Source organism: Nicotiana sylvestris, chromosome 7, assembly GCF_000393655.2.
Source record: "Nicotiana sylvestris chromosome 7, ASM39365v2, whole genome shotgun sequence".
NCBI classification, from domain to species: Eukaryota; Viridiplantae; Streptophyta; class Magnoliopsida; order Solanales; family Solanaceae; genus Nicotiana; species Nicotiana sylvestris.
This window is the reverse complement of record NC_091063.1, coordinates 10,187,126-10,248,073: the sequence shown is the minus strand read 5'-3', so window position 1 is coordinate 10,248,073 and position 60,948 is coordinate 10,187,126. Positions and strand designations below refer to the sequence as shown.

At 38.1% G+C, this 60,948-nt stretch overlaps 2 protein-coding genes and 1 non-coding gene across 3 annotated transcripts; all 3 read right to left on the bottom strand.

The window, feature by feature from the left end:
- Positions 1-9,961: 9,961 nt before the first annotated feature.
- Positions 9,962-13,985, bottom strand: LOC104227815 (beta-amyrin 28-monooxygenase-like). Its single transcript, XM_009780149.2, has 4 exons — positions 13,187-13,985; positions 12,206-12,499; positions 11,198-11,385; positions 9,962-10,312 (listed from the first exon to the last, which is right to left on the bottom strand). Exons 1-4 carry the CDS (start codon positions 13,854-13,856, stop codon positions 10,013-10,015), a joined length of 1,452 nt encoding a protein of 483 aa, XP_009778451.1. The 5' UTR covers positions 13,857-13,985; the 3' UTR covers positions 9,962-10,012.
- Positions 13,986-14,273: 288 nt separating this feature from the next.
- Positions 14,274-14,347, bottom strand: TRNAI-UAU (transfer RNA isoleucine (anticodon UAU)). The gene has a single exon. It is a non-coding gene; the product is annotated as a tRNA-Ile (tRNA).
- A 44,700-nt stretch (positions 14,348-59,047) lies between these two features.
- Positions 59,048-60,217, bottom strand: LOC138872738 (uncharacterized). The gene is made up of 3 exons (XM_070151151.1): positions 59,908-60,217; positions 59,440-59,766; positions 59,048-59,352 (listed from the first exon to the last, which is right to left on the bottom strand). Exons 1-3 carry the CDS (start codon positions 60,215-60,217, stop codon positions 59,048-59,050), a joined length of 942 nt encoding a protein of 313 aa, XP_070007252.1.
- Between the last annotated feature and the right edge of the window lie 731 nt (positions 60,218-60,948).

Genomic DNA, 60,948 nt, shown 5'->3' with positions numbered 1-60,948 from the left:
TTCATCTCTGTGCTTCTACATGCTTAAAGTTTTCCGCTATTTACCTCACTGATCTTGCCCATTTATTTTTGGCTCTGTTAAATAAATGGATTAATTGGTTTACTTGCTTAATTAGGGTTTGAAATTTTATTTTTCTTTTAAAATTGGTATTTTTCTGAGATTTTTATTTATTTTTTCCTATATGCGACTTATAATTGGTACTGCGTTCCTTAATTATGCTACTGGCTTGATTTTTGGGCTTGATTTGTTCTGACCAACCTATAAATGGTCTCTGACTTATTTCTTACCTTATTTAAATCTTAATTCTGTTTGTTAATTGATTTCGTATGAGATTTTCCCTAATTTAAGGGATCTTTCAGGATACTATCTTGTTAATTGATTGAGTATAGCCTTAATTAACTGGTTGAATGATTCGCCTACCTTATTTGTGAACTCTAAATTTCCTTTACCTTATTTGTTCTACTATGTAGAATGCTATATAACCTCACCATTCTGATATTTGAAAACACACGAACACACACTCAGACTCAGACATCGATATTTTCAAGCACACACTGATACACACTCACAAACTTACACATTTTCAGTTCTTTGATTTGTTGCACTGTCTAACCGGCTGAAAGCCAAGGCTAGACCCTTGGATTTCATTCATCTTCACCTTCCTGTTTGCTATCTCCTTAACTGGTATGCCTCCATTTCTGTTATCATGTTCTTTTCTATATGCCATGTAGTTAGACTTCAACATGATTATGCTTGCACTTATGTTTCCTGTTTACTGCTCTCTTAATGTCATGACCCAAACCGATGGGCCGCGACGGGTGCCTGAGTCTTACCTGTCAAACACCCCTAAGCATGCGTCTAGGATATGAACTTATATAACATCTGTTGAATTAGGAAGATAACATACATGAAGAAAATCTGCCAACAAGGCATATGTACGTATACATGCAGAATACAGTGGGCGAGCCAGCAAGGTTACTATAGACAACTACACATCCAATAACTGAAAGCCGACAAGGCCACATACAACCCAACTAAACATACTGTCTACAGACCTCTAATTGAAATATAACTGTACAAAGACAGGATTGAACCATGTCATACCCATTATATATATATATATATATATATATATATATATATATATATGTATCGTACCAAAATCAAAAGCAACTCCGGATCAAGTAGAGCACACCAACTCTCGCAGATCAGGGATTCTAAGAAAGGGGACCGTCAGCTTGCCTACCTGCGAGTATGACCCCGTGAAATAGGGCGTCAGTATGAAAAATGTACTGAGTATGTAAGACATGAAAATTAGTATGTAAAAGACATAGCTGAAACATGGAATACAGAAACACATCTTTAAATCTGAATAACTTTGTAAATTCTGAAACGTTTATAATGTCATGCACGTGCGTATAAATGTCGTGCCATGCATAGGTATGAGTGTACATAATACCATCAAGCCACTGAGGTCATCCCATCATATCGTCTCGGCCACTATGGGCAACATCATCAACATATACCAGATGATCAGGTGGTGGTACGTATATAACGCCGTTACTGTTTCCCATATCCCATATACATATATTTACATATATACGCGTATATAACGCCATCTGGTCATTGGTCAATGCACATGAGTGAAAGCATGAAAAATACATAATAATTTCAATATTTCTTCCGAATAAACTTTTTCAACTGCGTATTATTCTGAGACCAATGAACAGAAAATAATAATAATTCTCATGGGGAATCAAGAATATAGACACCCCTACCATTTCTATGAATAGAGTAATTTATGGAAACTGTGTGTTTGCTTGTCTTTTAAGTATAATTTTGACCATACCAAAAGAAAGAAGTGAGGGTCTTAACATACCTGTTCCTGGAATTATTTGAACGGAATGAAGCTTCTGCTTCCGAATCCTTGAACGTAATTGTGGTTGCTTCTTTGAAATTTCAATCGAAATTTTGGCTAAGGATTTGAATTTGTTTGGACGAAATGGTTCTGCTTTAACGTTTTTGGTTTTAAAACCAAGGACAGAATAAGATGTTGTCGGGAGCTTTTACAGAACAACGGTGTTGGTGATTGGCAGTGTAGTGTACCGTTCTCTCCTTCTTGTCTCTTTTCTAATTGTAATTTTTGTCATGAAATTGTGTTGCATGGACTATTGAGTCACTACTTTTGTGTTGTAATGGAGAACTTTGCAACATTCTGGATGTTGTTCTTGTTCCAAGTGTTACGACACTGGCACTGCCAATATGGGTGGAGCTCATTCACTTAATAGAGCAGTTAACTAGAAATCTGAAGATAATCCAATAATGGCACATACCAAGTCATGGATAAGGTTTACAAGTACAAGCCTTATTAAGACTTTAAGCTTAAGTCATGACTTGGTTATGTTACTTTAATTCTTCGGTAGACATCTACACCTATATTATAATTAGTCACCTTTCTTGATTAGTGGCCTTGTGCTACGTTTCTTAAGTTTTGTCCGCTTATTAATTAACTGGGTAATGTTTTATTACCCGGTAATTAATTAATTACCCCATAATTTAAAAATTACCACAAATTACTTAAAATTCTATTTACTTTTAATATGCTATATTTATACTCTATACATTATACTACCGTGGTCATATGGTACCTTCATGGTACTAGTTCATAATCATAGGGTATTATCGCTCGACCCGTATTTTATTCCAAATTGGCCACTTTCAACGAAACTCGTTTTCTTTAATTCGTGTACCCCTTTATCCTTCATAACACTTATTTATTGCTTGTTATAAATAACATAAATGCGTTAACGTCAAGATGATCGTCAATTAACCGAAGACAAAACATTTAACATACGAAAACACGAGATGTACCACTTAACTAGTATGTCCCAATTCCTATTGCCATGTTCTATTCTATATGCAATGTAGTCAGTTTATTATAGACCTCAACATGTTCCTATTTGATACATGATTCCTAATCATCTTGTTCTCACATGTTATGCCTAAGTTATTGTTGTTCCATATGATTATATTATTAATGTACTTCCAACTGTGATATGTTCCTGTTTGCTATGTGTTTCTTGCTTGCATTCTCCCTGATTAGTATGCCTCAAATCCTGTTAATTTGCTTTGTTCTACGAGGTTATGTGATGGGCTTACTTTAGCATGTTTGGCCTTGATTTCTGTTTTCTTCTTTCTAGACCAGCGAGCTTCAGTTCCTGCTATCATGTGTTATATGTTTGTTTGGTTAGTTATCTCATACTCCAGCATGCTTCTGTTTAATATATGTCTATATGAGTCCACCTAGTGATATCTAATAAACTAAGTTATATAAAACCCTGTCTAAATCATTTGTATGTTCCCTGTTCTGAACATGGCTGGATGCACGTATTTTCAATTCAATATGCATTAGTAACCATGTCTATAGGATCTTGTCTGTTTGAATAACCATTTTCATGACAATGTGCATAAAGAATTCTGCCTACACATGAGTAATAGAGATCCTGCCTATAGGAACTAAAGTCACCTAGATACCATGCCTATAGGAAATAAGATAATCAATTATGTATATAGTTATCATGCCTATAGGAAATATCAGTTTCTGTATTTAAATATCATGCCTATAAGGTTTCAAAATCAGTTTCTGCATTTAGAAATCATGCCTATAGGATTTCAAAAGAAATATCAGTTTTTGCATTTAGATATCATGCATATAAGGTTACAAAATCAGTTTCTGCATTTAAAAATCATGCCTATAGGATTTCAAAAAAAAAATTATTTATGCATTTAGATATCATGCCTATAAGGTTTAAAATCAGTTTTGCATTTAGAAATCACGCCTATAGAATTTCAAAACTCGTTTCAGCACTTAGAAAGCATGCCTATAAGATTTAAAGATAAAAATATGCCTATTAATAATTAGTAATTGATTTACAGCTTAGATGCCATGTCTATAAGGTTCTGCCCGACTATCACTTAGGCAAGCCTGTAGGTTAATTAAAATTCTGGGTCTAAAACTGTGATTGCTTGTTTGCAATATGCCCAGATTCATAGTATTAACCAAATTAGTAGGCAAACTGATAGGTACCCGTCTACTCGCTTTAAGACTGCTGTATATTCTATTTTTGTGCTCATTTAGACATCCTGCCTATAGGATCCTAAAATTATTTAAAGTTGTTTGTTTGAAAAACGTGCAATTGTTTGTCTATTTGTGGAGGTTAACATGAGCCCACTTAATTGCTTCCTTATGTGATAGTCCTATTTGGTTTTTGTTTGTCGCTTAGTTTTCTCCTTTTAAACAACATAGATGAGTCTAGAACCACCTTAAATAGAGGCCCTAAACACCTCTAGGGCCAAAGGTAAGGGAAGAATGGTTCACGCATAGGGTACGTACTGGAAGTTATTAGAACGCTTAGGTAATAATCAAGAAGGGGAGGGTAATTGGGTAGTAAAAAGAAATGATGACCTATGCGCTAATGCTATGTGTAGCACCCCTAACTTAGGGATGATTACCAAGTATTGCACAGAAGTGATCCTATAGGCTAAAAAACCTAGGACCCCTTTTACTCCTTGTTTTAAGTAATATCTGTTTGTTTATATGCTTATAAGACTAATTTGCTTAAATTGAGTTTGGCCAGGACCCACTATTATGGACCTCTAGATGTGCCTAACACCTTCCCCTCAAGGTAATTTCGAGCCCTTATCCAATATCTGGTAATGTAAACTAGTTCATGAGTTATTTGCTTAGGTGCCCTAACACACCTTAATCCGTTAGGTGGCGACTCTTTAAATCTCATACCCAATTTCCAAAAGGAAAGGAGTTATCTCAAAATGCCGAAACTCGGACTCCGAGAGGAAAAAGGGGGCGCGACAGTGCACTGTTTTGAAAAAGTAAGAGCCACTTGAATTAAAAAAAATAGAAAAAAGAAATATAGATAAGTGGTGGTTCTTGATGTAATTGGGATTCAAGAAGTATGGGGTAATACATATTGATGAAAAGGTGGAGTTTGGTTTGACATAAGTAGGGTCTTAAATGTTAAAATGCATGTATTAAAGTGCTCCGGAAAGTGTAGTCACTCTTATATATAAATGTATCCTACTCGTCTCGTAACCTACATTACAACCAAATGAAGTCCTACTTGATCCTAGACTGAATGAGCTCGATTAGTGGAGTATTACACTACGGGCAAACCTATAGTGCATTTTTTGTGGCATATGAATGTCCCTTATGAGAGTGAGTGAATTCTTTCTATCTTGAGTTCCTAAGTGTTGTTAACTTGTATTGTGTGTGGAACTACTCTCGGTTGTTATGAGAGGGCACTTGATTCATGACGGAAAGATGAGTCTTAACCTCTGCGTAGAGTAAAAGAGTAAGTTAGGAGTAGTGCGCGGCATGTGAGAGTCAACTCTTGAGGCGAAGATGTTACACTACTGGGCTCAATCCTTAGGATGTGTTCTTGGTGTGATGAGTTAGAGAAGTTGCTTAGTGAAGTAGGCCTCTGTAGAGTATGGTTTGATTGCTCGGGGACGAGCAATGGTTGTCACACCCTTTTTTTAACCTCAATTAACCCTCTTTAATTATATTAAAAGTGATTTTTGAAGCTCAAAAAGGGTTTCAATTATGAAAGGTGACTAAAATTTGTGTTCAAAAAGGTTCTCAGAGTCGTCACCTGACATTGATTTCGGTGTGCCAGGTCACCGTTTTTAAAAATAATTTTTCATTTTAAAACACTTTGGACTCCAAAACTAAGTCTGCACCAGAGATTTGGGTAAGAGGGTTCATTTGATTCGAGGAGAAGGTGTTAGGCATTCCCCGAGTCCCGTAGAAGTCACGATTGCGTAGTCAATCTAGTTGGCTTTAAGATATTCAAATTGAGGTAAAACACAGAAAAAGGAAAATAAACACACAAGAGGCCCGAAGTCGTTCCCAATTAAACAAAAGAAAATAAAATAAAAAAATTAAAGTAAAATCCTAAATACTACTCCCTCGTTTAATATTAGATGAGGTAGTTTGACTTGGCATGGATTTTAAGAAAAAAGAAGAAAACTTTTGAAACTTGCGGTCTTAAAAGCTTAAGAGGTAAAAAGTTTGTGGGGCCATGACATTTGTGTGGCTATAAAAGCTTCTCATTAAGGGTAAATGGGTAAAATGAAGATTTTAAAGTTGAATTATTTTTAAATTTAGAAATGTGTGATTTGTTTTGGAATAGACTAAAAAGGAAAGTACCTCATCTAATATGAAACAGAGGGAGTAATATATACTATACTTTTCCACAAAAGTTCGTCATGGCCTCCAGATACATGATACTACGGGGCATACCCGGGATAAAAATATATACAAAATCTACGGGGCATTCCCCTGAATATAAACTAAAGAGAGCGACCTCTTACCTCGAATAAGAATAAGATAAAAGCCTAAGGCTTACCTACCCGAGTGATAATGGCCTAAAACATGCTGCTAGCGGTAAAATAAAGTGAAATAGAAGGAAAGTAAAACTAAAACAAAACAGTGACTTTAATCCAATGCTCACTTTCTTTTTAGCTCCATTTAAACCCAATTTTCATAGACCAACAAGCGATTCTTTTCATTATCTTCTTCCATTAGTATATGAATTCACATCAAATGTCAATACAGTATTGCAGCAGAGAAATCGAACACAAAGGAAAAATAATAGAATAGAAAATTAGCTTTGGCTCATTTAAAACATAGAATACCATAGAGAGCAACAAATTAGACAACTAATCAAACGTTAATTATTCCAAAAATAGAGTGAGATAGAAGAAAGAATGAACCTCAAAGTTTTGAATCACAAAATTCATTAACTGAACGGGACCTTGACCGAAAAACTTTAGCGGCGCCGGAAGCTAGAATGAAAATTGATGACCAGAAACACCTCGAGTCGAACTCCGAACCTCAATTGATCTCCATTTTCATACTTGAAAACCAAAACTCAAAACCCAAATAAAAAAAAAAATTGAAACGTCTATATCCGTATATGTATACGCACATTTTTGTCTTTTTCTGAAATTTAAACAAACATTGAAAACCATAAAAATGAGCCGCTGAATCCTTTTCTTTGGAACCCAATTTTCATCCCAAGTTTCCGTCCCGAATTTCCCCAATGACTCTGTCCATGCTCTGCCTCATTTTCGACCCTCTATCTCTGTTCTTTTCTACCTTTGACGTCTGTTGCTGCTAGCTGGAGGGTGGTCGCTGGGCTAGTCGCTGCGGTGGTCCATTGACGGCTGGAGATGGTTCTCTAGGGATTTTAGGTGTAGTGGGTGCTGGGGTCTGTTCTAGGGCTAGTCTGATGGCTTAGGGTGTTGGTTGTGTTCAAGAAGAAAGATGGTGAAGGGTGTCGAGAGGAGGTGGCGTGCAGCGGAAATAGGGTGGCTGGTGAGAGGTGGGCGGCGACTTTGGCTTGTGGGGTGACGACTGGAGATGGTTCTCTTGTTTTTTGGGTCTTCTAGGGTTTTTTGAGGGTAAGGGAGAAGAAGAAAAGGGTAGGGCTAGAATGTGGGTTGTCTAACTTGGGCCTCTTGCAAGAATTCAATTTGGGCTCAAAAATTCTACAAAATTGCTTCAAAATTGGACTTATTAAAAGTCCAAAATTCATTAACTAAAAAAAAGTCTTGTCTTCCTCTTTTATAAAATTATAAAGTACTTATAAAAATGTCATATCACCCCCAATTAATTAAAATTAAATATACACATAAAACTAAAACTATTTTTGGTATGTTTTTTTTAATTTTATTTATTTTTTATTTTTATTTTTATGAAAAGTAGATAAATTAAAAGTAACTAGATAAAATATCAGTTAGTTAAATAAAAGAACATATTTTTGTAATTTTTTACTTTTGTGATAAAATACAGCCAAAAGGTCCAAACTAGTTAAAATAGCGATATTAGACTTAAACTAAATATTTAAATGCTAAAAATGTGTAAAATCTCGGGGAGGGTCAAAAATTACATGTCTACAATGGTTTAAGTATGAGGTGTTGATAGTAGGCTATACTTATGTAGTTTAGCTACCGTTTACGCTCCAACTTAGCTATGCTTTATTGTTATATGAATCTTAAATGACAACAAATGACTCTAATTATGAACTTTGTGGTTTACAAGAGCAATTCCTGACTATGAGGACATTAAAGAGTGTTTGGAGTTAATTTGGAGCAAGTAAGGCCAATCGGAGGTGAGTGCGCACAAAAGAAGAAGGAAAATGGAAGGCAGATATGCACGGTCCATCCGTGATCCAACCGCGGCCGCACTCGTCCCTCCGAGGATTGTTATTTCAGGGGTAAAATTGTAAGTTTAGGGGCGACTCTCCTTGATCTATAAGAAGCCCAGCTCACCCAAAAAAGAAGATATTGAGGTTTTTTGAAGGGATTTTGAAGGCAAGAACAGGCAAGAAGCAAGGTGGAAGATTCAACATAGAGTTTTTACCTTTCTTCATCTTGTTTTTATCATTGATGGTAAATTCTATTGTTATGATTGTGAAAATGATTATGCATAGCTAAACTTCTAATCTAGGGTTTTGATTGAACCTCTTGGAGGATGAATTTCTTGTTATGTTAATATAGATTTGCCATAGTATTTTCTCTGTTTGTTTAACTATATTGTGATTGCTGTTGATTGAAGGGCCCTCAAACAACTGCGCCTATTTAGTATGTATTACTCGGGAGATAGTGCATATTTAGGTAGTTGTTGAACAACATCACTCCTAAAGTATATGGGGGATCGATACAAAGGGTTTAAAGGTGGGATTAGGGATAACAAAACCTTGGGTGCGATATAAGTGAGCTGTAACTAAGGCCAGCTAGCGTAATTCCGGAGAATATGTCTAGTATATTGCTGTAATTACTCGAGAGAGAGTTACGACAGTCAGAGAGCTCACGATCGATAGAGAAGACTTAGGCAAATTTATAGCAAATATAGCTGAAAGGATTCCGACAAGAGGGGAAATCGGAACCTTAGACCATTCCCATTCTTGCTTACAAACCGTTTATAACTAGTTCTTAATTATTGCAATTTTATTACGTAATATTTAGTTAATAAACATCTAATTTGTTACTCAAATATCTCTAAAGATTGAATACGTGAATTTCTGTTAGTCTAATAGCTGTGATTGATATGTTAATTTCCTATGGGATTCGACTCCGGACTTGTTAACCGTACCGGAATATATTTGCAACGACCGCTTTGTCCTTTTTATAAGGCATAGTTGGGTGTGATCAAGAAACATGAACTTTTTAGGTACTTTAACATGAATACATTATTTAGGTGTTTATTTTTGGAAGAAGAAGAAGAAACATCAAAATTTATAGGCTCAACCGAAAATCCAAAATATCCAAACTGATTAATCCAAAATCGACTGAAAAAATCCGATCAAATCCGTGCTTATTTGGATTGGATTTGTATTGTCATTTATTTAATCCAAAAACCGAATATCCAAGCCGAAAGTTTCATATTCAATCCAAACTGCTGAACGCCCACCCCTATGTACGGCTATCAAAGGTAGAGCCAAAATTTGAAACTTATGATGAGTTTAGTATTCTAATTCTTTTAAGTTACTAGGTTCTAAATTAATAATTTGTACATAATTCAATAATTTTTAAGACAAAATTACAAGGTTTGGAGAAAAGTTACAAGGTTCAGCCGAACCCGTATCCGAAGGGCTAGCTCCACCCCTTACGGTACTTGTATGCTAGATGAATACTTATGGTCCCCCTTTCTCGCGTAAAAACGATCAGAATTCTATCATGCCACATTTTATTGGAAAGGATCGAACCATGGGAATGAATCTACGGGGTTATCACCTTCTTTGGCCAGATCTTTTAATAATTAAAGTTCACTGCGACCGCTCACAGGTTCTGCTAGATAACAGGTCTTAATAAGAACATAATCTACTTAAATTGAAACAATGATTAATCTCGAATGTTATATAGATCCCAAGCCAACATGTGGACAAACTGAAAAATATTGATAAATTATAAATCCAGATTAAAGAATCCTTTAAGGTTGGTGCGGGTAAAGTTTAACAGGAAAACCGTTGGCAGGAACAGGCATTGGATCAACAATGATTTTCTCATTAGGAATAATTTTCTGCCACTTGAACCTTTTAACAAGATGGTGCATAAACACAAGTATTTCTAATCTTGCATACTCTTTTCCAGGACACATTCTTGGACCTCCTCCAAATGGAACAAATGTATAAGGAGCTGGTCCTCTTCCCTCAAATCTTGATGGATCAAACTTCATAGGTTCAGGAAAGCATTCTGGATTTCTGTGGGTTGTGTTTGAGCTCCAATATAGCTGCATTATTAATTAAAGAATTAACCTAAATAGCCGTCTACTCAACTGCATAATTCATGTATAATATGTGTGTAATCATGCATAATCACTACTATAAATTCTCTTAAAACCGTCTAGAAGCCAGGGGCGGATTTATAGCCCCAGTCGTGGGGCACATGAACCCATGTTCTCATCGTCAAACTAGGTGTTTTATGTACATGTTTTCTAGAATTAGTGTAATATTATCTGTTGGCATTCATGCTCCAAAAAAATTGAATGACATACTTGGTTGACTATTGGATTATTTACCTGTGGAACATGGATCGATCCCACTTAATACTTTTTTTTCTTGTTTTTTCAGTGGACACATATTTAAGAAATCCTAAATCTGCCTCTGCCAGAAGCTACCTACCGCCATCGGTCAGTCAAAAAAGCTGACCGCAAAATTGTCCGGGTTAGACGGAATAGTCAAAAAGCAATTTTTTTAATTACATACCGACCGAAGGCGGTCGGTAAAGTTTGGCGCTATTGGCCGGGATAAAGATACCAACCGATAACGGTCAATAAACTGGTCAATCCTTTGACCAAAATGGTCAGACTTGCTTAGTCAATACTTTTTTTGTGTAGCGACCGATACTTGGTCCCACTTTGTGATATTATAATAATTATATTATAATTAAAAAAATAATTATAAAATATAGACGACTTTTACCCCTTTTTTAGTAGTAAATCAATGTATATCTATGTCTATCGGATAAGAAAAGTAAACAGTAAATTCAACTAGTTATTTGTATAAAGATCCCTTATTTAGTGAAGCCAATTATTTTTCGAAAATATTTGTGCTTTTATTGGTGCAAGAATGTGTTAATTAAGGAATTTAGAAGGAATATGAAGTAATTATTATACCTTCCATCCTTTGGGAATGGAGAAACCATTAAAGTTTAAATCAGAAATGGCTTCTCTAAAAGCACCTTGGAGAGGTGGCGCAAGTCTTAAAACTTCACATGCTACGTTCCATGAGTATTTCATCTTCCGAAGATCATACCACGTCAATAATTCTCCTGCTGATTTTGACTTTGCTATTTCCATTTGCTCTGTTTTATCACACACAAACAAAGAGAGCAAAGAAAACAGAAAAAAGACAAGTTAACAGCTTTTGATAGGTGTAAATAGGGGTGGTAAACAGGCGGATCAGGTCACATATGGGCGAGTTGAAAAGCTGAATAATATGAATATCCATAGTATTCATGACTTCTTGAATATGATCACTTTTGAGAGAATTTCTAGTCTTCCAAATTTGAGGAACCCCCAATTAAAGTCTTTACATACGTAAAATTTTATCTATTTTCTAAGTGGATAATATGGTTCTGATCCAATTTGACCCGTTTTTAAAAAGTTCATTATCCAACCTAATTTTTAGTGGATAACATAGATAAATAATAAATTTTTTATTCACTTTGTCACTACTAGATGTAAATATTCGGTGTGGATAAGTTTTTACCATAAATCTTTTCCTCTCTTTTTAATTTCTTCCGGACTATAGGGATACAATCTAAGTTTTGCCGGCCAATTTCTATCTCACCATTCATGGTAAGTGGGTGTTTGGACATAAGAATTGTAAAATTCCAAAAAAGTAAAAAAAGATTCAAGTGAAAATTGTATTTGAAAATTAGAGTTGTGTTTGGACATAAATATTTTTGGGTTGTTTTTGCATTTTTGTGAGTGATTTGAGTGAAAATTTTGAAAAACAACTTTTTGGAGTTTTTCAAATTTTCGAAATATTTCAAAATTGATCTTCTAGTGAAAATTGAAAATTTTATGGTGAAACACCAATTATAATAATGAATACCTGTTTTAAAATTAGAAAGAAAAGAAGCATAAGAGAATCAAATGATAATTAAAGTGAATGCTTACCATTATAGACTGCTTCATATACCTGAGGAAGCTCAGCAAGAAACTTAACAATGGAAGTGCAAGCAGAGCTAGCAGTGTCATGTCCACCAACCAACAACCCTAAAATGTTAGAAGCTATTTCCAAATCATGAATAAATTTCCCACTTTCATCACTTGTCAACAGCATGTGTGACAATATATCTTGTGTTGGCGATGCTTTTCCCTCTGCCAAATCAATCTTCCTTTGCTTTATGATTCTCAATAGCTCCTTTCTTATCAAATTTGAGGCTTTGATCGAACGATTATATGCCGTTCCTTGTGTTCAAATATAATTAAGTAAATAAAAGTGAAGCTCGCACTTGAAAAAAACTAAACATGTTAAAAATATTGTGATACACATGATATAGGGTGGGTTGATGAGTGGGTCAAGCATGACTAGCAAGCTTCTAGACTGACAATTTACTGAAAAAGATGCACATGTCACCTAAAACGAATTCCAAAAATAGGAGAGAAATTGAATACCTTTATAAGGCATGACACAAGTTCATATAGTATACGTACTTTGGGATTCGATAATGGCGTAACCCACAAGACAAATCTATGAGGTCTGTTGGGCCATAGTGGACAATACGTGCTATGAACGTGGATCATGATAGATATAATTAAACAATAAAACAATTGTTATATCTAATAAATTAAGCTTTTAGGTGAGAAAGTCACACGTTTTAATACCTGGCAAGTCAATGTCACCTAAGGCTAATCCATATCAGAATGAAAGAGAAAAGTAAAGAGCTTTATAAAGCATAGCACAAGTTCACATGGTACGAACGTTTTTGGGCTTGATAATGACGTAGCCTAAGGGATAAATTAGTGAGGTCTGTTTGACCAATTAGTGATAATACATGCCACGAACTTGCATCGTGACAAAATATAGTTAAATAAACAAAAGTATTTTCGCTAGCAGTTTAAAATTTTAGACGAAATGATCACACATTTCAATACCTGGCAAGTCAATGGGGATAGAAATCAATCCAGCAGCCAAAACACTAAAGGGTTTAGCAAATTCAGCAACATGTTGAGGATCTTCAATGCTCACAAATAATCGACAAGCTAGCCAAAAAGTATAGCTTTTGGCAAGAGGGTAAACTTGTACTTGGCCTTTATTTTCCCAACACGTCGCAAAATGGCGTTGTGCAATTTTATCCATAATCCCAACGTAACGTTGAAGAGCCTCTGGCTTCAAGAAATTTGGAAGCAATCTTCTTATTTTAATGCCTTGTTCATTTATACTAAAGTTTTGAGTCAAATTAGATGGGAATATTTTTTTGATGGAATTAGGCCACCATACTTGTACAAGTTTGTTTTCATTAGAAAACAAGAATTTGTTACCGGTAGCACCACAAAAGACTGCTGATTTTTCCATTAAAAGATGAGTTTTAAAGACGCTAGATGAGTACTTAGACATTCTATCGAAGATGAATTTTTCAGGGTGACCTTTCCAACCAGTTGAGAGAAACTCGAGGGTTTCTCCGATGACCGGCCATCCGGTCTTGCCCGGAGGTAGGGTTCCGGCCAAGACTGAGCTTTTGTTGAAGTAGAGTAGTTGAAAGGAGAGTGAAACCAACAAGATCACGAAGATGCAAAGGAGGAGAGCCAGAAAGAACAATTCCATGTCAAGTTGGTAAAAGCTTAAATAATGGAGTATAATATATAGCTTTTACCACATGAAATGAGATGAGTTTTGGTAATTGAAGTGTGCACATATACTTATAGTGGAGTGCAATGGAGCTAAAGAGTGGCACTAAACATCAATAGAAAAATACGAGAGATGAAGTAGAGGACTTTGTTGATAATTCATACTCATATAATAGCGAAATCTTTTCCGGAAAAAATGTTTCTCTTTTTTATTCCATATTCTAAGAAATTTAAATTAACGCAATGACGAAGACATTATATTTTATGTATATAATTTCTTGATTTTAATTCTTTTGTGTGCATTACTTTGTTCTATTACAGAAGCTAATGGTCCTGCGCAAATTCAAGATGCGACGACCAAAGAACCAAAATTTAAGTTGCACGGTGGCAAATTTGGTCCCGGCGGGGCTCGAACCCGCGACCTTCGGCTCATAAGACCAACGCTCTAACCAACTGAGCTACGGGACCGCTTATGTGCTGGAGTATCATGAATAATTTAATTAAACAGTAATATAGAAGCTCACTTTTGGTTTAAGACAAGTCATGCAAGGATTTGTAATGCAAATATTAGTAATGTAAGGATTGTAGTAGGGAGATATTTTGTTTGGTTGAATGAATAGTTGGCTATATTGTATATTAGTATACAATGTGTAGTTAAAGTATATGTTTACTTTTAAACAGCATAAAAAGTTTTCTACTATTGTAAGGGTTATTTTTTCCATTTTAGTGTTCTCATGTATTACTAGTATTCATATTCTTATTTCACATTCTTTTCTGCATAAAAATAATATATAAATTCTTGCTTAAGTTATGCTAGTATGTTTTATAAAATAAAAAGAGCAATCAAACATTATATAAATTAATGATGGTTTTTACGTGGAGATTAAAACTTCAAAACCCCAACCAAACTATCCCTTCTAACTTGTTATGCCACAGTACTTGAAATATGGCATGTGTTTGATATTTTGCGAAAATAGCACGGGCTAGTCAATTTTCGGAATGATAATTGAAAATAGTCAGCGTTTGTAAAGTCATTGAAAAATAGTCACTATTTTGCTGCAATACGGAAAGTTCCAGCATAATATACTGGAGATTGGAGCACATGTGTATGAACTTCCAGCATATTATGCTGGAACTCCAACACACGGAAAGTTCCAGCATAATATACTGGAGATTGGAGTACATGTGTATGAACTTCCAGCATATTATGCTGGAACTCCAGTATATTATGTTGGAACCCCATTATATTATGCTGGAACCCCAGTATATAATGTTGGAAGTTCACATGTAAAAACTTCGAACTCCAATATATTATGCTGGAATATTTTTGGATTTTAAATAGTGTTTTCGTTCAGATTTATCTTTACATCAAAAGTAGCTAAATTTCGATTACTTTTAAAACTGTTACTATTTTCAGTTACCTCTTATAATCTTGTTATTTTTGAATTTCTCCCTGATATTTTGGATGAAGTGGCATTCTAATGTACCTTGAGCTAATAAAGTGGACCCATCTTGTGAAGCCCATCTAGATTAAGAGCCGAATGAAGGTGGACTTCAAAATAAAGTTAAAAACTTAATCATGATTTGGTAATATTTCTTGAATTAATTTAAGGTTTAGCCAAAATTGTATATGCGATGTTGATCCAATAAAATTGAAATGTCTACACTCTTTATGTTAAAGTATATGTTAGTTTCTTACGTAAATCTTACTCTGAAAATGAGCGTTGCTTTTTATGCTTTTGTTGATATAATTATCCGTGCATGCGTGCACGTTACATCAATTTATTTTGCAGGTTATACACACGTTTGTGATATGAACAATTGAAATTATATCACAAAATTAGAGGATAAGCATGGACATATTTCTCATATAGCTGTGCTATATGATATATAATCTCAAGAATTAGAAACATAACAAAGCTACCGCAGCCACTAACACATTCTTTTTACTGATAATATAAGAATTTAACATCAATATATATACAAATTATAGTAGCCTTGCCATGAAAAAAGTACATAAAATTATATGCATAATCCATGCATCTCTCTCTCTAAAAATAAAAAAATAAGATAAGTGGGAAGAGAAAAGAAACGGAAGGAAAAGGGCAAGTATCATTTAATTTGTGCGGCCATTGGATGTTTTAGCATTAAGTGAAAGTAATTGAAAAGAGAAAGAGAGTTATAAGTAGTAGGAGAATAGACATAAACAAGAGCTCTATTTCACTGTCTTGCATTCTGATCAGTATCTTTGGTATAGAGTAATATTAAGATACAAGAAAGCGATTCCATATTTATTGTGTATAAGAAGACGCACGGCTAACGTTTATTGAATCTTATTAAATTAATTGACGATATGATTATATGGTAAAAAAATATTATATGGTAAAAAATTATCTGTAGTATGATTAAGCCATGTTAGCATTAATGAAGCATTCAAAGACTAATAGAGACCTGCCCAGACCACATGACTCATTAATTCACCGTCGTGAAAGGCAACGGCCTTACCAAGGAACATGTGTCTTTTATTTTGTTGAAGATATGATTATATGGTAAATAATTATCTGTAATATGATTAAGTCATGTTAGCATTAATGAAGCATTCACAGACTAATAGAGACCGGCCCAGGGCCGAAGACCACATGACTCATTAATTCACCGTCGTGAAAGACAACGACCTTACCAACGAACAAGTGTCTTCTATTTTGTTGAAGAAATTTGGTGAAACTCTTATGGTAGGGGCATTAATATGGTGCTCACAGCTACCAGCCCGCTCTATAGAAACCTTCGAGGAAATGGCTGGTAAGTTCGTAACGGCGCATGCCGGACCAAGGAAAGTTGAGACAAGAGTTAAACGACATATTCGCCATCAATCAATCCTTAAGAGAAGGACTGAGGGACTTCCTCGCCTAATTCAATAGGGTTAGGATGACCCTACCAAATGTGTCTGAGGGAAGGGTGGTCGCGACTTTTCAAAATGGGTTAAGCAGAGATGGTTCGAGAGCGACTAGAAAACTACTGAGCCGATTGATGAAATGCCCTACAACCACTTGGGACGAGATCCATAATGCTTACTATGTTGGAGTCCCAGCAGATGAGAACGACCTCAGTTGACCAACTCATCAGCTCATCTCGGTACTAGCCGAGTCCAGAAAGAAACGAAGAGACAACATCAGGAGAGATCACCCAGTCTCACAGACCGATAGGGAATGACACCAGCCATACATCAAGGCCCTCACCCCACCTTTTCTCCACCATAAAGAAGGCCCCTCTAGGCCAAGAATGGGGACTCAGCGGAACGAGAGAGGTATGCCCCCTTATTATCTATTCATTATTTTTTGGTATCACCTACAGAAATAGTCTATGCCCCGGAGAAACCCGGAACGAAGATGAAGTGGCCGCCAAAGATGAGATCCGATCCGAGTACCAGAAAATTCGATGCCCTAGGCGAATTCCACTAGGAGCGCAGAACAAAAAAAAAATTGCATGTTTCTAATTTAGAAGTAGAAAACAAAATCCCCTGTTGTAAACATGTTGCGGCAGGGACACTTCAAAGAATTGTTGAGCGGTAAGGGGAGAAATAACTTTGCCAGAGGACGCGAACATTAAGTCCCGACAAAGTTGTTGTCACCAGCTCGTATTATCAACATGATTATCGACGGCAGCGACAACGCCTCCATCAACAATGTTAAATTCACTATCACTCACAAACTCAAATGATCTATCATCCGTGAATGGTATGACAGACTCGAAGAAAGTATCATCTTCGACGAGTCAGATGCCGACGATTTGACTTTCCCTCATAATAATGCTATCGTCATTACTTTGTGCATTTTAGATATCGATGTCAAACATATCATGGTAGACGATGGAAGTGGAGCATGCATTATCCATCACCGGGACAGATCCACGTCCAATCTGCACTCAATAGTGAGTAAAAATGGTCGTTGGAAGAATAGTACCTAACAAGAATCGGGTTGATTTCTATAGGGAGTTTAATATGGGAGTTAAGGTTTACATTTGATGAGAGCAAATGAAATAACTCAATTGCACTTCCAAACAAGGAATTTTGCTTTCTACTTCTAAATTAACACTAACAATTATAAATTAATGACCAGAAACTAGGAAACAAGCAATCGTTTTTGTTGTTTTTATCAAATGGGTAAAAAGGCCTAGGAATGTAACCTTTACCTAGGTGTTCGCCTAATGGGTTAAGTACTTTAACACTTGTTTTATTGATCGGGGTATATTATAACTCTCAACTCTAAGTTACCCACTCAATACCTCTCGGTCATAGAGTGATTTTTGCCTAATTTGGCTTCCTCAAGCCCAAATGGGTATCAAGCTAACTAGTTGATATGAGTCAGATCAGATTTTCCCCATCTCTAGTTCAAACCCTTTAATTAGGCTAGTCAAATCCTTAACTAGCTACTCTTAGTAGAAAATAAAGAAAATAAAGGAGAAATACTAATTAAACCCATATTATAAAATTAAAATGATAAACTATGATATTTTTATCCCAAAACGATCACAAATTTCCTAAAATGGAAAACTACAACGACTACAGTTGCTAGAACTTCAAAACTTGACCTAAAAATATAATTTTCATCTATTTATAGTGGCCTAAAATTCACTGATAAAAATGCCTCTTAGGAGGTTTTGCAGCCGCACAATTCCATGTGGGGTCTGCACATTGCATGATTTTACAGGAGATTGGATTCTGCAGCTGCACAAATTAGTCTGCGACTGCAATTCAGCTTCTGCGGCCCCACTTTAGGCAAGGCTTCAGTCTTGGTCATTTGCGCACTCTATGAACTTTTTGAATTCTTGTCAGTGCAAATCATGTTCCGCGGCCGTACAAATTGTGTGCGCTCGACACTTCTGCTTTCAAGTACTACTGAGCTTCTTTATCAGTTCTACAGCCGTAGAGAGAATTCTGCGGTCTGCACTTGCTTCTGCGGTCACAAAAATACTTTTGCAGACCGCACTTCTAGTATGTTGCACCCTTTCTCGCGTTGTGGTTTGGAACACTCCTTTTTGAGTTGGATTTCTTCATTTTAGCTCAAATCTCCAACATTCTTGTAATTTGCACACTTTCATTAGTTTTGGGGACATAAATCAATACATTCGAACTAAAATAAAAGTAAAAAGGTACTAATAAGTGGTCAAAATCTACACTTATCAACTCCCCTAAACTTAAGTCTTTGCTTGTCCTCAAGCAAATAGATTAGTTCCCACATCCTCAAAGTGAAAGGTCATTTCAGCAAGTCAATGGTGAGTCATTCATTTTCAGTTGGGACCAACAATTACCCACATTACTTATGCATTATCAACAAGGCGACAAGTCAAATATGCATGCACATATAGTTCTAATGTGACATATGAGCTTCAAGAATTGACTTTACTCATCAAGGACTCTTGTTATATCATGTAGGTCATGGTAGATTTCAAACTCTTCCTCCTCTACCTTCCATTTGCCAAGCTCACTTCAAAAGTTAGCACTCAAGTATAGGGCAAAACGGTTGAAACTCCATTGTGATTCCCAACTCTTAGTCAACCAAGTCACATGGACTTTCCAAATCAATGAACAAAAGTTGCAAAAATATCAGACCGAGATCTGTAAGCCGCTGCTCGAGTTCGACGATTGCCAACTCGACCAGATCCTGTGTGCGCAGAATGCTAAAGTAGACAGCCTTGCCAAATTGGCCGCAACTACCAAATGCATCACGACCGGGGATAAAAGTGTAGTCCACATCCTCAACTCCTCACTAGACCAGATTGAGGTAAAATATGTAAGCTTAACTTGGGATTGGCGCAATCATATTATCGCTTATTTGCAAGACGACACACTTCCAAATGACAAAAAGGAAGCCAAAAAATTAAGAACGCAAACAGCCAGATACAATCTCCTCCATAGCAACCTGTACAAGAGGACATACGTCGGCTCTCTGGCAAGATTATTGGGCCCAAACCAAACCCATCGTGTCCTCAAATAAATCTGTGAAGGCCATTGTGGTGCTCACTCCGACAATCTAGCACACGACAGGTGCCTCATACGGGCCGGATACTATTGACCCACCATGAAAAAGGACGCTTCATTATTTGTAAAGAAATACGAACAATGTCAGAAGTACGCCTCAATGATTCACCAAGCAGGCGAACACCTACACTTAGTCACCTTTCCATGACCGTTCATCAAGTGGGGAATGGATAGCATGGGCCCTCTCCCATCAGGGCGAGGTAATGTACAATTCCTTTTGGTTTTAACTGGCTATTTCTCTAAATAGATGGAAGTATGAGCGTTCAACCTAATACACGAACAAGAGGTAATCATCTTTATATGGGGAACATCATCATCCGATTCCGCCTATCCAAGGAGATCAGTTGCGACAACACAAACCAAGTTCAAGGGAAAGAAAACTGCCAAATTCTTCGAGAAATGGCATATTAAGAGGATAATTTCAAACTCGTATCACCTAGCGGGTAACGGACATGCAGAATCCTCCAACAAGTTCATATTAAACATCATGAAGAAAAAGCTCGAAGACGCTAAGGGACTATGGCCGGAGATACTTCCAGAAGTATTATGGGCGTATAGAACTACCCCGAAAACGAGCAGAGGAGAGACGCCCTACACTTTGGTTTATAGTATGGAGGCAGTCATACCAGTTAAAGTTGGAGAACCTAGCCCAAGGTACTCCCAGGAAAGCGGTACTAGCAATGATGAGAGAAGAAGGAAAGAACTCAATAAAATCGATGAATGAAGAGATATGGTGTAAATAAGGATGGTCTCCCAAAAGAAGCAAGCAGAACGTTATTACAACAAGAAAGCTAAGATCCGGCCACTCAAAGCCGGAGACTACGTACTCAAAGTCAAAATTCAAGCGAGCAAAGACCCATAAGAAAGCAAGCTGGGAACAAACTGGGGCGACCCGTACAAAATTGCAGCCAAAGCAAACAAGGGTTCATTCCAATTAGAGACAATGGAAGGAAAGCAACTGCCGAACAATTGGAACATTGACCACCTTAAATACTTCAACTTCTAAGGGAAGAAGTGTCCCCAAGGCATACTTTTTTCTCTCACTTGAGTTTTGTCCCATTAGGGGTTTCTCAAGGAGGCTTTTAACGAGGCGATAAAGGGGACACTTCAAGTCGAAGTATGCGAAGGAGGGACTATTTCTCTGGCGTGCCAGGTAATGAAGGGACTAGATAGAACGGGACTGCGAATGGAACATCATCCAATACCCAAAATTTGTGACTTTCTCCGATCATGTGATCAGAGCAACAACGTTAAAGTAATAAGAAACTTACGTTTATCAAAAATGCCTATCAGCCCTCGGCAGCAATAAAAAAAGGTTAAGTTCGACCCAGCTCGAACAATACCTATTGGCACTCATCTGCAATAAACAAAGGCTAAGTTCGACCCAGCTCGCACAACACTTAGTGGCCCTCGACCGCACACTAAAAAAAGGTTAATTTCGACCTAGCTCGAACAATGCCTATAGGCCCTTGACCGCACACTAAACAAAGGTTAAGTTAATCCCCACACCTATCGGCCATCGGTCATACACTAATGAAAGGGTAAGTTCGACCAAGTTCGAATGAAACCAATCGGCCCTTGGCCTCAATTTTGAAGAGGCTATAATTCGACCAAGTACGAATGACAGACATCGGTCCTCGGCCACACCCTAACGATAGGTTAAAATTCGACCAAGTTCAAATAACACCTACCGGCCTTCGGCCGCAATTTAAAAAGGTTAAAATTTGACCAAGTTCGACTAACACCTACCGGCCTTCAACCGCGATTTAAAGAGGTAAAAATTTGACTAAGTTTGAATAACACCTATAGGCCCTCGACCACATTTCAATAGAAAGTTAAACTTAACCAAGCAAAAAGCTAAGTTTGACCAAGTTCAAACCTAACCGATCGGTTCGTATACATACTCGACCTATGCGGGCAAAGGGGAAATTTGGCCCATAGCTATTCGACCCAAAGACACTGATATTTACAAAGACAATGACAAATGTATGAAGGAACAAACCACAGCAAATAATAAAGGCACATATGAAAGAAAAAACCAACTTTGATATTTATAAACAAAGGTTTATTACAAAGGCTCTTGAAGACGCCAGCAAAAATACACAAAAATGATAGAAAAAACAAAAAACTATTGCTGGCCATTACCATCATGACCCATGACATCCTCATCGGCCTGACCTTCAATGCCCTCTCCATCCTCGCCTGGAGGCTATATAGATTCATACCAAGCCTCATCCTCAATGAGATCTACAACATCCTCACCGTCCTCATCTTCTTCACCAGGACGAGGCGTAGTCGGGTCATAGCCACAATCAACCCGAACCTTGCGAGCCTTGACCCGAGCATCCTCAAAGTCCATGGTAGGAATGGAACCCACCATATGCAAATCATAAAGAACATCCAATCGGGCCTCGGCGTGAATACACTCTTCATACAACTTATAAGGAATGTTGGGAAGCCAGAAGCCGAAGATGAAGAAGGCCATGCAAGTAGTTTGGCCTTCTCGACATCCAGAGAAGCAACTTGATCATAAAGATCGGAGGTCTCTTTCTCTGACTCTCCAATCCTTTCATCAAGCCGTTCTTCTTTAAGCCTCGTCGTCGACAAGTCATTTTCTCGCTCAAAACAAAGGGTTCAATTCTCCACTTCAAGGAACTCCACCCTCCTCTGAACCTCTGACCGTGCAGACTCTGCCTTATCAAGCTCCTCCTATTTCTCGGCGATCTCGCCACTAAGATCACCCGCCTTAAATTGGCACTCTTCAAGTTGGCCTCGCAACAGGATAACTTGGGCTTGGAGATCACCGCATTGGGCTTCTACGCCTCTGCTGAGCTCAAGATCATCATATTTGCTCCTCAAGGATGCTGCATTTCTCCACGACCTGCATCAACTCCTCGTCCCTTTTATTCAAATCCTCCCTCAGGACCCGCACGTTGCTGCCTTTGCGAAGCCGACACCAAAGCTCTCGGTACTTCTCAAGGCACCTTGTATACTTCTCCTTCAACTTCACATAAATGTCTTTATGCCTCTTCTCCCGGATAAGGAAAAGAACAAACGAATAGTCTAACTTACCCGTAGAGCAAGACTGGCAATGTTATTTGACAGAGTACTGTTGTTTATCATCTCGAGGGTCGTACCCTCAATTTCGGAACAAAGAGAACCGAGGGCAGGAACTATTTCCTCGGTATCTACAAGAAAGTTATGATCCATTGGGATCACAATAGTCTTGGAGCCTCCTTCCAACCTCACTTCGAGTTAAGTGAGTCCCTCATCGATCATCCTTAACTCATCCGTGTTCATGTCGGAGTCAGATCCAATGTCCTCCTTAGTAACGGCCTTCTCTTTGTTGTTAGTCGCGGAGGGGACATATATTGCGACCCTAGAAGATGAGGCCTCCTCTTGCCTCGGAAGTGCAATGCCGTCATTGTGAATCCCGCCCTAGACCGTCTCCCCCACGAGACACAGTGATGCACTCGTGTTTATCTTCTCAAAGTGTAGGACCTCAGAACTCTCCTCGAGGCTCTATCCAACATACACCGTGGTCTCTCCCAAAAAACAAAGTCATATTCTTCCAAGTCGACGGCTACTGGCCTATATCCTCCTGCATCCATAGCTCTCCTCTTACGAGGAATCAGACTACCGTCATCAAGAGAGATATCATCGTCCTCATTAATTGGTAAAGATGTTGAGGAGCAAAAGTAGAGGATGGAACAGAGGCATGTTCTTGGACTACGACGGTCGAAGAAAGGGTCAGCGCAGAAGCGACAGTAATCACAACTGGGGCAGAAACTGAAGGGGCATCAACCTTCCTCCGAAAGGATGACACCGGTGCCCTGCTCCTTCTAGATGACCCCCTACTTGAGAAATAAATAAACTTAAAAAATTAGAACGAGTTAGGGTACAACGAAAAATGAGATGACCACATGCCAATAAGGAAAGCTACTTCTCGAAGGGAGAGACGGTCTAAACTTCTTGATGAAGCTCGACCAATCGCAGATCCCTACGACGTGGAGGAGGATTTGCTCGACCCAGTCAGAGATGCGCGTGACTAGAAGGGGAGGTTGAGTGTTGTATACAAAGAAAGAAAAAATCCTTCAACCAACTCCAAGTAAGTAAAAGAATGTGAACAAAAAAAAGAGAAAAGAAACGAGTACTTACGTGTGTAATTCCTAGACTTTGGAAAGTCATGAGCGTTAGCCACTACGTCCTTGGTCCTAACGTGGAAAAAATTGAGCAAAATTGATGACATACCTTATTATCTGTCTTCACCATCAAACATTTACCTCAACGATGGCGAAGATTCAACATCGTCCCTCTATAAAAGCTAGGGGTGAAGAGATGAACCAAATGCTGCAACGTTAGCTAAGCCCCGGCCAGCTTGACAAATTTGGTAAGAATCCTTATAATTTTGTAGACATACGGCGCAAGCTGGACAAGACAACCACCGTAGTGATGACATAATTGCTCCACCAATGGAAGAAGTGGGAACGAATAACCATTGAGGAAAGGATAAGCATATAAAGCGCAGTATCCGGGGCGATGAACCTGTACCACGTCCCTACCAGCCGGTATCAATTTGACATAGTTTGGAAGGCCGAATTTGGCCTTAAGTTCCACCAATTCCTTAGGCTCATCGTTGATTGAAAAACCCTAGGCGCGACGTCAGGAAATTTGGTGAGGTCGGACCTAGATTTAGGGTTGTGGGGGATTATCTCCTCTACTGACGGGAATGCTTCGTCATCAACAATGACGGAAGCACCTCCCCATGAGGGGGAAACACAACTGCTAGAGGAGGAATACATCTTATTTCACCAACATTTGATGGCAAGTCCGACATGGTACAAAGAAATTTAGAAGAATAATGAGCAGGAAAAAAAATGGAGATGGAATAAGGCAGCATCGTGAAGAGGGAAGTTTAGAGAAGAGAATGACAAGAAGGATAAAGCTCTGGAAAGGCAGGAGAAGCAAACTTCAAACTCATGTCCAAAAAAATCAATTTATAGGGATCATGATACTAAACCCAAAAATGACTCGTCATTATTGGCACCAAAATTGAAACGACAGATCCAATCAAAGTTCATGCGTGAATTGAGGCAAAACATCAGAAATATGCGTCATAATGATGTTTGATGTCATGACGTCACTATGTTCCTTGGACATGGATACTCCAACAAATTGCCCGGGAAATAAGAGTTATTTGAATTTTGCGGCCAACATAGTGCCACGTGTCCCGCTCGGAATGAAGATTATGACTCTTGTAGCTTACTCGATAAGTTCGACCGAAAGTGACAATTATCTGTTCATCGAGTTCACCAACGAGGGTGACCTCAATAAGCAGAGGGACTAACTGTATGGGTCATAAATTATCTCTAATACGATTAAGTCATGTTAGCATTAATAGGGCATTCACATGATGCCATGTGTCGCCAATGCGACTCTAATAGATACATGCTCAGTTTTGAAGTGGTTTAGAAACAATGAAGGCTGCAGTCGAAGAGTCATCAAGGATTAAGGTCGAGGAGTCATCAAAGATCAAGGTCGAGGTCAAATATTCTTGACAAAGTTACAACATCTAGTTTCAAGATAGGACACTAAAGAGAATATTTTAGTGGATATGCTCTACACTTATATTATTAGGGTTTCTAGGAACATGTTCCCTATAAATAGAAAAAGACACAATGATAGGGGACATGAGGTATTCATTTGTAAAAAATACATTGACTTTATAAAGAGAATCTGGTCATATTACAAGCATACAAAAATAACCTTTTTACTAAGATTCTTGCCTAGCATTCCCACCGGATCCAAGAACAACCTAAGTTTTCAAAGAGTTATCAATCATTTATCATTGTCAGAAAGAATATCCACTGATCTCATCCCTTTTCGGGTGGCTCACACATTTTATTTACTTAATTTTCCTTTACTGCTATTTATTACTATTTAATGCCATATTCCTTCTTTTTGGATCATTGAATATTATTATCATTACTTATATTCATTGCCATTCGGACAACATATACTAGTTATTTTGTATCGACACCGATAATTTTATCTTTTTGACATTATTTTTAACAAATATTAACTTTTCTTTATTTAAATCTAATTGGTTGAACCAAGATCTATATTTTTGGTCAAACAATTGATATTATTTACTAATTTATGTGTCCTACTTTATGTAACACGATTTGGAGCACGACGACCTCAATTATCTGATTGTTGTATCAAATAAGTGGGACAAAGAGATCGAGTTGTTCACAAGTAACACTGCCATTGGTGGCTCTTGTGAATTGAGAGAAAACGAGAAAGGCAACAAAGAACTTACTGTCAATGTTAATTAATCAGCAAGAATTGTGTGAAAAATGAAAACATGATTATTTTCTCCTTTCTTTTTGTCAAAATTGAGTAGGAGTATTATATTTCTGGGCAAGCATAAGGTGGGAAAGAAGTTTTTGACTTTGAGTTAAATAAAATGGTTTATATATACCCTCTTGTGAGCACGTGATTTTTTCCCTATATGAATTACTCCCATAAATTCAAAACAAAACAATTTCTTTCAGTGTTTGTAATTTTGGGGATTTTCGTGACATTTTCTGGTAATTGTTGGCATTTGTCTGTGCATTTTTATTTTATTTAATTAATAAAAATTACAAAAAATATGTTGCATTTGCATTTAGGATTTAATTTTACATTTTAGGATTAATTGACAAATTAGTTATTTTATAAAAATAGGGAAAAATCACAAAAATAGTTTATTTTGCACTTTTGATTTTAATTTTGAATTTTGGTAGTTTTTCCTTTAATTTGATTTTTAATTATTTGTAGTAGCAATTATTAGGGTTAATTAATTTAATTTGGTAGGATAATTTGGTTTAAGATTTAATTTAGGTTTTAATTTTAATTTTGGGAAAAAAGAAAAAAGATTTTTAAAAGAAAATGAATTGAATTAATGGAAAATTGGAAAAAATTTGAAGAGATAGAATTGGGCTGCCTTCAGTTAAAAGTGCCCAGGCCCAAAGCCATTTTCCCCATACCCGCCCGTTTGACCCAGGCCTAGACCGTCCAACCCGGTCCAAACCCCCCCAGTACCATATGACGCCGTTTCAGCAGGCTTGATCTGGGACGTTGATATCGCCTGATCCAACGGATCAGAACGAGGAGGGGGGTTTCAATATATATATGTCCGAACGCACCCTACCCCCCTCATTTCATCGTTCCCATACCCCCGTCTTCAGAGAGCCCAAGCCTAACCCTAACAGAACCGCCCCCTTTTCCGCCACCATCCACCGGCAGCGCTACCTCCAACCACTCCCAAAATGACACCCCATAACCATCAAGAGCCCCTCATTCCAAATTCCCCCTCCGTTTGCCTCGAATCAACCCAGAACGTCTCGAATATGGTTTTGAAAGAAAACCCTAGCGCCGCCCTTGTGCTCTCCGGTGGCGGCGCCGCCTCCGTTCAACCCCAAACTAACACCCCACAACCCCCAGGATCCCCTCATGCCAAATTCACAACTACTCTCCTTCGAATCGGCCCGGAGCTCCGCGAATCTCGAATCTGAGGTCAACCCCAAAAGTTCAAAACCACTTTTTCGTCAATCCTGGTACATGCATGGTCAGAGGGCACCGTTCTTCGAGTTCTGAAGTGCGGATTCAAATGATCGACCTTAGTTTTGTTAGGGATCTTGTCTCCGATGAATTTCGAGTCTAAATCGGTAAGCTCTTTTCTTCTCTTCCTTTTAATTGTCTTATTCTCTTCTTCCTCCTATTTTCTTTTGCTTAATCTTCTTATAACAGTCTGGCTGAAACTCGACTAATCTCTCGAGTTTAGATTGGTCTTCCGGTCATTGTCCTTCTCTTCTTCGTGAAAGTTTGCTTTCTGATATCTTTAGTCCGTTGTGTCAATAGCATGGATAACTCTCTGATCTTGTTTTCTATTTAGCCATCCAAGTCATTTTAAAATTAAGTTACTTCAACTAAGTTAAATCCTCACCTAGTCATCATTAATTGATCAGTAAGTTAGTAGATTTGCTTTGAAATCATTGCACGTGATCATGGCCTGCAGATTTTTCTTTTCAAATAGATAAGTGTTCGTCTGGGTTTTGGTTTGTCTTTGGTCCATTTGGCAAAAAGAAGCCCGTCCAAATTGGTTTGGATTCTTGGGGTAAATTCAGCCGTTGGTTAATTTGACCCATGTCTCATTTGGGGTTTAAGGTAAATAACAGGGGTATGGGGGTTAGTTTGGGTAGTCTTAGTGAGGGAATATACTTGTAACTGTCTGGGAAGCTTCTAGGAAGCTGGGGAGAGGACTACTCTGCAAAATCTGAATTTAAACCAGGGGTGTTTAAGCTAAAATGGAAACTAAAAAGGGACTGAATGACAAAAACGCATCTCCTTGGGTCTGCCCTATTTGCTTGCCTATAAAGGCATCTATTCCTTGTCATTCAAGGTAGAGTTCAGAGATAAGGGGAGAATAATTCAGAAAAATCAAAAAACAGCTAAAATTTCATAAAAAATCACTGTTCCATTGAAATTCTTCTGTGATTTCTGAGATTCTCAGTTTCTGAAACAATTTCTGACTCATCTGGGGAAAAATGGACTGAATTTGGGTTTTAAAAGTCTGGTTTGAAGTCCGCTGTGGGTATTGCTCGATTGAAACTGGATTCTGGACTGTTGCACATCATTTTCTATCTGAAAATTGGTTCTGTTGTTGTTGCTTCTTCTAGCTCTCTCACCCCTTTTTCCTTGTTTGATTGCTGCCATCAGGTACATATTCTTGCACTATGCTAGATGCAAAGCAAGTTTGGAGTATGAAATGAAAATGGATGTGCAAAGCATGACATCAAATTTTCTGCTTATAATCTAGTTGTCTTTCTTTGAATTGCATAGTGTTACTTCCAGATTCACAGTATTTCTCAATCTTTCCATAGTTTAATCTTTGATTTTCTGCCATTGTGTTTAACCTTAGGCTGTTGAGATATGGATTTGACTTAGTTGAACAATACGTGAGTTGTATGGTAGCATTTGATTCTAGGTTAATTTTATGGTTATTTGTTATGTTCTGGGTTCAAATGGCTTCAGAGTTTATTGCTTGGCTTGTGAGCAACAGGGGTGAAAACATTAAGTGTCTGATGCTGGGAGTTCTGTTGAAAAACTTCAAAGCTCAATGCAACCGCTTGAGAGCTATTTCTGGATTGTATTTACCCTGTTAAAGTCAGTACTTGAATTCTGCCTCCCTGTCATCAGTATTTGCATGCATGAATGATGTTTCCTTCAGACTTGTGATTTAAGTCTGTGATATCAGGAGCCTATTTCCCCCAATGAGTATATTGTTTATTTTTAGCTTGGGACTGTCAAATTCATTTGAAAAATCAGAACTGTTTGAGCATGAGTGTAGGGTTGTTTGTAAATGGGAGTTATTTTATCATATATGGCTTAAGCTTAATATCGTTAGTCTAGTTACTGAACTTTTCTTTTAGCTGCAGGCTCTTCTTTTGATTTGAGCTTTATGTTAAGCCCAATTACGTTCTCATGTCATGTTCAAACTATTGGCAATTGGTTGTTAGGCACATAGCTAGCCTAAATTCTTTTAACAATCAAACGCGGGTTCCGCTTCTAATAATCCTTTAACTTTCAAATTGCAAAGTAGTTTGGTTTGAAATTAAATCAAAAGTTCAAGTGGCCTTTAATAAATTGACAGGATTATTAATGTGATTTCGAAGTGAGTCATATTACACGAGTTATAATAGTAGCCTTCCATAGTTAGTTCAAGTTCTTAAATGCATGGCCTTCTACTAATTTCTTATGGTTTAGATATAAATAATTGTACATTCGTAGTTTGCTTTAGGCATGTTTAATATACCATTGCAATTGTGGACACGTCCGCGTCACATGATTGTAAATTCTAAAAGTAACTCGAGGGATGCGCTCGCGCAACTTCAACCAAATTTTTCTTAAATAAATAAACAAAGCGTTATTAATTATGGACACGTTCGCGTGACATGATTTTTGACGCGCCAAAGGAAAAGTGTATACGTACGCGTAACTCAATTCTTTAATTACGAATAATCAAGTGATTTAAAAGCGGTTAATAGATAAATGCACATAGGATCTAAAATGAGTAATTAAATAATTTAATAAGCCAAGTATGATCAAAGCGACCATGCTAGAACCAGGAGCTCGGGAGTGCCTAACACCTTCCCCCGGGTTAACAGAATTCCTTAACCGGATTTCTGTGTTCGCAAACCGTAAATAGAATCAGTTTTACTCGATTCGGGATTTAAACTGGTGACTTGGGACACCATAAATTATCCCAAGTGGCGACTCTGATTTTTAATAAATAAACAATCCCGTTTCGATTGTCCTTTAATTGGAAAAACTCCTTGAATTTATACCCTTTACGGGGTGTAGGGTAAAAAGGAAGTGTGACACCTCTAATAATTGAAACATGTCATTTAACAATTGTAAAGTTCCAAAATATAAAATTAATGCAGAAGCACATATAAGACAAATATGTAAGGGGTATATTAGGACACTTTCCCTATATTAATATAGTAAAAATAGCACGGGCTGACCAGTTTTCGGACTGGTCATTCAAAAATAGCCAGCATTTGACAAGTCATTGAAAAATAATCACTATTTTGCTGCAAGAGACCGGTCCAGCATAATATACTGGAGTTTGGTGCACCTGTGTATGAACTTCCAACATATTATGCTGGAACTCCAACACACGGAAAGTTCCAGCATAATATACTTGAGATTCGAGCACTTGTATATGAACTTCCAGTATATTATACTGGACCAGTATGCTTTGCTGGAACTCCAGTATATTATGCTGGAGTTCTAGTGTACTTATGCTGGAACTCCATCATATTATGCTGGAGTTCAAGTATACTTATCCTGGAACTCCAGTATAATATGCTGGAGTTTAAGTATACTTATGTTGGATCTCCAGCATAATATACTGGTGTATTTTCCGGGTTTTGAACAGTGCTTTCGCTCAGATTTATCTTTACATGAAAAGTGGCTAAATTTCGATTACTTTTGAAAGCGCGACTATTTTTGAATGATCACTTGTAAATCTGGCTATTTTTGAATTTCTCCCATTAATGGTAGTATTATGAACCAAAAGTAATGCAGATACACCAAAAGACCTATAGGCTACATGTTCGAATTATGGAATCTGCCACTGATATTTGCTGATAGGCTACTTACATCACACCCCCTTGAGGTGCGGTTCTGTAACGACCCAACTGGTCGTTTTGAGCAATTGCATCCGGTTCGGCAGTTTGAGGTCATGAGTAGCTTCATATTATGTGTATCGACTTGCGTGCACAGTCCGGGCATGAAACCGAAAAGCTTTTATGTAAAAATATGAAAAATATAGTAATTTCTAGAGTTAAAATTTTGTTTTTAGTTGACTTTGGTCAACATTTTTGGTAAACAAACCCGAATCGGTGTCCCGACGATTCCTGGAGGTCCGGGTAAAATATGGGACTTGGTCGTATGCCTGAATTGAATTCCGAGGTCCCTAGCCTTAGAAAATAATTTTTGAAGAAAATTATTGTGCTGGTTTTTAAAGGAAATAAAGAAATGAATTAATGTTTGAACTCGTTGGTATTGGGCCCGTATTTTGATTCGGCCCGTATTTTGGTTCCGGATCCCGGTACAAGTTTGTTATGATATTTAAGTCCTATCTGTAAAATTTGGTGAGAACCGGAATTGATTTGACGTGATTTGGACGTCCGGTTGAAAAATTAAAAAATTTGAGTGTCCTTGAGAAAATCATAAATTTTGAGGTTAAATTCGTAGTTTTTGATGTTATTTTGATGATTTGATCGTACGAGCAAGTCCGTTTGATGTTTTTAGACTTGCGTGCATGTTTGGTTTGGAGCCCCGAGGGCTTGGATGAGTTTCGAATAGGTTTAAACTATGTTGCGCTTGTTTTTGGATGCTTCATCGTCGTTTCTTCAAGAAAAAATAATACCACATTGAGCAAATGAGATACAAATTCAGTTTTGTTTGAACTATTAGATCTGTATCGAAATTACGGAGCTATAGAAAAAAAGAATTGTTTAATTTGGACATCGTATGAGGAAGTTATGCTCATTTTCGTGTCTCTGGTGTGTTCGCAAATGCGAACTTTTTCATTGCATTTGTGATGCCCAGTTCGCAAATGCGAGCTTTTTGTCGCAAATGCGACTTCTGCCAGCCCTGCTTTGTTCGCAATTTGCGAGGGTTTGCAATTGCAAACCCTGAGTCGCAAATGCGACATCTGAGGCCTGTTATGTGAGTTTTTTACGAGATTTTCACCTATTTTTCAATTTTCTCAAACCCTAAACCTCCACCCAAACTTCTCCAAATCATTGGGTAAGTGTCTCTAATCAATTTTCAACTATATTTTGTGATTATATCTTATATTTAACATCAAATTCATGAGAATCGAAAGGAAAATTTGGGAAAAATTGTGAAATCTTTCAAAAATGTAAAATGATAACTTGAATGGCCAAATGGTATTAGAATTAGATAATTTTTGTATGGGTGAACTCGTAGCGGAATGGGTGTTCAATTTTTGTAAATTTTGTTAGGTTTCGAGGTGCGGGCCCGAGGAGTTGACTTTTGTTGTCTTCTTGCAAATTGTATAAGAATCATAGTTTTGTTAATTGAAATTGTTTTCTCTTGCATTGTTTGATGTATTCAAGTTGTTTTGGCTAGATTGAGCCGAGTGTTGATGAATTGGTAAGGAAAAAGCTAAATTGAGTATTGAATTGGCCGGATTGAGGTAAATATCTTGCCTAACCTTATGTGGGGGACTTCCCCTTAGGATTTGAGTCTTCTATGCTAATTGTTGTCCGTGCACGCGAGGTGACGAGTACCTGCTTGAATTTATTTGTGGGAAATTTGCCCCTAGGGTTCTTAGGTCCTTATGTCCATTATGTGGAAAGTATCCTGTTATGATTGAGTTTAATAATTGCTTGAACTACCTCTATATGCTTCATATGATGTTGTTAACTTTTCTCTAATTCCTATGTGTTATAGTGACCCTTAATTGCCTTAATTGAAGTGATTGTCTCCCTTATTGTTTTGGATACTTCTTGATTGTGAGTTCTTCTATGACTTCGTGCAAATATGTTACATATCCAATTGTTGTGGTTACAGCTGTAGTATCACGTGCTTATTATGTCTTGTTGTTTTGTTGAGGTTATCGTGCTTCTTGGTTTCTTTTCCGTGATCCTTATGATGTACTTGTTGATTCCCTTACCGGGATGTTATTGTTTACGTATTGTCTCCCTTGCCGGGATATTGTTGTTATATTTTTGTTCCCTTGCCAGGATTCTTCTATGCTTGATGTTGAATTGTATTTGGGGTCGGGTTGAACGCCGCAACGGTATTATGTGACATGGGATCGGGTTGCACGCCGCAATGGTATTATGTGAAATGGGATTGGGTTGCACGCCTTAACGGTATTATGTAAAATGGGATCGGGTTGCATGCCGCAACAGTATTATATGAAATGGAATCGGGTTTCATGCCATAACGGTATTATGTGAAATGGGATCGGGTTGCACACCGCAACGGTATTATGTGAAATGGGATTGGGCTGCACGCCGCAACGGTATTATGTGAAATAGGATCGGGTTGCACGCTGCAATGGTATTATATGAAATGGGATCGGGTTGCACGCCGCAACGGTATTATGGAAAATGGGATCGGGTTGCACACCGCAACGGTATTATATGATTTGGGATCGGGTTGCACGCCGCAACCAGAAAGAATAAAAGTGAATATTGATTCTTATGGTAAGAACGAGAGTAAAAACACGAAGGGTGATGCCGTGCACTTTCTGTTGCTGTGTTTATTTGTTATTATCAATTCAAGTGCTTTAACTATTTAAATCCCTTTATTGCAATGATCCTTTATGTTGGAACCTACAATATTTTTAATACCTCGCCGTATTCATATATATACATTCCAATACTTCAAACTTCAATAATCGTTACATCTTTAATTTAATTAATTTCTAAATTATATCCCCTTAATCTGCCCGAAGTTGTATTTTATTTAAAAAAAGGAATTTCTACTAAGCTTTAAGTTATTAACTCCCATGTTAAAGGTAATAATCCATTTGATGTTGTATTTTAATTGAAAGAGGTACCTTCTTTACTCAAATAATTTCAAAAGAAACAACTTCATCTTTTCTCGTTGGCTTTCCTAATTAGTTTAGAAATTGTAATTTACTTATATTAGGTAAATGAGACTTCTTGGACATCTTGAGTGCATTTGTACGGACATTATGTATTGTATAGCATGTGGATTTTGTTGTTAAAAGTGAGATGGAAATTATGGGGGCACAAGATGCCATGTGTGCTGAAGGTTCGGAAGTTGGAATTATGATATGAGAAACCGATGATTGAGATGGTCGGGATTGTGCATTAGACATGATGTGATTGATTGAGTTGGTATTGCCTTCTTTATTTGAATACATTCTTACTTGTCTCTGTTCCTGTTATGCCAGTGTTGATTTACTTGGTTATCTGATTTATTTGGTTATCTGATTTATTTGGTTATCTGATTTACTTGGTTATCATTGGTTACTACCCGTGTTCTCCCTTTATTGTTCCTACTGTTTGTATTTCGATTTCTCTCCGCTGTTGATATTATATCGTTATCTTTATCTCGATGTTTCGCTTTCATATCTTGTTCATTTTATTTGACCAGTAGGTGTCTTGACTGTTCCTCGTCACTACCCCACCAAGGTTAGTCTTGATACTTATTGGGCTACGCCGTGGTGTGCTCATACTATACTTTTGTACATTTTTGTGTACAGATCCAGGTATTTATCGATAGTAGCTGTGCGGATGGTTGCAGTGGAGACTCACGGTAACCTGTTGCTTTGTTCGCAGGCCTCAGAGTCACCTTCGTTTGTATTTACGTTTCATTGATTCCTTTTCGTTCTGGAACAGTGTTGTATTTATTTTATATAACTACTCTTAGAAAGGCTTATGACTTGTACCACCGGTTTTGGGGAATTGTGATTTATTGAAAGTTATTTAATTTGAAGTCAGTAAATGCTAATGTTATTTCAGTAAATGCTAGGCTTACCTAGTTTAGAAACTAGGTGCCATCACGACTCATTCGGAGGGATTTTGGGTCGTGACAGGTTCTTTCTCGGATCATGCGTGAATGCTAGATGCTTTGTACACCAAAAAAGACTAGCTAGCTAGATGCGCCAACGATGTGTTTGTCAATAAATGCTTGTAGTTTAATCATGACTTGATGAAGTCAAACCATTTAATTAGATAAGAAAAATAAATCACACACTCCATCAATTAGATCTTAATTAATAAGCCTCTGACCATAATTTTTCCTTTGAGTAAACAAGTGAAAACATTAGATGGCAAAGTTGTAGTGGAAGTACTGTAACTCTTCAAGATGCAAATCCATTACTTGTTGGGCAAGTGCAAATTTATGGCATATATGAATAAAATTGTTCGTGGTTCTGTTGGTTCTTGAATAGAGCACTGAAGGGTCTTTCTTTGGGTTCCTGAATGTATTATGGTCAAACTTGATTACATTTGTACAGATTGAATTGGTACACTTCTAATAAAACTCATATGATCACTAAAATTGCAAAAGCGTGTTGGATAGATTTCCAAAAAAAAAAATCTTTATTTTATTTTCCTAAAAAGTAGTCACGTCCGAAGGTAAAACTTTGGGTGTCGAGGCATCCAAAGGTAAGCACCACCATATGATAAGATTCTTCTCGAATGGCTGCGGGTCTCTTTGTTTGTGCCCATGTGAGTACTTTACCGATGCCCATAAGCTGTTTGTTTTTCTCCCTCTATGCTATGTAGAAACTTTCATCAGACATACCAATGAACGACCATATGAATATATTGATCTAAATTCTAAGTTGAAATGCATTCGTCAAAGGTCAAAAATTGCCTCTTCAATCCAACGCATATTCCACTGTCTTAAATTCGATACGAAGTTACTGAGTTAGTGAATTGTGCAATAGAACATTATCCTTTATTCTCTGGTAGGAAATAAGTAACCATATCTCCCCGTTGTGTCTATCATGTTATAATATTTGTAATATCTTCTATCTTCTTAGTTACAGAGTAAGTATGCCAACATAGAAAGAATTATGTATATTCCAAATAGGCTGGAATTTCCTTGGTATGATAATCTTCTTTTCAAAAAGAAAAACAAAATACTTTGCAAATTTTTAGCTTTTCGAAAACTAATAGCAAAATTATATGAAATAGAATTCAAATGGGCAAGATTAGTAGTTTTTGGAGATTGCTGAATATGAAATAAGGATCAGGAAGTTTCATAACAATAAAATGATTTAAAGTAAGTCTTGATTTTGTTTTCTTAACCTTGACTATTAATGCATTGGAAGGTAAGCATTATAGTATGATAAGATTGTTGTGGGTTTCTTCTGAAAGATTAGTAACCTTTTTATTTAAATTGCTCAAATTGCAGATGTCGATAGAAAATAATACCAAAGCGTCAACTAGCTGCCCACCAAAAAAGAAGTACCGATACTCTGCAAAAATAATGTCTAAAATCAAGTTTAGGAGACGTGACTTGTACAAACAGTTACCAGTTGATAAAAAGAGTCGCTTATGTCACCGCGACGATTAAAAGAGCTTGAAGCAAAAAAAACATCACGTATTGATTGATTACACTGAAGAAGAGTCATTGCTCAAAGCTGGGGCTAAATTGCGTAAGCAAAGAACTCTTACGATACACGAGCCATCTACTGTTGGTAACAAAGGTACGAAACCAAAAGAAGGCATAGTTCTCAAATGAAAATATGTGTTGCTTTGATGATAGTGTTTAGATATAATTTTCTAATGCTAAACATATTTTGCCTCCTGTATTTGTAACGACCTGAGCAGTCGTTTCGCTTTCTAGATCCCTGTTCTCCTAAATTAGATTCTCCGTATATGCTTTTACTATTTATGACTTGCAGGGATAGTTAGTTCGGGTTTGGAAGGGTTCGAGTTGAAATCGGAACACTTAGTTCCTTAATGTTGGCTAAAAAGGGATAAGTTTGACTTGAGTCAACATTTTGAGTAAACGACCTTGGAACCAGGATTTGGCGGTTCTAATAGATTCGTATGATAATTTTGGATTTAGGCGTATGTTCGGATCGGATTTTAAATGACCTGAGAGCGTTTCGACACTTAATATTGAAAGTTGGCACATTGAAGGTTTTAAAGTTCTTTAAATTTGATTTGAAGTAGGTTTTGGTGTTATCGAGGTCCGTCTGGGATTCCGAGCCTAGAATAGTTCTGTATGGTGATTTAGGACTTGCACGTAAAATTTGGTGTCATTCCGAGTAGTTTAAATATGATTCGGCGCGTTCGGAGTAAGTTGGAAGAACTTGAAGTTCATAAGTAGATTCCATTAGTTTTGGATTATGATTCTTAGTTCTAATGTTGTTATCTGCGTTTCGAGGGTGAGCGAGTCCATATTATGTTTACGAATTTGTTGGTATATTTGGTCGAGGCCTCGGGCCCCCCGTACAGGATTCGGGGGGTCGACAGAGCTTGGTTTCCTATTGGGAGATGGCTGCTAGTGCCTGACATCTGGTGCGTTCGCACCTGTAGTGGGAATTCCGCAGGAGTAGGCCCGTAGGTGCGGTGCCTGGTTTGCAGAAGCAGAAAGAGGAGCAGGGATCAGAGTCCGCAAAAGCGGAGCTTCGTTCGCAGAAGCGTATTTGTGGACCGGAAGTGAGCTTGAGAACGGGGTAAGTCTTTTACCTAACCTTGTAAGAGGGAACTCATCCCATTAGGTGTATATTGTTGTGAATTACTTGTGTGGGGAGCTACGTATGCACTAGGTGATGAGAATCTGTGCGTAGCTATACATATCATGTGACATCCGAGTAGTTTTAGATTTACATCATGCCTTGTTTGCACTGCTATGTTAATTATACATATTAATTGTCTTAAAAAGAGCTGAGATGAAGGATATTAAGATTTAAGGTCTCCAATTTAGGCTTCTTATTTTTGGAAAGAATTGAAGAATTATATAATAACTTTGAGAAATCCATGTCCACTGTCGTCACAAGTATTTTCGCGAGCGAGGTAAATTCCTCTACTCTTATGGGAGCAGGCCGTTCACCTCAGTAGGTTAATAGATACTCTATGGTTTGAGTCGTTCGACCCTCGACAATGCACACAATATATTATTGGGAGCGGGCCGTACGACCTCAACATAAATCGTGCGTGATAATATTCAGAGCTTAAGTCCACTTGATATTATGTTATGCAGAAATGATTTGGAAGTTACTTTTAGTTGAAGAATTATTTATTCACTGCTTGTTATTGAGTTGTTATTATTATTATTTACATAATCCATGCTTATTTAGAATTTCTATATTTTATTTGTTGGCCCATAATAAGTGTCGATGTTGACCCCTCGTCACTACTTCTTCGAGGTTAGACTGGATACTTAATGGGTACATGTTGTTTATGCACTCACGCTATACTTCTACACTAACAGTGCAGAATCTGAGGCAGGTGCATCTGATATTCATCCCGACATGCACTACTGATACTTCGAGACTTAGTGGTAAGCTGCCTTTCGAGTCCTTTTTGCAGCACCCGAAGTCTCTCTTTTGTATTTACTTTCTGTCTACTTTATTTCCGACAATAGTTAGCGTTTTGTATATTCTACTAGTAGCTCATATACTTGTGACACTAGGTCTTGGAATTTTACTAGTAGACACTTGATGATTTTGAGTATTTATTTCACCATACTTGTTCTTATAATTGTTTAAACTTTATTTTATTAAATTTCCCACCGCTCACTTGTATAATAATTAAAAATCAACTATTTCCAAAAAATATTAAAAAGAATAAAAACATGGCTAGTTCACCGTTGTCTTACTTGGAAAGGATGTTGGGCGTCATCACGACCTATTGGAAATTGGGTCGTGGCAATATGATATCAGAGCACTAGGTTCACGTAGGTCTCACAAGTTATGAGCATGCCTAATAGAGTCTTGTGGATCGGTGTAGAGGCATCCGTACTTATCTTCGAGAGGCTATAGGGTGTTAGGAAACTACTTTTTCTTCATCTCCTATCATGCAGTTAATGTTATACTAAGTATCTTTCTCTTATTCTCTCATAGATGGTGAGAATGCGCGCAACGGATGTTCCCAACCTTGGAAGAGCTGCTCCCCCTGTTGGCAGAGGCTGAGGCAGAGGCTGATAGAGGGCACCAGCTCGTGGTAAAGGACGAGGGCAACCTAGAGTGGCTCCAATTGAGCCACCAGTGGATCAATTAGAGGATCCTATTACTGAGGAGAAGGGCAAGGTGCCTGCAGCAGAACCAGCCTCGACGGATTTCATGTACGCACTGAGATTCCAGGAGGTCATGGGCCGTGTGTTGTGGTTCATGGATTCTATGATTTAGGATGGTTTATTTCCAGCAGACCCAGCCATATCTCAGACAGGAGAGGGCGAACAGACCCCTACCACTCAGGCTCCTAGGCATGCAACTACCGTATATCAGACCCTGAGCACACTACCCATGAGTGGAGCCCAGCCAGTAGCAGTAGCTATACCTGAGCACAGTCCAGCTGCAGCGGGCGAACCACAGAAGCTATTGGATAGATGGACTAGGCTACACCCTCTCGTGTTTGGAGGTGAGCGACATGAGGATCCCCAGGACTTTATTGATCGGTGCAGGGACAAACTGCACAACATGAGGATAATAGAGTCCCATGGGGTGGACTTTACTACTTTCCAGCTGGATAGCTGGGCCCATAGGTGGTGGCCGTCATATCTACTCGACAGACCAGTAGGTTCTCCTCTCTTGACTTGGGACCAGTTCATACATATTTTTCTGGATATGTATATTCCACCCTCTCAGAGGGAAGAGTTGTGGTTTCAGTTGGGCAACTCCAGCAAGGCCAGATGTTAGTGACCGACTATGAAGCGAGATTCTCTGAGTTGTCTTACCATGCACTTATGATACTTTTTACTAATGCAGAGAGAGCGCAGATGTTCGCTGCGGGTTTGCATTTAAATATCTATGCCACTATGGCCCGAGAGATTGAGATGGGGACCTTTTACGAGCTGGTTATGGAGATAGCTCGGAGGATCAAGGGTTCGTCAACGAAGTCGAGAGCAGATGCTAGAGGACAAATGGTTCCATTATTCTAAAGGGTTTAGTAGTGCTCCATCTAGGGGAAGAGGTCAGTTTGGGAGAGGTCAGCCTAGCCGACCCACATATCCAGCACCACCACCTTCTCAGGGTGCTCCAGTGCAGCCCCACTTCAGTGCCATTCCAGAGAGATCTTACCATCCACTAGCTATTTGGGGTTCCTCTAGTGGGTATTCAAGCCATCAGGGTCAACCTTCAGGTCAGCAGTCCACCGCTTCGAAGGGTTGTTACGAGTGCGAGGATCTTGGCCACATGAAGAGATTTTGCCCCACGCTTTGGGGCAAGGTAGTGCAGTAGGGTCATCAGCCAATGATTATAGTACCAGCCATCCGATCACCCAAAGATAGAGGGCAGGTAGGTAGGGGCAGTCTTAGAGGTGGAGGCCAGTCAGGTGGAGGCCAACCAGTCGGCGCTCCAGCTAGGTTCTATACTTTCCCAGCCAGACCAGATACAATGGCCTTAGATGTCGTGATCACATGTATTATTTCTGTCCGCGGTAGGGATGCTTCAGTACTATTTGATCCAGGGTCTACATATTCATATATGTCATCTCTGTTTTCTCATTTCCTGGGTGTTTCTCGCGAGTCCTTGGGTACTCCTGTATATGTATCCATACCGGTGGGCGATTCTATTGTTGTTGATCTGATTTATCAATCCTGCATTGTTACTTTATGTGGTTATGAGACTAGAATGGACCTTATGTTGCTCGATATGACCAACATTGAGATCATCCTAGGCATGGACTGGTTATCTCTATACCACGCCATCCTTGATTGCCATGCCAAGACTGTTACCTTGGCGATGTTAGAGTTGCCTAGATTGTAGTGGAAGGGTTCATCTGTCAGTGCATCTAGTTGGTTTATCTTTTGTCTGAGGCTCGACACATGGTCGAGAAGGGTTTTTTAGCTTATCTAGCTTATGTTCGGGATACTGCTGCAGAGACTTCGATAATTGATTCAGTGCCCGTGGTCCGGGAGTTCTCCGATGTGTTTCCTTCCGATCTTCTAGGCATGCTATCAGATTGTGATATCAATTTCTATATTGATTTGGCTCCAGGTACCCAACCAATCTCTATTCCACCACACTGTATGGCTTCAAAAGAGTTGAAGGAATTGAGATAACAGCTTGAGGAGTTTCTAGCAAAGGGTTTCGTCAGACCGAGTGTATGGCCTTGGGGTGCACCGGTGTTGTTCGTGAAGAAAAAATATGGGACTACACGGATGTGCATTGATTACCGCTAGTTGAACAAAGTTATCATTAAAAACAAGTACCCATTGCCGCATATTGATGATTTGTTTGACCATTTGTAGGGTGCCAGGGTGTTCTCTAAGATCGACTTGAGATCGGGGTACCATCAGTTGAAGATTCGGGATTCGGATGTCCCGAAGACGGCTTTCCGGACTAGATATGGCCACTGTGAGTTTGTAGTAATGTCCTTCAATTTGACTAAATTCTCCGATGGCATTATGAACTTGGTGTTTAGTATATTGATTCATTTATCATTGTCTTCATTGATGACATTTTGATCTACTCGTGTAGCATGGAGGAGCACGAGCAACATTTGAGAGTGGTGCTTTAGACCTTGCGGGAATAGAAGTTATATGATAAGTTCTCCAAGTGTGAGTTCTGGTTAGATTCTATGGCATTCTTAGGGCATGTTGTATCAGGCGAGGGTATTAAGGTAGATCCTAAGAATATCAAGGCAGTTCAGAGTTGGCCTTATCCTTCAACGGCGATAAGAATAGGAGTTTCTTGGGGTTAACAGGTTATTATCATCGGTTTGTGAGGGCTTCTCATCCATTGTAGCACCTTTAACTAGATTGACCCAGAAGGGTGCTCTGTTCTGATGGTCCGATGATTGTGAGGTGAGCTTTCAGAAGCTTAATATCGTATTGACTTCAGCACCGGTGTTAGTGTTGCCTTCTGGTTCAGGGATGTATACTGTGTATTACAATTCTTTACGCATCGGTTTGAGTTGTGTATTGGTGCAGGAGGGGTGAGTTATTGCATATGCTTTATGTCAACTGAAGCCCCATGAGAAGAATTACCCTGTACATGATTTGGAGTTGGCCATGATTGTTAATGCTCTTAAGATCTGGAGGCATTATCTTTATGGGGTGTCCTATGAGGTTTACACCGATTATCGTAGCTTAGAACATTTATTCAAGTAGAGGGATCTCAATTTGAGGCGCAGGTGACTTGAGTTACTAGAAGATTATGATATTACCATCCTTTATCATCCGAGCAAGGCGAATGTAGTTGCAAATGCTTTGAGTAGAAAGGCAGAGAGTATGGGTAGTTTGGCATTCATTCCAGCAAAGGAGAGGTTACTAGCTCTGGACGTTTAGTCTTTGTCTAACAGACTAGTGAGGATGGATATTTCAGAGTTTTGCCGAGTTCTTGCATGCGTCGTCACTCAGTCTTCATTTTTCGAGCATATCAAGACTCGTCATTTTTATGATCCGCACTTGTTGGTTCTTAGGGAGACGGTACTATAGGGTGGTGCCAAGGAGGTTACTATCCATGAGTACGATATTCTGTGACTCCAGGGTCATTTATGTGTTCCTAATATTGATGGGCTGAGGGAAAAGATTCTAAAGGAGGCACACAGTTCTCGGTATTCTATTCATCCAGGTGCTACGAAGAAGTATCGTGTCTTGAGGCAGCATTATTGGTGGTGGCAGATGAAGAAGGACATGGTCGAGTATGTGCCAAAATGTCTAAATTTCCAGTAGGTAGGTATGAGCACCATAGGCCAGGTGGCCTACTCTAGCAGATAACTATACCTGAGTAGAAATGGGAGCATATTACTATGTACTTCGTGGTTGGGTTGTCGCGGACCTTGCGGAAGTTTGATGCAGTTTGGGTCATTATTGAATGGTAGACCAAGTCGACTCACTTCATTCTGGTGGTGACTACGTATTCTTCAGAGAGGTTGGCCTAGATTTACATTCAGGAGATTGTTCGGTTGCATGGTGTGCCTGTTTCCATCATTTCATATAGAGGCCCTCAATTTACTTTGCATTTCTGGAGGGCATTATAGAGTGAGTTGGGTGACCCGGGTAAAGCTCAACACATCTTTTCATCCGCAGATCGGCGGGCAATCATAGTGGATAATTCAGATCTTAGAGGATATGCTTAGAGCATGTGTGATTGACTTCGGAGGGCAGTGGGATCGATTTTTGCCTTTGGCTGAGTTTTCTTACAACAACAGTTATCAATCCAGTATCAAGATGGCTTTATTTTAGGTTTTATATGGTCGGCAATGTCGTTCACTCATCAGATGGTTTAACCCGGCAAGGCTACGTTATATGGTACTGATTTGGTGAAGGATGCCTTTGAAAAGGTAAAGTTGATTCAGGAGTGACTCCGCACAACACAGTCCAAGCAGAAGAGATAATGCGGATCAGAAGGCACGTGATTTATTATTTATGGTGGGCAAGAAGGTTCTCTTGAAAGTCTCGCCGATGAAGGGGATCATGAGGTTCGGGAAGAAGGGCAAGTTGAGCTCAAGGTTTATAGGTCCATTTGAGGTGTTGAGACGAGTTGGGGAGGTTGATTATGAGCTTGCTTTTCCTCGCAGTCTATCGGGATTTCATCCTATTTTTCACATGTCTATGCTTCGGAAGTATCATGCTGATAGGTCGTATGTGTTAGACATCAACACTGTTTAGCTAGATGAGAGACTGGGTCATGAGGAGGAGATATTGATAGAAAGGTTTGCCAGTTGAGGTCCAAGAAGATTTCTATGGTAAAGGTTCAATAGAGGGGCCAACCAGTAGAGGAGGCAATTTGGGAGGCCGAGGAGGATATGCGGAGCAGATATCCACACTTATTCGGCACTCCATATATGATTCTAGACCGGTTCAAGGATGAACATTTATTTAAGAGGTAGAAAATGTAATGACCCGACCAGTCGTTTTGCTTTCTACATCCCCGTTCCCCTAAATAAGACTCCCCGTATATGCTTTTACTATTTTATGACTTGCAGGGATGGTTATTTCGGGTTTGGAAGGGTTCAGGTTTAAATCGGAACACTTAGTTTCTTAATGTTGGCTAAAAGGGCTAAGTTTGACTTGAGTCAACATTTTGAGTAAACGACCTCGTAACCGGGATTTGACGGTTCCAATAGGTTTATATGATGATTTTGGACTTAGGCATACGTTCGGATCGGGTTTTGGATGACCTAGGAGCATTTCAGCGCTTAATATTGAAAGTTGGCACATTGAAGGTTTTAAAGTTTTTTAAATTTGGTTTGGAGTAGGTTTTGGTGTTATCGAGGTCTGTTTGGGATTCTGAGCTTGGGAACAGTTCTATATGGTGGTTTGAGACTTGCACGCAAAATTTGGTGTCATTCCGAGTAGTTTAAGTATGATTTGGCGTGTTCGGAGTAAGTTGGAAGAACTTGAAGTTCATAAGTTGATTCCATTGGTTTTGGGTTATGATTCTTAGTTTTAATGTTGTTATCTGCGTTCCAAGGGTTTAGGAGTGCCTCTTTACTCCTTCGGAGTAGGGGTAAAGTCTGCGTACACACTACCCTCCCCAGATCCCATTAGTGGGATTTTACTGAGTTGTTGTTGTTGTTGTATCTGCGTTCCGAGGGTGTGAACGAGTCAGTTTTATGTTTACGAACTTGTTGATATGTTTGGTCGAGGCCTTGGGTCCCCTATATAGGATTCGGAGGGTCGATGGAGCTTGGTTTCCTATTTGGAGAGGAAGGTGCGTTCGCACCTATGATGGTAATGTGATCTCATCCATATTCACACCTCAAATCAAGGTTATGAAACAGTCGATTGTAATAGTAATACCCAACAAGGAGTCGAGGTCGACTTCCACATGGAGCTATACGTGGAATTTAGGAGTATAGATTGTAGTGTATGAGTATGAACTATCTCAATTTACACTTCTACAAATTGGTGTCTGTTCTATGTCTATTTTAAACTATGATTGCAAGATTAAGAAATGAAACTAAGAAATTATTTTTGTTGTTTTTCAAGTTTTGTAAAAAGCCTAGGGCTATGACCAACACCTAAGTGTTTGCCTAATGGGATATAAACCTTAATGCTTATTTTGGTTATCCGGGTGTATTATAGCTATCAACACTCAGTTACCCACTCAATACATCTCGATCAGAGAGTGATTTGCCCAATTTTGGCTTTCTTAAGTTCAAATGGGTATTGCAAAAAATGGTTAATAAAAGCTCAAGTCGGGTTATTATTATCTCTAGGTTGAACCTTTTAATTGGGATTATCAATCTCTTGATTGACCCAATTTCTTGTTAGCCATATTTTCCTAGACTAAGTCTCTCTTTCTTAAGTAGAGACTAAGTCAAATAGGCATGAACTAATATTTTTAGCCATTAATTTCTCAAATTAAAGCAGGAACAAGGCTAAATAAACACTCAACCATAAACAAGTACTAAATCAAACATCTATAAGGTTTACACACTAGGGTTGGGTCACAACCCTAGTAAAAATCTAGCTACTCATGCTTGAAAGTGAAGAAATAGAAGAAGAGATGCTAATTAAACTAATATTGCAAAATTAAAATGATAAAATCTATGTTATAGTATCCCAAAATATGAAAAACTACTAAAAGAAGTAAAAAGAAACGACTATTGTAGCTGCTGATGCCAAAAGTTAACCTAAAAATGTGAAACTCGTCTATTTATACAGGGCTGGAGATTTCAAAAAAAAAAAATGCCCTTCGGGAGGTTCTGCAGCCGCATGCGTTACACACCATGTTTTCGTACGTAAGAGTATGTTGTAAGTCAATTGATATAAGCTCAGAAATGAAATCATTTTTGAAAAGTTTATAAAGTAAGATAATCATGTTATCGTGGAAGTTATAAATATTTAAGATCATGAATAACAAGTACCAAGATGGTTGGAAGGCTTATAAGCTAAACGAATTGAAGAAGATAAGTTTTGTCGAAAGTTGACAAGTTGGGGTTACATCTTGTGCGTCCTAAGGCGACATATAATAAATATGAGACTTATTAATCATGATTTGAATGAGTGTAAAGTCATAATATGATTATATATGATGTTTGGATATAAAATATAAAGTTTGGGAAAAATTGGATTTAACTTACGGAAAAATCAAGTTAAGATTTGCCTTGTAACGAGCTGTTTTGAGAAATTAAATTCGTAAGCTTTATGATGTCATTTGGGGACATATCTCATACCAAAATGAAGGTATTGAAATCTAGTTTCTAACTGTTCAAACCATTTATTCATAAAATATTAGAGTAGAGAAATATGGATTTTTAAAATAGGGTCGCCAAGTCACGTTGCCGCACTACAGAGAAACTGGCAGGTTCATAGGACAAGTTGCGACGTAGTTTTATCCCAATATATTGAGAGTTACATGGATATATTTATGTGGAATTAAATTCTTATGTGTCTAGTTTCCAACAATGGGAACCGTTTGTCAATACGATATCGGAGTAGAGAGATACAAGTGTCCGAAGTGGCACTACTCGAGCTGCCAAGCATGCAGCTTACCCACCTGCTTGGAGAATTGAGGCGGTAGACTTATCCCCTTATATCTCGTCATCAATACAGATGTTACTCACACAAAATCACTTTCAAGATCTCCAAAGTCATCCCTAACATATCTAAATATCACAATAACCAATCTCAAGGAAACAACAGCTCATATCATCATCAAAGATGTTAAAGACTACAAGAGAATGCTTTTACGGTGTTGTGGTGTGATTGAGAGCTATTGTGAGCTAAGATGATATGAAGTTTCGAGTTTTAGCTTCTTTTCAAGGTATGTATAACATCTTCTTGATTTTGCCTAAGTTTAATCTTGTGTTGGTTGTGTTGTTTGAGTGAAAAACCATAAGATGCACTTGAAGGAACATGTGATAGAGTTGTCTTTTTGGTTGGACTATTTTGTGGCTAAATATATGGTTTGTGGTGGTTGCAAATTGTGAGAAATAATTTGCTAATGTTTTGGCTGCTATTTTTAAGCTTCCCTAGGTGTTAACTAAGTTGATTGAATAAGAAAAAATGAAAAACAAGTGATTGACTATAAAAAAATTAAGGTGCTAGATGTTTGAGGCTGTTTTGGAAGGCATTTTGTGGATGTTTTATACTAAACATAATATGATACATATATGTATGATGTTCTGAAGGTTGTAAACTAATTTATGGAATAAGAGTTAGATTTAATTTATATCTTGTTATGAGTAAAAACGAGTTTGCCGCTCAATATGATTGTTAAGATAATTGGAGAAACTCATATTGGATTATATTGTTGTTGTTGTTGCTATTGTTGGTTACATTATTGTAGATGTAAGAAGTTGTGTTGAGCTTGGTTGAGTAATAAGGAAGGGTTCATACAGGTATGTTAAAGCTATCCCTTCTTTCTTTTGGCATGATCCAAGTTACGATACGTAAACGTAATGCTATGTCATAAGTGTTTCTACTCTTAGAAGTTAAGGATGTCTATGTTATTCATTCTTGTAAAATGATATTCAAGATGTCTAAGTATGTTCCTAAGTCCCTATTGAGGTATATGATAGAGATTTTAATGTTCATAATATAGTGATACATGCACATTCATTTATCACCGTGCTATGGCCGGTTCGGCATTCATGCATTTACCACCGAGCTGCGGTCGGTTGGGTAGTTACACATTTACCACCGAGCTACGGCCAGTTGGGCAGTTACACATTTACCATCGAGCTACGGCCGGTTGGGCAGTTATGCATTTACCACCGAGCTACGACCAGTTGGGAAGTTACACATTTACCATCGTGCTATGGCCGGTCGGTCAGTCATGCATTTACCACGGCGCTACGGCTAGTCGCGCAGTTACCACTGATCAGTTGGGTAGTCATGCATCATACGATATGGATAATAGTCTCAAAGAGAAACATTATATATATATATATATATATATATATATAATAAGTACGCATATACGGTGGCACTTCAGAGATTCAGGTTCATATATGTCTTTAATTAATGTTGACTTATTATTACGTTTTAGTTCTGCCTTACATACTCAGTACATTATTCGTACTGACGTCCTTTTGTTGGGACGCTGCATTCATGCCTGCGGGTATAGATAATCAGTTTGACGAGCCCTCATAGTAGACGAGATTAGCGTTTAGCGAAGGAACGGTAAGACTCCACCCCATTCGGAGTACAACCGAGTCTATGAGTCATCGTGTCAGAGTTTTCTATAGACTTATGGGTAGGATGGTACCCGGTCCCATTTGATGTAAAATAATCTTAGAGGTTTTATAGATAGAGGTTCATGTTGTACAGTATGTCTGAGGCTTTGATGACCCATATGTATTTATGTTTTAAGAACGATAGTTCATTGATACATTATTTTCCCACTTATAGTTATACATTACAAGTTGTGGCCATGTTGGCCCATGATAGTTAGAAGAAAAAAATGAGTTACATCGTGGTTTGCTCTGCCTAGTGCGGCACCGCGTGCCAGCCACGCCTCCCCAGGTTTGGGGTGTGACAACAAGATTCCATGTACGATTCGCAGAATTCTTCAACTTCTGAGGAACTAGAAGTTTGCGGCCAAACAATTCTGATCTGCAGCAATATGGCCCTCTTTCTGCGGTCCGCAGATTTGTAACTGCAGCCACATCTTTCTCTTTTGTGGTCTGCACTTTTACATTTGCGGCCGCCTAGCATTTTTCTGCTACCGCATAATCCTTGTGCGGTCCACAATTTTGATGAACTTGGAAGGCATACTCTTTGAACTTTGCTCATGCCCTTTATTTTGCGGCCGCACAATTCATGTGCGGACCGCACTTTGCAACTTTTTCTGCTAGCCTTTCCTTCAGACTCTACGACCGCAGATGATATTTTGTGGTCCGTACTTCTGAGCTTCTGTGCTTTTTGTGTCTTTGAGTTCAGATTACTCCTTCTTGAGTTGGATTTCATCTCAGGAGTTCATATTCCAATATTCCTGCAATTACGAACATTTTATTAGTTTTTTGGAACAAAATTAAACTCTTTTAAACTAAAACAAAAGCTAAAAGGCGCTAATAAGTAGTCAAAATACCACTTATCAGAATGCTGCCGGAGCAGGCTCGCAGGTGCGGTGCCTGGTTCCTAGAAGCAAAAAAAGGAAGCAGGATCAGAGTCCGTAGAAGCGGATTTGCTTCTGCGATAAGGGGATCACAGGTGTAGAAGAGGCCAGCTTGGGCAAGGTCACAGGTGCGATACGCGAGTTGTAGAAGCGGGTTTGCAGGTATGGCGCCTTATCATATGTGAGCTGTGTGCTGGTCTTGGGGCATTCCACAGAAGCAGAACTTTGTCCGCAAAAGCGGTGTCGTAGGTGCAACCCAAGGTCTGCAGATGCGAAAATCGTTGGAGGCAGAAGCTTCATTTAAGTGGGGATTTAGGCTATTTTGGCTAATTTTCTTTCATCTCTTGGGCGATTTTGCAGCTCTTGGAGAAGAGTTTTCACCTAGCACTTTGAGGTACGTAATTTCTATATAAGATAAGTTTAATACATAGATTATGGGTAGATTTTAACATGTAAAATTGTGGGAATTATGGGTTTAGTTGAAAAACAAACCTAGGTTCTTGATAAAAAAGATTTATTCACAAAAATGATTATGGAATTGGGTGAGAACTATATGTTTGAGTTCGTGAGGTTATAGGTTGTCACGATCCAAACCAATGGGCTGCGATGGGTGCCCGAGTTCTAACTGTTGAACATCCTTAAACATGCGTCTTAAGATATAAACATGAATAACATATGTGAGGAAAACTTATCCAAAAGATATATGTACATATATATGCGGATACAGTGGGCGAGCCGACAAGGCTGCTATAGACAACTATATATCCAAAACTGGAAGCCGACAAAGCCACATATTATCTAACTATAAATAACTGTCTACAGACCTCTAATAGAAAATACAATTGTACAAGGACGGGACTAGGCCACGTCGATATGTATACAAACATATCGTACCAAAATTAAAAGCAGCTCCAGATCAAGTGGAGCACGCCAACTCTCGCTGATCAAGGATCCTAAGAAAGAGGACTGTCAGCTTGCCTACCTGCACCTGCGAGCATGAAACGCAGGCCCCGAGAAATAGGGCATCGGTACGGATAATATACTAAGTATGTAAGGCATGAAAATCAGTACATAAGATACATAGATGAAATGGAATAAGGAATTTTGCCTGTAAGTCTAAATAACTTTACAAATCCTAAAACAATTATAATATCATGCACGTACGTGTAAATGTCATGTCATGCATAGGTATAGGTGTAAATAACATCATCAAGCCTCTGAGGGCATCTCATCATATCATCTCGGCCACTGTGGGCAAAATCATCAACATATACCAACTGATCAGGTGGTGGTGCGTATATAACGCCTTAACCTTTTCCCATATCCCATATACATATAAGTACATATATATACACGTATAAAATGCCCTCTGGTCATGGGTCCATGTACATGTATAAATGAATGAAATGCATAAAAATATTTTAATAAAATCAATTCACTTTTCGGATAAACTTTATCAACTACGTATTTTTCTGAGACCCATGAACAGAAGATGTAATAATAAGATACATGAGAATTCAAGAACATAGGCACCTCTAATATTCCTATGAATAGAGTCATTTATGGAAATTGTGCATTTGCTCGTTTCGTTTGTATCGTATGGATTATGACAAAAAGAAAGAAAGGACATCCTTAACATACATGGAGTAGGAAAAATTCGTATGATATTCTTGAGAAGGATTGCACTGTACTCCCTTAGAGTTGCAAAATTCCGTTGTTATTATGCAGTGCAATTTCGTATGAATTTCTTTATAAAATCAAGACTACCGTCACTATAGTAACGTGAGGTCTCACATGAACTTCAAAAGTTCCCTCACCTATATTCCTTGTTTTTCCTTTTTATATAATCCTTGCCAGAGAAATGAATTTGATATCTTTGAATACATATCTATCTTTGACATCTTTGAATACATATCTATCTTTGAATTGAGAGATACGTAGTTTCATATTGCCTTATGTTGAATTGATTGCCACCTAACCCATAATGACTAAGAGTCATATGGTTTGGTGGTGGCTTGCTAGCATGTGGGGGTGGAGGTGGTTTTAATCTTTATCCATAACTCATTAGTTAATTAGGTAATATCGTGTTACCCAATTGGCCAATTATTAACCAATTTCTCACATAATTAAGAATTATCTCAAATTACTTAAAATACTACTCACTTTTAACATACCTTGTACTCCTTATTATCGTGGTCATGTAGTACCTCATATAGCACTAGTCCATAAATACCAGGTATTATAGCTCAGACCGTATTTTATCCCAAATCGACAACCTTCAACGAAACTCATTTTCTTTAATTCTTGTACCCTTTATCCTTCATGGCACTTACTTATCACTTATTATAAATAGCATAAATACGTTAACCTCAAGATAATATCATCCCCGAGTCTACGTCGATTAACTGAAGACGTGAACTTAACGTATGAAATGCGAGATGTAACATGGGTAACAATTATCTTTTAATATTTTCCTGAATCCGGACGCGTGTGCCAGGGGGTAAATTTTAGGAATTTTCCACTTGGGGTTGGGTATTTGCCCTAATAGTTAAATTATGAATTTTTGAGTATATATTAACTTATTTATGTAATATTTGGCTAGTTTTGGGTTATTTGGCACCGAGTTGAGGATTTAAAGCGTATTTGTGGACCGGAAGTGAGTTTGAGAATGAGGTAAGTCTCTTGCCTAACCTTGTATGAGGGGAATTATCCCATTAGGTGTATTTTGTTGTGAATTACTTGTATTGTGTGCTATGTACACACTAGGTGACAAGAGTCCGTGCATAGCTATATATATCATGCAACGTCCGGGTAGTTTCAGATTTACATCATGCCTTATTTGCACTGCTATGTTAATTACGCATATTAATTGTCTTAAAAAGAGCTGATATTAAGGATATTAAGATTTAAAGTCTCCAGTTTAGATTTCTTGTTTTTAGAAAGAATTGAAGAATTATATAATAATTTTAGGAAGTCCAGGCCCACTCGAGTCGTAAGTATTTTCCCAAGCGAGGTAAATTTCTCTACTCTCATGAGAGCATGTTGTTTGCCTCGTCAGGTTAGATGCATCTATGATTCGTGCCATTCGACCCTCGGCAGTGCACACAATATATTATTGGGATCAGGCCGTACGACCTTGGCATAAATCGTGCGTGATATTATTCAGAGATTAAGTCCACTTGATATTATGTTATGCAGAAATTGATTTTGAAGTAACTTTTAGTTGAAGAATTATTTATTTACTGCTTGTTATTGAGTTATTATTGTTTACGTAATCCATGCTTATCTAGAATTTCTATATTATATTATTTTGTCCATAGTAAGTGTCGATATCGACCCCTCGTCACTACTTCTTTGAGGTTAGACTGGATACTTACTGGGTACATATTGTTTATGTACTCACGCTACACTTTTACACTAACTGTGTAGGATCTGAGGTAGGTTCATCTAGTATTTATCACGGTGCGCACTACTGATACTCTGAGACTTAGTGGTAAACTGCCTTTTGAGTCCGTTCTGCAGCATCCGAAGTCTCTCTTTTGTATTTACTTTCTGTCTACTTTATTTCAGACAGTAGTTAGTGTTTTGTATATTCTACTAGTAGTTTATGTACTTGTGACACCGGGTCTATGAATTTTACTAGTAGACACTTGATAATTTTGAGTATTTATTTTACTACACTTGTTCTTACAATTGTTTAAACTTTATGGTATTAAATTTCCCACCTCTCACTTGTTTAATAATTAAAAATTAACTAATCCGAAAAATGTTAAAAAGAATAAATACATGGCTAGTTCACCGTTGGCTTTCCTGGAAGCGACGTTGGGAAATCGGGGACTGTCATCACGACACCGTTGCCATCACGACCTATAGGGAAATTGGGTCATGACAGTATTAGTTGATATATTTGCATTTGACGGGGCAACAGTCGATTCTGACAAAGAAAAGAATGTTACTAACTATTTCTTTGTGAGACTCTCCCCGAGCCCTGGTAACTCATGGCGCTCGATTCATAGTCTCACCAGCCACAAACTTTCCCTTATGGGTGGATGTAATCTTTGGAGGTATCGCTGTAAATATAACATATCTTTAGGAACATGAATTCTCATATCGCACGATCGAACATCCTTAAGCATGAGTCTTAAGATATAAACATGAATAACACATGTGAGGGAAACCTATCCAAAAGACATATGTACATATACATGCAGAATACAATGGGCGAGCCGGCAAGGCTGCTATAGACAACTATATATCCAAAATTGGAAGCCGACAAGGCCAAATACTATCCAGCTATACATAATTGTCTACATACCTCTAATAGAAAATACAACTGTACAAGGACGAGACTGGTCCATGTCATACCTATAGATGTATACAAACATATCGTACGAAAATCAAAAGCAACTCCGGATCAAGTGGAGAATGCCAACTTTCGTTGATCAATGATCGTAAGAAGGGGGACTGTCAGCTTGCCTACCTATACCTGCGGGCATGAAACGTAGGCCCCGTAAAATAGGGTGTCAGTACGAATAATGTACTGTGTATGTAAGGCATAACAATCAGTACATAAGAGATATAGATGAAACATGGAATAAGGAATTCCGCCTGTAAGTCTAAATAACTTTGCAAATCCTGAAACAGTTATAATATCATGCACGTGCGTGTAAATGTCGTGTCATGCATAGGTATAGATGTACATAACCGTCATGGCCCATTTTCTGAACAAGCCTTGACCGGCACTCGATCACTAAACATGACCGAGCGAACCATCTCTGCTTATCAAATCTATTATAACTCCAAACTTTATATGCAACAAGGCAATACTCTATCCAAATACTTTTGATTAATTTAAATAAATCAACTCCAAAACTTTATTCGTATTAACTACTGAATTACTGCTAAGTTATTATCAAAACATCTGAATCTTAACCTAACGACTATGTCTATGAGGCCTCTACTGATAAACTGACGCACTGCTCAGGACATGAGATTTCCTGGCCAGTTCTCTAAGTAAACAAAGAAATTACTAAATAAAGATGACTCTAAGGAATACTCCACGAACAAAAGTGGAGCTCACCAATAACACCGGAAGAGAAGGAAGTCCTAACCCATAACCTGCTCGCCTGCAAAACCGGTTCCTACATTGTACCGCTAACCAACGTATGTTCCCTAAAGAGAATGTGAGTACCATCCATTGTACTCAGTGAAACTCAACAACAGGGGGCAAAACTTTAATAACATATACATTACGAGCAAAGGTTCTAAATGCATGTAAAACATAAAGCTTATAAGAATAATTCTAAATAATTGCATAATAGAAGTTTATGAATATTCTAAAAGAAATTCTTTTATTTTTCTTTCTTATAAAAAAATACTTCACTTTATACTTTGGGAGTTCCAATTATCCTGACTTAATTTTGTCTCAGTCACCGTGTGATCGGCACGGGTTCGATCCCAACATGATCGAATAGGCCCAATCCACGAGGTGCCGCTCGCTTCATGATTCTCAACGCTCATGTATCATACCTTATCATGGCTACGTAATTCTCAGCAATGAGACCCTCGGCTCGTGTGTTCCCCACTTTGCTACAAGTAGTTTCAGGAAGTCAACGCCTTGGTCAGGACCCTCAGCCTAGACGATGACCCCTTCTCGGAATAAAGGATACTCCCAAAAATCTTTTCTTTCTGAAACTTCTTCTTGTTACTTTTCAAGTCTAGATCTTGTTTGGTAAGTTATATATCAATATTCATATCAATATTCTTGAGTGCATACATAGCATAAGCATGAAATAAAATTACTCACAGTATTTTTACAAGTTCTATCTAACTCTTGAGACTTTAACATGTAAGATCGTGTAATAAAGCATAAAAATATGAAAATAGACGCTTATACTTCTCGAATAAAATACATAAGCTTTAACTAGAATATACTTAGTCAACATGTATTCACTCGTTCCAGTGAAGCACATGTTGACTCTTTAAAGCATTTTATCAAACACTTTGTGGGCATATTTTTGTGAGTAGAACCACTTTAGTAAAGGATTGTATCCACTCACCTCAAAACTTCTTGAGCCAATACGTAGGCCCCAGTCCAATTTATACCCGTCAAATAATTGATTCTATAACAATCGGTGCAATTGAATTAATTTCAAAGTTTCACACCTAAACATGGGATTTATGTTGATACAGAGGAAGAAGGGAATTAATTATTCAATTCTTACCTATTACTACTATAGAATAATTGATAATAAGAAATTTATGTACCTGAGTTCAAGAATTGGTGGTTTGTAAAGAACTCTAAAATTTATTTTGTTGCCTGCGTGCCTTGCGTTTGCTGTGTGAACAGAATAACATTCTGTTTCTTGTATAAGGGCTAAGGCACGTGCTTCTTATTAGTTTGCTTAATAGTTTGCCTTCCATAGCCCTTTATGGACTAAGGCACGTGCTTTTTATTTTTGTTTTGTTTTCCTTTTTTTTGGTTTTGACTTAACTAGTATTAACTTATACATACTTTTAATATTAAATAATATTAAAATTATTAATATTCCCCTATTTGTATATCCAATTATTTATAAATAGAAAAGTAACTCAAAAATCAATCACAGGGGTTTAAATCCGTAATAGAAGTATAATTTAAGATAAAAAATTAAATTTTATATTTAGCGAGTCTTGAAATTTTTATAAATTTGAGGAGTGTTACAATCTTTCCTCCTTAAAAAAACATTCGTCCTCGAAAGTTGCTAGGGCCTTATTCTTAAACTAATAATCATTCCTTAAGTCATTGAATTTCTTAAGTTTTCTTAGCACTACTCTCCTTCCCAAGGGACTCAAAATTTTGGCTAACTCCCTAAATTTTTAAATATTTCGGCAGCCCTTGTAAATTGGACTATCAAAAAAATATCCCTGTCACAAATACCACAACTACACCAACAACAACCAAATATACCATAACAGGCCATTCATAGGCACCATACACAACTCATAAATTAATTACTCACACTCCTGCAAGGAGGTACCACAATAACCAACAAGAATCTAAAGGACAACACTTTAGCAAATGCAAATCACTTTAATGAGTTAAATGTACTCTGGCATGGCACTAGATTATTAAATAACTAAATATACTCTGACAAAAACTAAATTATTTCAACTATTTAGTATAATCAAGCAAAGACATAAACATATGCTAACTTGTATTTAATAATTTAAATATAAATGTCAAATCAATCTAGGTTCACATACCTTTTTCCTCAAATAAATATGAATATTTCTTCCTTATATCTTCCTCGACCTCCCACGTAGCCTCTTTGAATCATGATTACTCCACAAAACTTTTACCGATGCTATATCTTTTGTTCTCAACTTTCTTACTTGCCTATCGAGAATTTCTATAGGTACCTCTACATAAGTCAAGCCTTCTTTCATTTTTATGGTATCAGCAGGTATTATAAGCGAATCGTCATGAATGTACTTTCTAAGCATAAACACATGAAAGACAGGATGAACAGAGGATAATTCAACGGGCAACACTAGCTTATATGCCATGTTTCCCTTCTTTTCTATAATCTCATAAAGTCCAATAAATCTAGGACTAAGTTTCCCCTTCTTACCAAAATTCATAACCCCTTTCATTGGTAAAACTTTCAAAAATACCTTGTCACCAACCATGAACTCTAACTCACGATGTCTCTTGTCAGAATAAGATTTTTGACGACTCTGGGCCGCTTGCAGTCTTTCCCTGATTAGCTAAACTTTCTCTAAGGCCTCACAAACAAACTCTGGACCAATCAACGACACCTTTTCTAGTTCAAACCAACCCACTGGAGACCTACATCTTCGCCCATACAACGCTTCATAAGGAGCCATACCGATGCTAGCCTGATAGTTGTTATTGTAAACAAATTCTATAAGTGGCAAGTGATCATCCCAACTACATCTAAAGTCTATAACACATACCCGTAGCATATCTTCGAGTGTCTGAATGGTTCTTTCTGCCTGGCCATCGGTCTGTGGATGGAAAGCGGTGCTCAAGTTGACCTTGGTACCTAATCTTTTCTGAAATGCCTGCCAAAAATGCACCGTGAACTGAGGGTCTCTGTCAGATATAATTGAAACTGGAGTACCATGCAATCAGACTATTTCTTTGATGTACAACTGCGCATACTGCTCTGCAAAATCTGTCATCTTTACTGGTAGGAAATGCACAGACTTTGTCAGCCAGTCTACAATAACCCAAATTGAATCTTGCTTACGATACGTGCGAGGTAGACCTACTATGAAATCCATATTAATCATCTCCCATTTCCACTATGGTATCTCTATATCTTAAGCTCGGCCACCAGGCCTCTGATGCTCGGCTTTGACTTGCTGGCAATTCAAACATTTAGCCACGTGATCTGCTACTTGCTTCTTCATGCCTTTCCACCAATACAACTCTTTCAAGTCAAGATACATTTTGGTAGCACCTGGGTGGATAGAGTAACTCGAACTGTGAGCTTCTTCCATTATGGTCTTTCTAAGACCATCTACATCAGGCACACACAACCGATCATTCAACTTCAAAACTCCGTAACTTCCTAGAGTGAAAGTAGTGATTCCTTTATTTCTAACTCCTTCTTATAGACTCACTAAGTACGGATCTTCATCTTGCTTAGACTTAACATACACAACTAGAGAGGATTGCGCTAAGGCATAAGCAGTTATACCTCCTTCTTCGGTCTCATCCAATCTAATTCCATCATTTGCCAATTTTTGAATTTCTCAACCCAAAGTTCACATTTGCACTGCAAGATGGTCTAAGACACCCATTGACTTCCTACTAAGTGCATTTGCTACCACATTAGCTTTGCCCGGGTGATAAAGGATATTGATGTCATAATCTTTCCATAGCTCGAGCCACATTCTCTACCTCAAATTTAATTCTTTTTGCTTGAAAATGTACTGGAGGCTTTTGTGATCTGTAAACACTTCAGAATGTTCACCATAAAGGTAGTGTCACCATATCTTTAATGCAAACACCACTGCTACAAGCTCCAAGTCATGTGTGGGGTAGTTCTTTTCATGATTCTTTAACTGCATGGAAGCATAAGCAATAACTTTTCCATTTTGCATAAGAACACAACCAAGACCAACTCTGAAGGCATCACAATACACTGTGAACCCACCCGAACCTGTCGACAAGGTTAACACAGGTGCAGTGGTCAACTTCTTCTTTAACTCTTGAAAACTCTGCTCACAAGCATCTGACCATTGGAACTTAACTACTTTCTGAGTCAACTTAGTTAATGGAGCTGCAAGTGAGGGAAACCCCTCTACAAACCTTCTATAGTAGCCAGCTAACCCCAAGAAACTCTTGATTTCAGTTGGCGTTGTCGGCCTAGGCCAGTTCTTGACTGCTTCTGTCTTCTGAGGGTCTACTTTTATGCCTTCACTAGATACCACGTGGTCTAAGAATTAATGCTACTGACTACAACCAGAACTCACATTTTGAAAACTTGGCATAAAGCTCATTTTCCTTCAAGGCCTGCAAGACTATTCTGAGGTGTTCTGCATGATCTTCCTTGCTCTTAGAGTATACCAAAATATCATCTATAAACATGATAATAAACATATCCAGGAATGGCTTGAAAATTCTATTCATGAGGTCCATGAATGCAGCTGGGGCATTTGTCAACCCGAAGGACATTACTAGAAATTCATAGTGCCCGTAGCGAGTTCTAAAGGCTGTTTTAGATATATCTTCTTATTTGATTCTCAACTGATGTTACCCCAACCTCAAGTCTATCTTTGAAAAGTAATTTGCACCCTGAACTTGATCAAATAAATCATCAATTATTGGCAGTTGGTACTTGTTCTTAATGGTAACTTTATTCTACTGCCGATAGTCGACGCACATTCTGAGAGACCTATCTTTCTTCTTGACAAACAGGATCGGGGCATCCCGCGGTAAAACACTCGGCCTGATGAAGCCCTTGTCAAGAAGGTCTTTCAACTGTTCTCTCAACCCATTAAGTTCTGTTGGAGCCATCCTATAAGGAGGTATAGATATGGGCAGAGTGCCTGGCATGAGATCAATGCCAAAGTCTATGATTCTTTCAGGAGGAAGTCTGGGAAGGTCATCTGGGAAAACTTCTGGAAATTCTCTAACAACTGGAAGAGACTGAAGAGCTGGTGGTTCTGATTATAGATTAATGATGTGAGCCAAATAGGCGAGACACCATTTATTGACCATTCGTTGTGCCTTAAGGTAAGAAATAAACTTACCTACAAGCGATGTTGAACTACCTTTCCACTCTAAGACTTCTTCATTTGGAAATTGGAACCTGACTATCTTGGCAAGACAATCTAACATGGCATAGCAGGAAGATAACCAATCCATACCTATGTTCACATTGAAATCCACCATTTCTAACTCTATGAGATCGGCTTTGGTGTTGCGACCTTGGACTGAAACTATACAACCTCTATAGACTCGTGTGACTTTCACTGTCTCGCCAACTAGAGTAGATACTAGGAATGGCTCACTAAGTTGTTCAGGTTCTAGCCCGAGGTTAATTGCAAAGTATGGAGTCACATATGAAAACGTTGAACCTGGATCCATTATGGCATAAGCATTATGTGATCAGACTAAAAGTATACCTGTAATAACTTCTATAGATGCCTCTGCACTCTGACGATCAACTGTAGCAAACAAATGGGGTTGTCCCCCTCCCTAAGTAACTTGATATGCACCTCTGCCTACACCATGCCCATTCTGATTATGAAAACCACGAGCCTGAGGTGGTGTAACTGCAGTAGTTGAGGAACTAGAAGGACGAGTTGATCCACCACTAAAATTACGTTGCAACTTTGGGCAGTTGGCCTTTATATGACCAATGTCTCCACAATGATAGCAACCATGAAACCCAAGCTTGCACTGATCTGAATGTTGCCGCTTACATGTTCCACAAAGACCTTGTTGGTGTGAATGTTGCTCAGCATTACTCTGGATATGTGAGGATGATATCCTAAAATTCTGATTCTGGCGAGACTGGTTTTCCATAACTCTGAGCTGGTGCTAATGACTCCTTATTAGAGGAATCTCTTCCACCTCCACTGGATCTACCATTAAACTTGCTCGTTTTCCGGGCTTTCTTGTTATGTTCTTTTTATTCTCTCCTTTGTTGTATGTCTTTTTCTAAGTGCTTGGAGAATCCCACAATAGAAGAGAAGGCTGTCATTCCTACCACTACAACTGATGTCATATCCTTAATGTGGTAAGCCAAACCGCCAACAAACCTGTGAATCTTTGCTTTTTCTATCTTAACCATGTGAGGAGCATGCTTAACTAACCTTATGAATTCCATGTAGTACTCTTGCACACTTTTATTCCCATACTTGAGTTGTTCAAACTATGTAGCCTTAGCTTCCCTATCCTCTTCTGGGATAAAGTTAGCCATGAAGGCCTCTTTAAATTCTTCCCAAGTAGGCGGACCATCATCTTCATCTCTTTCCTTTTCCCACATCTCAAACCATGCGGCGGCCACATCTCTAAGCTGGTAAGCAGCCAGCTCCACAACTTTATCATCAAATGCTTTCATCGTTCGGAGGGCTTTCTTCACACCCTCCAGCCACAACATTAGATCTTCATCAACTATAGAACCATGGAATACTGAAGGACTTAACTTTAAAAATTCATGCACTCTTGAGACTCAGAGTTGTTCTGTCTATTTGATTGAGGTGAAATCTCATTTCTTCTCTCGTTCTGGTTGGCCATGAAGGCTTTAAACATCT

Coding starts and splice junctions, on each gene's coding strand:
- LOC104227815 (XM_009780149.2), bottom strand. CDS start 13,856: ATGGAATTGTTCTTTCTGGCTCTCCTCCTTTGCATCTTCGTGATCTTG. Junction 12,500..13,186: donor TATCCCCATTGACTTGCCAG/GTATTGAAATGT, acceptor TTTGAACACAAG/GAACGGCATATAATCGTTCG. Junction 11,386..12,205: donor ATATGAAGCAGTCTATAATG/GTAAGCATTCAC, acceptor GTGATAAAACAG/AGCAAATGGAAATAGCAAAG.
- LOC138872738 (XM_070151151.1), bottom strand. CDS start 60,217: ATGGAAAACCAGTCTCGCCAGAATCAGAATTTTAGGATATCATCCTCA. Junction 59,767..59,907: donor TGGGCATGGTGTAGGCAGAG/GTGCATATCAAG, acceptor TAATGGATCCAG/GTTCAACGTTTTCATATGTG. Junction 59,353..59,439: donor TAGTTCAACATCGCTTGTAG/GTAAGTTTATTT, acceptor ATCTATAATCAG/AACCACCAGCTCTTCAGTCT.